The sequence below is a fragment of the Vigna unguiculata genome, chromosome 9, assembly GCF_004118075.2.
Source record: "Vigna unguiculata cultivar IT97K-499-35 chromosome 9, ASM411807v1, whole genome shotgun sequence".
Classification (NCBI taxonomy): domain Eukaryota; kingdom Viridiplantae; phylum Streptophyta; class Magnoliopsida; order Fabales; family Fabaceae; genus Vigna; species Vigna unguiculata.
This window is the reverse complement of record NC_040287.1, coordinates 39556797-39617744: the sequence shown is the minus strand read 5'-3', so window position 1 is coordinate 39617744 and position 60948 is coordinate 39556797. Positions and strand designations below refer to the sequence as shown.

The following is a 60948-nucleotide window of genomic DNA, read 5'->3' as shown; positions in this document are numbered from 1 at the left end:
ATACTATATAAAAATATATCGAATACAATTCTTGTTAACAAAAATATAAATAAAATTAATTTTGAAAATCATAAAAATGAGTGTGATTCCTTCTTAACTCAATAAATTGTTGAAACTTCGGTTTAATTCTTAAAAAGACATATCAAAAGATGAGAGAAGAAATAAATATTTAAATCATTCTAAATCTTTTAAGTGATGTGAGATCACAGGATACGATAGATAAAAATAAATGTCAAACATTAACAAGTTATTTTAACTTATGCATTAATATATATATATATATATATATATATATATATATATATATATATATATATATATATATGTATATGTATATAATAAAATAAAAACCTATTATTTTAACAAATGATCATTTTAGTTAGAAAGTTTTGAATTGAAGGGTAAGGGCAAAGAAATTGAGTTAAAACAAAAAGAATGGCAAAAGAGTGAGTGTGGAAAAGGTTGTGTTTATGATCAATCATTGATGTTGTTTGTGACGTATTATCATCTGGGGCTCAATGAAGTCAGCATTTGGTATAAAAGAAATGCTATGAATTGTATCTTAAAATATTATCACAGGTTGAGCGGAAATTAGTTTAGTTACTTTCACCGGCTACTGTATATTTTAAAAGTATAACAAAAAAAAAATAGCCTTTCGACATTTTCGTTGGAAAGCGTTCATCGCAAAAAGATGAGACAATAGACTTTTCGTCATATATAATGTGTTTGTTTTTGGTTATTTGAAAGGGATGTCCCACCAATGAAATGGGAGTCCCACAACCCACCATTACTTTAGTCATGCACGAATTAATACACAGGCACCTAGTCAGAACTAATTTTTTTCGCATTTAATTTAATTTATTTTTTATGCGTCTACTCATTTAAAGATGATTATTGCCGAGTATTGTTGTTATGATTCTATTTATCAAATTGTAACATAAAACATTCCATGTATTAAAATTATAAGTATTGTTTTTTCATTCCGAGAATGTGATACTGAAATTGATAGAACGATTAGAAATAACACGAATGAATTAAAAATAAATAAAGCATAAAATTTAATCAGAAACTTTAGTTCTCAAAATAAATTTAAATTCTTCATTTTTATCAAATCCTCACTTATTTAGATAAAGACACAAGCTTTTGAAGACAATCATGGTGAAGATGATAAGATTAGTTTGAAGATTGTATCTCGTTTCTTAACCACCAGAAAATCGTAAAATAGGGCAGAAAATGTCAATCAATCACAACGGATAAACTGAGCATAAAATGGTTGGCCATGGGCTAGAAGGCCAATCCTTAGTGGGGTGTTAGAGATTAAGAAAATGTTTGTATTCATTCAATTCAAGCATTAGGCAGTGAGGTAGACGTGAGTGAGTGCAGTTTTCAACATAAAATTGATTTAGGAAAAAGGGTAAGCAACGGAGCAGCTAAAGACAATAGCAGGATCCATGGCCATGCATTGTCTTTGTGTTTAATAGTTTAATTTTGCTATGTTTCAATAAATGTACACATCACATCGAATAATTTTCAGGATGCTTTAATGGTTCCTCAGGAATTTGTCCATAACTAACATTAAACCAGCAACTGCCACTAGAGAAGGCAAGTCTTCCACAGCCAACCTGGGCAGCCAGGACAGGAGCACTCAATCGCACAACTCTCAGTTCCTAAGTTGAAAATTCAAATACACACACGCTGTTTACCCTACAACCTTTCACAATGCTGTTCAACTACTTGCTGTACACACTGTTCTTGCAAATGGCATAGGAATTAAGGTTCCATAATACATGTTCTTGGCCAATATTTAAAGCCAAAGCAAGTACACAAAAACTCAACACGGTGGACTTCAATTTGCACAAACTTACGGTAACATGGGATCTCCAGAAGACGCAAGCATTTGTAAATTTGTTTCTTCAGCTGCCCGTTTAGAAGCATATTCTTGCATAGAATCACCTGCAAATAATTATTAGATCATTAATCTAGTCAACTTTAATCAACTATTGGGTTGGTCTAGCTCGTCTTTAAGTTTCGTTCAAACTGTTTCATGCCAGATCAAATTCAGTGCTTCTAAACTTCCTTTTTTCTTTTTTGGAACCAGTGTTCGTCCTTGGGTCCTTCATGCAATACCGTTTTGATCCCTATATCCTATGTCAGCGTAGTATTCAGGAACACTACAACTAGTTTGATCCAGCATGTTCAACAGTTAAAACTATTTTGAAATGATTGCGAAAATTGGAGCTTGATATGCACACGTACATTGAGAAAGAAGACAAGGAGGTTAACTTGCAAGAAAATAACTAGGAATTGTTCTCATGGCCACAGAAGGTAATCACTAGACATACCAAAAGATTGACGAAGCCCTTCTTTTACAGCATCGAAGTTCTTGTAAGTGTAACCCACGAAGCTTAGATCTTTGGTAGTTAGCATCTGTGGGAATTAGGAGGAAGTTCAAACATTAAATTATGCCATTTTGTCTAACTATAATAGCAAGGTGTATAACAGATACTTGAAACAAAAAATACGCTAGTCAACAATTTATTAAATGTCATACTTGATGGATACATATTACATACTAAAAGAAAATGACAGAAGAAGAATAAGTAATCAATTGTCATCCAATCAAAGAATAATATTGCATAGTAAGTTCGTTGGCTGTTATAATAATCACCTTAAAATCATATAAAAAAGTATAGTGCAAAAAATTAGCTATTGAAGACTGAGAAACACTCTCCAACTATGAACCAGAATAATCAAATAAAGACTTTTGACTCTGTAGTCATGTAATAACAGTCTAACACAAGGGCAAAACAAATTGATAAGATGCCAGCTGAAACAACTCGCGAGGTATTTTGTAGTGACTGTAAGGACTTTAGCTCAAATCATGCTTATAAGAATCTCGAGAGAGCGAAGAACCACACCACGAAAGTTAACTACAGTAATAAGGGATCCTAAAGTCTATGAGATTGGTTCCTAACATCCCACCACACTCAGTCCTGTTATATGAGCTGGCTAGTCCATGATTAGTCCTGAACAAACACTAAAATGTCAGTGTTGCGTCACGACCCGCTCTGCTTGTTTCCAGTTGAGAGCCAGGGTGAAAGACTCTAATGCCAATTAATAAGAATCTTTGGAGAACCCCATCACAATAGCTAGCTCTGTAGTCGGAGAGCCTAAGACCCATAAACGTCACACTAGAATCTCGTACGTATGCCTTGCAAATCAAGTGTTTAACCAAAGCAGAGGAAGATGAGAAGGGTAGTGATACTAGAAAGGAAGAGTTGCTCCCTACTGTAACTAACATCGAAGAAACGAAAGATTAAAAAGAAAATAAATACAAGAGTTGCTTATTTATTTAATTCTAATCAAGATTTTGAATCGATCCCACTTTGCAGTTTTTCTTGATATTGCAGGAAATTGCAGATAAATGGGCCCACTATAGCTACAAATTGAGGTCACAAAATCAGAGTTACTGTAAACTTGCAATACCTTTACATTACGTCCAAAATTGTGATCACGAACCGTTTTTTGAAATCATGATTCCAATATAAGAAAGAACAATATCGATTAAAAGGATATATGATCATGCAGTATGCACTTGTCCTTCACCAACGGTAAGAAGGAAATTAAAAGTCTGATTACAATGAAACTTGCATTGCAGGAAACGTATAAAGGTAAAATAAAATAAAAAAGAAAGATATCATGGATAGAAACAGTGCATTCCCTGCCCTGTCACCCCAGCCACTACCCAATTACCCATCCACCGCACACCCTACACGTCCTTTCCTATCACTGCTACACCCTCATTTTCACTATCCTGCTGCCAACTGTCCCTTCAGTAGAGACAAGAAAACCATTGCTATCCATTCCCTAAACTGCCATTATCCTTCTTTCTCTTCTTCGGCAGACTTTCGTTGGAGACCCTTTGTGTCTCCATCGATTTCCAAACAAATTGCTGTTTGTTTCCCCATTTTTTGGACAAGTCGAAATAGACAATTCCTGGACTACCCAGCTTAGCACCAAGAAAAATTTATAGAAGCAACATGGTTTGTTTCGATTGTTGATTACCACCCTTGATAGGTGGGAATCATACAACAAATTCCTTTTTATGCCATTACACGCACTAACCTAAGTAGATATATTTCAAGAAGATGAAAGGGTACCTCGCTTTATCTATGAAAAGCATACTCGCCATCTTATAATTTTGATATAAAGAACAATAAAGAATAAATTATTTTCATAACTCGTATAAATTTTAACTGTTATCAGCAACGGTATTGAAAAAGTATCACAAATCAGTGAAACCAAATTGACGAGAGGAAGTATAACAGCCCCAAGGAGCAAGAATCTGACACTAGCATAATATATTTTTATCATTTTTTTTAACACAGATGCGTTAGGAATGGCTAGAAATTCAAAACAATATTTCTAATCAAAACCTTAAAGTGTGATCCAAACAACTATATTCGTCATAAACACAATACAATTTAAGGTGTGTTTGAATAAACATATCTACTAGAGAAATAAGAAGAAAAAATTAAATGAGTTTTCTCATAAGTTGAAATTAGCCTGTGTATGCTCAATTGTACAAGCTCTCCCGTATTACGTTCTCTAAAAGATAATATTTAAATCATACATAAACTAATTTAAGTTTATGGGGAAGTCTATTTAAATTTTTTTTCTTCTCCTAAAAGTAAATATGGAAATTTACCCAAACAAGTCCATAACACGTCTTTACATATAACAATTGATAGTGAAAAAGTTTAACGAAGAAAATTGTGTAAAGAAACTAATCCAAACAAGTGTACCTTTCGTGAGGATCCAGACCCACTTCTTGCCGCTGTTGGTGGATCCACCTAACAATTCCCCAAAGAATACAATGAGAAAATCTTGAAGGCTTTTTCTACAGCCAAGTACACAACATAAACATGGGCATTATATGCAATCAAGAATACATAAAAAAATGTCATCGAAGTGGAAAGATGATGTAAGAACTCTTAGTACGAGAAGTAAGTCTTAGTTCTAGGAATAGATGTTACTTAGAACAAACATAAGAAGGGAACCTTATACAAGAAAGGGTTCCAAAACTATATTAGAGAGGAAAAGTAACAATAGCAGGTTCAATGTCCAAAATTGAAATCTCTGTCCCAGATCTCCTTTGCTAAATTCAGTTCAACAGCTTAACGGGTGTTGCTGAATTTATTATACTAAAAGATTGAACGGAAAATACATTCAAGATGTTAACTGCTCATGATTGGTAATGTTTCACTTTTAGGACAAAGATAACATGATTGAAGTGGAAAGATTGAAGGGAAAATACATTCAAGATAATAACTGCCCATGATTGGTAAAGCTTCACTTTTAGACAAAGATTCCCACAAACTTCCACATATTGTACAATCCAAGCTTTTAACAATTATCAGATCCTGGGTGGGGGGAGGAGGTTACCTTTTTCATTTTAAAAGTCCCACATTGGCCATGAAGAGTATCAAAATTTAGAAATATATAACCAAGACAAATCTACATTTAACAACAGAAACTTTGTTATGTCAAGCTAAATTGCTGGTTGCAGTGTAAGTGGTCTGGTTTCGACTGAATTTAATCTCATTTTCGACTCAACCCAATTAAAATAATCGGGTTGGACCGAGTTTAACTATATTTTATTTAACAACCCAATTCAGTCTACCCCTATTATAATTGGATTGGACCGGAGCATAAAATGGGGTAATTTTAAAAAAATTGTTACCTTTAAAAAAAATTGTCAAAATAAATACTTTTAATGTTTCTTAATATTTAAAAGGTAAAAACAATACTTATGACACACATAAAACATATAACATTTTTATAGTAATATTATTAGACAAGTAATAACACCAGTTGGGTTGCGTCGAGTTCATCGGCTCTCTAACTCATGAAGAAACCAATTCTAATTGGGTGCACTAAAACAGTACAACCCAACTCAACTTACAAAAGTGAAATAGGATTAGATTGGATTAGGATTACCCGGTTGGGCGCAACCCACTTACACCCCTAATCGCTGGTAACATTGAAGCACAATTTTCAAAAGATTAACGGCAAAATTAAATATTTGAAGTTTTTCCAACAGTTCGTAGCAGTTCTTCTGTTAGAGAATATACAGAACGGGAAATAATGGGGATAGCGTGATGAGTTCCTATTTTATACCTCATCAAACTTCATGAAGTTTTGGGTATCCAGCTCCCCGTTGACTTGAGGTTTAAATGCTGCCTCCATTTCATACAGTTTCTCCCACTCCACACCATTGAACCATGGATGAGCCTGGTATATACAGAACGTATATTAAGTATGACAGGTAAAGAAAAAAAAAAAAAGAGGCTGACACAGCCTCTCTGGCAATATTATAATAATTAAAATAAAACGAACACCTTACCTTTATTTCTTGGGCCCCTCGAGTACCTAACCTATGATCAACATCACACAGCAACCTATAAATTAGATCCTTGGCCTCAAGTGTTAACTGGGTATCTTCAGGAAATCTTAAATGATTTCTCCAGTGAACAATCTGAAAACAATTAGTGAACTTAGTGCCAACCAAAAAGAACAGAATCTTGGAAACACTGACTCTTCTAGGTAACATAACTAGAAAGGCGTAAAATACACCCACATGGTTTAATTACTTCTCTTACATTTTCCCTCGCAGAAAAGCTGCGCTGGAGACATAGATGATATAGAGGTCCAATTACCTTAATCTTAACTACTATTTAAAACAATGCGGGTGGCTAAGATCAACAACTTGTTTAAATCAAACTCCAAATCATTTTCGAGCAATGGATCTTTTACCATTTTAAAAATCACATCTCCCAAAAGCTAGAGTTATTATTAGTGACGGCAGATAAATAGTTTTATTACATCTCCAATAGGTCATTTTTCAAATATTCCTTATTATTCTAATCAACACAATAAAATCATCCTAATTCAGAAATAAATAAATAAGCTAACCTCCCCGTCCCATCTCCATCCAAGTACACCTTGGTGTCCTATTTTAGTTAACTTTTCACATTGTTTAAATTAAATAATTGTGCAAATGAGGGTTAGCTCAAGTGCTTAACTGAAATGATTGAACAGCGTCCCAGACCTTGGGATGAAACAACTATCACCAGGCTTTTGCCACCTATCCTTGGTTTTATTAGTTGTCATGTTTTATCAGGGGAATAGAGAGAGGTGATAAAATATTTGAGTCTCAGAATATGTGTACTAACAACGGGAGACGGTGTCAATTTATACATCGTCAGCTTAAACTGCTTGTCTCCCTTTGGTTTTCCAGGATTTCATTAGAGGACACAGTAAAGCGGTAGAATGAGTTTAAGAAAGAATACAAGCGGTAACAATAGGAAATGGCACAAAGTGTCAAGTCCCCTTCAGATTAAACTACATATGAGATGCAATAAATTATTAATTTATAATATGAAGTCTTTAAACTAATTAAGATTGGTACCTTTCTGCAAGTGGTTATTGGGTCATCGGAGTAAAATGGAGGGTAACCAACCAGCATTTCATACATTATTGCTCCCAGTGACCACCTGCCATATGCTCAAGCCAATTAAAATTGTACAAATTCAAATGACCAGCCAAAGACATTGAACATAACTACAGCTTATAGATTAAATACAACAAAAAAGAGTAGCAATCCTCCCAGGTAAGAACTAAAACAGAAATACTTCAGGTAAGAACTAACCAATCACATTCCATCCCATAGCCTTTTTTCAGAAGTACTTCAGGAGCAATGTAGTCTGGTGTCCCCACCGTTGAAAATGCCTTGCAACGTCAAACAAGGAAACAGAGTGAACTGAAAGGCTTTCCTATTTCAGAAGTATTAAAATAAGAAGTGTAATAGTAATTGTAGAAGATGCAATTGAAAACCATAATTCATGTGCAATGGATTCAACAACAACCGTCATCAAGAACTAAGGTCTTACTAAAGAGAATAATTGCATAGTAGCCCAAGTTACACTATCCTCAAACCATACAATAAGACTGAACATAGGGACAGAGTCATTCTACAATTCAGAAAGGACCACAGCTTAAAAATTTTAAAACCTCCCCATTTTCATAATTCAAATATAAAAGTGTGGAGTTAGGAGCCTTCAAAAGACATTTTTTCCTTAAAGAACTCTTGAAAATTATATTCCCCCCCACCCGAAAAATAGACACATAAATGTTAAGATTCTAGCTCTGTTTACTTTTGTATCATTCAAAGGAAAGGAATCTTCTTATATCAATGCAGGTTTTGATTTAGGCCACAGAATCCAAATACAGACTATGAAACCAAATACAGACATGAGCGTGATAAAAGCTAGGACCATCTCTATGAAAATATCTTGTTGGGTTTAAATAACTAAAGCATACCAACTTCCTCCTGTTCATCTGCCAATGCTGAAGCTGTTCACGAGGACTTCTCCAGCTGCTGCGATTGTCCGCATCACGCAAACATCCATCAACATCCATTGGCTCTGCCAAAGTCTCATCATCCATGGTCTGATTTTCATGCAGTGTAGACAAGGCAATACAATCGAGAGGCTTACAGAGACCAAAATCAGAGAGCTTCATGTGACCATTTTTATCCAGAAGTAGGTTATCAGGTTTAATGTCTCTGAAAAATAGATGACAATTGTAAATATTAATATGTTTGTCTAGCATGTAAAAACAATTAATTTCATCACCCTATAACCATCAACCCTGATAAAACATATAAAGCTAAAAACTTTAAGAGCACAGCCAAACTGAACCTGTGAATGTAATTGTGTTTGTGAATAGATTCTATAGCCAGAACACTTTGTGCAATATAAAATCTAGCAACATTTTCACTTAAGGTGTCTTCCCTCATCAGCAGAGTCATAATGTCACCCCCAGGCAGATACTCCATAATCAAGTACAAGTACTCAGCATCCTGAAATGAGTAGTAAAGCTTCACAATGCAATGACTGGCAACTTCAGCCAGCAAGTTCCTCTCAGCTCTAACATGTTCCACCTGTTAACAAATTGGAGCTCGTGTAAATAAAATAGCAAATAAGCATTCTTCAAGATATTTATTCATCCACTAACATGGGTGATCCTTCTGAAATGGACACAGTATAACCACATTAACATTGGAATAATACATTTCAACCACAACAGAACTTTACGGGACTATGAAGAATACTAAATCACATGCCAAGTCTGTAATTTACATCTGGAACATCCATCCATTAGTAATTTTTACGTTTTGTTCTACTCAGCACTGTGTATATTTCTCACCTGGCCTCTCCTAAGCATTTCAGATTTCTTCAGCTTTTTCATAGCATAAATATTTCCAGATTTCTTCTCCCGACACAGTCTGACCTGTAATTGAACAAGTTAGCATAAAATAATACCATTACATAGTAAGCAGCCAGCACAAAGAAGATTTCCATTTGCAGACAACACAATAATAATATAATGCCTATTATCCAGCTAGAACTTTTTCATGCACAAAAATGCATGCCAAGGCAGTACTGACCTCCCCAAAAGCCCCCCTTCCAATGATGGTCAAAAGTTCAAAATCATCAACACAAATCTTGTGCCTTTTCAATCGCATATATTCAGTCTCCTTCCTCTCTAAATCTTTGATAAGGTTGATGCGCTCCTCATTTGGCACATCCGAAGATGCTAATTTTCTTTCTAACACCCAACGCCTTGAATAAAAAAAAATGTCAGTGTCAGCAACTCCAAAACACAGGGTGAACAAGAGATTTGCACCATACTAGAGACTGTTTTATGAAAAGAAATAAGCATGACCACTACAACAGAGGCCAGGATACACTTTAGAATCTTCAACTGTTTCTTTTTTCAGATGAACCTCACAAAAGGAAGAGCATGCATTAGGTTGTTTCACTTTTACCAGATTTGGCCAAACTATGATGTCATATCACACAAGGTGACGAATTCCTCATATGGTCAAGCCATTAAATAGTATAATTTCATTCATTAATGGATACACCGGCATCATATCATAATGGCATACCTTCCAAAGAAAAAAATTGTGAAATACATAGTTTATTTCATCCACAGTGTTGAAGATAATTCCAAAGCAAATAATTTAATTATTCTTAGAGACCCCAGAGAGTCAATCTATAGAAAAAACATATCATTGTCCTTGTTTATGATTCTAAGTAGTTTGAGACACACTTCTTATACTTTCCAAGCCTTATGATTGCATCAACATAGTCCTTTATTTCCAGTCTTCGTTTAATTTGGGCACCTGGCATTGAACCAAATGAGATGCTTGTGTAGTTGTTTGCTATGCTTATTAAATGGTAAAAATAAAAAATAAAAAATCTATAAAAATGTTGTATGATTATGAGATTAATTATCTTGAGTACTTTTAATAATGCAGTCAATCTAGGCTGACCCATATATTTGTCAATCAGGGTTGATTGCACAATCTTGCACAAGACATCAAAAAATATATCTAAATTATTATCTAGGACGAAGCCAGGTAAAAAGTAAAAAAGAACAATAAAGATCGTGCACAGTTCAAGTTGTCTAACTATAACAAGAGGAGGCAAATCATTTATTAACAGAGACCAGAATGCTCAATCAGTTTAAAGATATCATTGTACTTGCTTATGATACTAAGCAAGATGAGACAAATGCGCATTCCTTCTTTTCATTGCATCATTATTGTCCTTTAGTTCCCATTTAATTTGGTCTCTGCTATCAAATTACAACATCCTGTGAGGTGCTGATGTGAAGATGGGAAGACACATTTGTTAGAAATAAAATACTAATTGTTTCCGTTTAATCTAGTGAATTCAATGTGAACTTTGAAAAAATTGTGGCTGAGAAGTCGTCGAACCCAACAGGTACATGAAAAGATCAAACTAGCATTGACAAAATGCTGGCATGGCACATCAAAGCAATGAGTCACTCAACACCAAACTGAGGAAGAGATTTCAATTGCTAAGAGCTGAACAAAACATGAAGTTGGAAAACCAATGAGATTTAGAGAGTACAGAGGAATGTAACCACTGGTAACAAATGCAGTTAGGGATGTGCAGTGTAAACAAAATAATAAGGATCAAGGAAAACATCAAAATTAGTTTTTTGGGAATTGTGCAGAAAATATTCATAGGTCTCCTATATCTTTACAGAACCAACTATCTTAAGTCTTTTAAGTTAATCCAAACCAAACAACCTAGTCTGACCCATATCTTTGTAGATCAGGGTTGATGGTACAAACCTTACTCAGCATTAACAAATATAGCTAAATTATGATTTATGACCACAAGATGGCATAAAGCAAAAAAGAACGAACATGTCGGGTCCTAGTTGTCTAACCACAATAAGAGAAGGTAATTAATTTATAGATTCACAGCTTGACAATAAATATCAAACCAAAACAAGCATACAGATATCAAGCTGAGGAGTGCGATGATACTCCAAGACATACTTGGACTTCTCCTCACTCACTGTTCACTTGCACGGGTGTAAGATTTCAGATTACATGCCCACTCCTGGCAACTTATGATGACAAGAATTGGGAAATTAAAACCGGGTTTATCATCAAGAGCCTAGATCGTACACCATGGCATTTACTTAAACTAAGAGACCGAAACTTCTACACTGTGAGAACAAATAAAACCATCGAGTCTCACGCCAACTCAACTATGTGGATGAATTGATTACCGTGTATGAAATACCCCGTGCATTAACTTCAGCTCAAGGACCAGAACTTCCAAACAAAGCAAATGGAGTGTGACAATTATGGATTACTTTAAAAATCATTAGTCAAACCAAACAGATTCACACAAGGATCAGTTAAATTGAGCAATTATCAATTATGAGCAAACTAAGCCCAAATACAGTGATTCACACAGAGATTACCTCGGCTACAAAGGCATGAGAAGTTGAAAAAGGTAATTAAATTATAAGATCTAACCCTTAATTAGCATTGAGCTCCATTTCAACGCAAGGACTGAGTTCCCTAAACACTGGCGTTGGAGAATAGCTGAGAAAAAAAAAATTGAATAATCAACAATTTCGGTACCTCTCCTTCCTCTCTTGGATGTTCTTCATCTGAGCCCTATAATGATTCTCAATGAACTTCTTCGCCGCCGCCACCTTCTCCATGGTCAAGCTTGACCCCAACACCTCCTCCGCTACGTTCTCTTCCTCCTCGAGATCCTCCATCTCTCTCTCTCCCCGCTGTGAGCGTTGTCTAGCACTCTGAGTGTGAGTGAGAGAGAGAATAATGTGTAACTCCAACTCCAAGTGTATCTATTCTTTATTATATGTATATAAATCTAACCTATCTGATTCTTCTCAACCTTTTCTCTCTCTCTACCCTCAACACACACGCACTTTCTCTCTCTACAAACACCCTGGAGCTCTTATTTATTGCAACAACGAGGAGATGATGGCAAAGATGCATTAAAGAAAAAGGCACGGATTTAGCTCTCCTGCACACCTCACCATCCTAATCCCCTGCACCTCCCTCTCGTCTTCAGCATAGCACTCCCCGTATATTCCGTGGCAAAATCTGGTTCCGTGACTGCAGCGAAGGTGCATGCGTCGCGGCGCAGGGGAAAGAGGCTCAGAATAGATTAATGGAAAAGTGTGTTGTGGGGAGGGAGTGACGCGCTGGAGAAGGAGAGTGTGGAACACTCTGCGATGTGGTAGGAGAGAGTGTTGCTGTCCTTGTCATAAATGAAATTTGGGGATTTTAGTACATGAGAACAACGAGGAGTGGGACCCGGTGTGATGGGTGTTGATTGGGTCGTGACACCCACTCTCCTTGCTTGAGACGTCTCTTTTAATTAAATTCTGTGCACTGTTATTGGCTGGTGGTGGTGTGTTATGGGTTAAGGTGCAGTGCAATGTGGTTGTGTTTTTAGTGAGCTTTCGCCCTATGCATGTATTTTCATCACTGGATATGAGTTGTCACACTCTTATTCTATATGTTTTTCTTTTCTTCTTTTCCGATAATAATAAACTTTGCTGTTTCACCTCCACTCGCACCTCCCAACAACTCCACCAATTTCTTCTTTTTCCAAATATTATTTATTTATCATGGTGTACATAAAATATTTTGTTGAAAAAATTAATTATATTAAGTAAAACTCGTTTCAATAATTTTCTGTGCTAATAAAGATTCCAAAATGGGATTTGGAGGCTTTGCCCATCTCTGTGGAAATGTCCAAATAGATAGTTTTACTGTTATCCCAGTCTAATTTGTTATATTCTTTTAAAATTTGTAAATTACTAAATTGTAAGAAATTGATAAACATAGTTGAAATTAATATTTTAATACTAGATATTAGTTTATTTCTTAACATGATATACACCCTCTTCTTTTTATCGATGAGTTATACAACTTTTGTTTATAAAAGAAGAGAATAAGTTAAATATGTTTCAAAGCATTATTTAAATATTAACAAAATATAACATTATAGATGGACAATTGAGTTATTTTAATAATTGTAATTGAGATTCTGTTGTAAGACTAATGTATAAGACCAGTATATAGTAAACATTTGTTTAAGTTTGTATTTTGATATTAAAAATTTAATGTGGAATTAATTAAAATATGATCTTATGAAATTTTAAGAATTATATTATAATATAAAATATTATGAGTTATATAGTATAACTATAATATGAAATATTATGAGTGTTGAAAAATTTAAAAACTTACAAAAATATGAAAAATATAAGATACATCACAAATATAAGAGATGTGTTAAAAATAAAAAATTTATTATTTTATTCATACAATATATATATATATATATATATATATATATATATATATGTGTGTGTACATACACGTAACAAAATATTAAGTCAAATGATTTTACAATATTTCTTTTTTAAAAATAAAGTCACAAGATTATTGATTCGAAATTTTATTTTTTCAAATGCAGATTTAGGTCGGATGTGGATTTAAATAAGTGTGGACTTAAGCAAATGTTTACTGTATAATAAAAATAAAATTATTTTAATATATATATATATATATATATATATATATATTTTAAAGATTTTTTTGGTATTATAATTGGAGTTTGAGAAATATTATTGATGTGTTGTGTACTGGGAGAAGTGTACAGTATTGATAATAAGTTGATTCAATGTGAGATTATCATCTATGGATTTTTCAAAGAAAAAAAAAATCTCTACTTAATTAATTCTGTATAAAGATGGTTAAAAAGCGAAAAAAAATATTGAAAATCCAATTTAATTAACTATATTCATAATGAATAAAAAATTTATAATAAATTAAATTTATTATTTATTATTTAAAACTAAAAACATTAATATGCTTTTTTTTGTTTGATTATTTTATAATCTATAAATGAGAATATTTTTGGAGCAAAATAACAAACACCAAAAGAAACTAATAAATAGTTTATAGCTGGATGAAAAGATATTTATTTTAAATATAAATATAATTAAGTTGTAAATATTTAAAATATTTTGATTATATATAATTAAATTATTTTATTATAACATAATCTCTATATCACATATAATAAATGATATGTTTCATTATTTTTTAGATAATAAATAAAATTACATTAAATAATAATTATATATATATATTATTTATAAAAGATTCATAGGGTGTATAATAGGTACGTATCATACCATTTATGTTTTCCATAATAATTATAATAATAAATACCGTTTTTATTTTTTCAGTGTAAAAATATTTTTTTATTAACTTTTTATCGACCAAAAAAATTGTATTTTCACTTATTTATTATATTTCTCCGTCTTTTGTTTTGTCCTCTTCTATTTAAAGGAATTTAAAAGTTAACAATAATAAACGTGTGTATTTTAAATTAACAATTATTTTAAGATGGACGGTACAGACATATATGGTATACACAGTCATTTCTTATTTTTATTTTTTTAATCTTCATATACACAGTCATCGAGCACATGGGTGGACCATGTTTCTACTTTATTAATATAGCATTAAATATGTAAGAAAAAAAGTTAAAATTAAAATATTTGACTTTAATGTATTGGTAGTGGTAAAAGTTTATACACTTTTTATCTTATTGCTAATTATTTTATTGAGCTGTTTTAAAATTTCAATTATTTTTAAAATGTTATTTAAGAAAAATTATAAAATCTGATAGAAAATGTCAACAATATGCTAAAGACAAATTGCCAAATTCATGTAAAACTAAACCGATTGTTAATAGCGATACTTTGTTACTTTACCCCTTTCTCAATTTATCTATAAAATACATTTTAAAATCCAAATAAAGTATTTTAATATTAACTATATAGCATAATTGGAACAATGATTTTTGTTTAGAAATACAAAATATTTAGTAAAACATAGTTTCATATCTGAGAAAAGTTTTCTCACTTAACTTTTATAAAATGAATTATCTTAATTTATCATTTTCACTGTTAAGTGGTGAAATAACATTGAACCCCAATTATTGTAACCTAAAATACATGTACTTAGCTGAATAGTCATTGGTAAGGAGAATCAAAATTTTGTCCAATAGTTTAATATTCTTTTTCAAATAAATTTATCGTAAAACTTTGGGCATGTTTATTCTTTTTATTCTTCTTGTTCTTAAACTTTCCTATATGTTTGAGTTTTATTTTACTCCATATTTTTTGTTTGGTTTTTTATTTCATTTTTAAATTCTTTCTAAATTAAAAATTATCTTGCAATAGGAGTGCATGAAGGATTAATTTCATTACAAGATATTTTATTTTAGATTAAGTATTTGTTCATTTTAAATTTCAATATTTTATTTTACTCCTTGTCAAATTTTGTTTTTGTCTGATTGTGCTGTACTATGTTTCTAAGTAATTGAAGTAATAATTTTTCTATAACATTTATTTGGACAGCTATTTTTTAAAAGTAAGTATAATTATAGTTGATGAATTATTATATAATTATTTTATTTATAGTTAAATTGAATATGAAACTGAATGACTGCACATGTTAATTTAAAAATTTGATGACAAATTTATATATAAAATCATGACATTGGATGTGAAATCCCATTTAAATAGAATAATCTACTTAATAAAATATCACATGATCATAATAATGAGAAACATAGAAGATAAGAAAGGTAACTATTACAGGCATCCAAGAGTGTATTTGTGAAAGCAAACTTGGGCATACCACCATGCCATAACAAACGCAAAGAAAAGTTAACAGTTTTACAAATGACGATGCTCCTCTGGAGCATGAAATTACAAAAGAAAAGGCATTTAGGGCCAGGACTGCTCCAGAGAGTCACACATACAAGTCCCCTAAGCTGCACCGCTACTACCACCAGGCCTACTCCCAAAATTTCCTCCATCTGCTCCCACAAGGGTGATCATCGCAAAAGAGAAAACATAACAGGAACATAACATAAATGCAAGGGTAAGCTAGTGTAATATAAATGGCATCATGGTATAGCAAACAAGTCCTTAAACAGACCAAGCATCCAACACAGTAGGTACAAAGAATCATGTTATAACAAACAAGCAGGACACTATGACTCAGTTATCCGGATAAATATACTAAGATCGGATTCACTGGACGCTTGCACTCGTGGTGGCCTCTACTGCTCTGCAGAGCCATTGCCAATGGGTTTCACCCTACCACGCACAAGGTTAACCTTCAAGCATCTAAGGCCATTATCCTGCCAAAGACTAAGGCCTCCCGCCACTCTCACCACTTGGGTCAGTTTGCTCTACCTGAGACTCACTGACCCTTTAGAGTTTCGGGATGCGATCCTTACTTGAATCCATATCTTAATATATACACTACACGCCACCTTGAAGTCTCCCCACGAGACTCATGGAATTACGCCTATCACATACCATTTTCATGTCTCTCATGCCACAACCACCACTTATCATCTCAACATTTAATTCTCATGCATGTTCTCAACCAACCAAACAGAATTCCATATATTACTCATGCTAACATACAACTTTCAGTGTACACAACTCATACAACTCATGCAAACACACCGTAATCATGCACGTTCGAGATAAATAGCCACACTCAAGGGAAATAGAAATATAACATATAAATCTGCACTATTCTCGCCCAGGCTAGAAGTCCTCGCCTAAGCCACAACAACTGTCTCGCTTAGGCTAGGCATTCTCGCCTAGGCGAGGCCTATAACAGTGGCACTCTACGAGCATATCGCTTGGGCGAGACCAGCTCGCCTGGGCGAGATCGCCCTCCGCCCAAAAATCAAATCCTTCGCCTGGACGAGGACGTGAGCAAAGCACACCAGGTTCTTCTTCGAGAACTCGCTTGAGCAAGACAGCGTGTCGCTCAAAATAAGAGCCATCCGCCTAGGCGAGCTGCTCGAACAAAACCTGGGCGAGTCTCAACTATTCTCGCCTAGGCGAGACGAGCTCGCTTGAGCGAGAATAACAGTACTCGTCACTGTTACGCGCATGCAGCAGGGATACAACTCAAAAGCAGCACATCAAAACACAAACAAGCCAGTTCATACCGTCCAAAACATCAATCAAGCATAAATTCATGGTACAGACCAAAGGCATGCATAAATAGTTCTTAAAGACTCAAAACATAGCTTCCCTTACCTTGCTTAGATGCTAACCAAAACGCAAACAATCTCGAAACTAAGGAGTACTTCAGCTCCAAGCAGAGCAGTGAGCTGGAAAAAGAAGATTCGCACAAGACGAGGTTAGGAGACTTAACCCTAACCTGACCAACATGGTCAAACAGTGAGGACAAGGAAAAGAACGGGCCAGAACCTCTAAAGCTCAACTTACCTGAAAAAGAAAGGGGTTTTGCTTGCTCTGAGACGGACAGACTTCGTGCCCTAGTAGAGCTCCTAGCAGAAAACAAGAGAAATGGGAGGAAAGCTATTTCTCTAAAACAAAGGTAAAGTGAGATTGTGAGGGGGCTGGCAGGGTATTGGGGTCTTTTAGAGGGGCTGACCTTTAGGTAATAATGGCTAGATTGATTTGAACTTTCTATATATTAAAATAGAAAGATATTTTTATTTGAAATTTGAAAGTTAGTAAAATAAATATTTTGGTTTTTTATTTATGGTTTAATTTTTTTATTTATAAATGGTTGAAAATCATTGAGTTACGATTGAGGTTGAGGCTTACAATATTGCGCCCTGCATTTCTCCTTAATTTTTTCATTGCATGACCATTATCCTTGACGACAACGATTATATGGTGCTTGTTAGAGTTTCATTTCGTGATCAAAAGTTACATTTTTTTGTTATTTTTGTGTGTTATGCATTCAGAAATATCTTTCCCAATTTTTTTCTTTTTGTTTGCATTAAAGTTAGTTTCATATTTTTTTTGGCTGTAGCGTAGACGTTCGTGATTGTTATTAGGGGAATTCAGACATTGGTTGTGTTGACTGAGTTTTATAATTTTTGGTTGATATTCTTGATTAATTTTAAGTTTATTAAATGGTTGATTAATTTCTAATTTGATTAAATAATAAATTATTATTAGGTGTTTTGTTAGTTTATATTAAAGTGTATTGTTAGTTTATAATAAAATTTATTATAATTTTAGACGTACAAATTTTGTGAAAATTTAGTTCAGTTTTCATTTAGATTTAGTATAAATGATTAAAGTTAAATTGTTTGTATATTAAATTTTAAATTGTTTGATTTGAAAATTTGAAAATTTGAAAATTTTTCTTTTCATATTCTGTTAATATGCATACGTTTTAAATTTATGCATAAATTTAATGAAATTTCAGTTCAAGCCCTGCGGTGTGATTATCATACATAATTGATTATGGAGTGTCCACTTTAATTTGTGTGTACTTCAGAAATCATCATTGCGTTCAAATTTTATGAAATTTATGATGATAAACTTTTTCATATATATGTTACCAAGTTATAAAAAATATATTTTTTTAATATGTAAGAACTCTGTGAAAATAAAAATTTAAGAGAAATTTTTAGGTCCGAGAGTAAACTTTTTATACTTAAATATGTTTTTATCTCTCAAGTTTCAGTAAAATTTGGAATTAGTTTATTTTTAAATTTTTTGACCAATTTAGTCTTTCATCTTTAAAAATACGTGAATTTAGTTTTTTTAATCAAATTTTGTTAAGTTTATTTGACTTTTTAAGTGTATTTTATGATAGTATTTGAATTATTTACATCGTTTGACAAGCTTTAATGTTAACTCAAATATTATTATAAAATACGTTTAAAATATCAAATAAACTTAACAAAATTTAGTAATAAGGACTAAATAAGTATTTCTAAAAATGAATGACTAAATTGGTATAAAATTTCGAAGACAGACTAATTTCAAAATTCACTAAACTTGAGAGATAAAAACATATTTAACCATTTTTGTTATGCTCTTAAAAAAACAAATAGTAAATGAAGATGTAAGGTTATGTCCCTCCAATAATATTTTTAGCTTATAATTAATTATTTAATCCAATTATTCAATGTAATAATAATATGTTACCATTAAAAGTGATGTTATATCGCTTCAAATGCTACTGAAATTATGGTTAAGTTGAAGTCATATATATGCGAAAATATTTGAACCTCTCATTATATCTATACAAACACTCTCATTATAAAATAAATTTAATTTAAGATTTTTTTTTAATTTTGAACACCTAACAAAAAAGTTAGTATAATTATGTTTTTTTTAAATTACCACTAACTATAAATGTATAATATTCCATTCTATCCTACTATTCTTTATAGTAAATAAGAAGTGATTATAATAATTTTGTTAAGACAATGTATTCGAAATTTAGTTATAATAAGGAAGAATAAAATTTAGATCACAGATAAAACTTCGGAGGGGAGTAAGTGTCTGTCCCCTCTTCTCATTCACATTTTTTCTTTCTTTCCACTGTGACCAAACAGAGAGAAGAGTCTCCATGGCGGATCCCTACTACCCATATACTACTCCGGCAGCTACCGACGGAGGTACTCTCTGGTTTTCCCTACTTTTACAAATTTCCAATAATTTTTGTCCATTTTCAATTCCTTCGCACAAACATGTAGAACTACAAAACCGAACCAGTTTTACGTGTTTTAACCATTGATTCAGTTCAGCTGTTAGTTTCTTAAAATTTCAACAATTACTTTCATTCTTCAACACTGAACCCTAAACAAGTTATATGATAGAAAAGGAACATTAGTAATAAGATTCTGTTTCTTATTTTTCTTTATGGTTAAACTATTGAATTAGTCCTTATAATAATGTCCATTCTAAGTTTTAATTTTTATAAGGAAATTGTGGGTTTTTGTCCATGATACAAAGCTATTTTGATCCCCATTCAGAACACCAAAACAATTTGATGATTCGAAACTGCTAAAAAATGATCACAAGAAATTTTTTGATGTTCAAGAGTTCATGTTTGGATAACCGTAAGATGAGTGGACTTAAACCTAGCCGCAAGAGCTTTTTAGTGGTGTTAAAATATGGCAAAAACTACGCAAGGACTAGCTTACAATTTTTACACAGGAACTAAAGCTCAAATTGACAAAACTATACCGATGAAATAAATACTTTAACCTCTTATTACAGAAAATAATGATTATGTTTTGACCATTGTTTTGGTTCTGTCAGCAAGTATTGCGAGGACCAGCTTTGCTGGATATATTCCAACTGAGCCTTCAAATTCTACTGAACTTCGGGGTATTGGATCAGATTACCTGCAAAGAGACGTAAGAACATTATAATACTATTTTGAGTTACTATGTGATGCCGTGGGGACGAATGTTCATTTTCAATTTTGACTGTTGCTGCAGATAGGCTTGTTTTATAGTGCAGATGATACTTTGGGATCTAGGGTTCATTCTGAGCCTGTTAAGGGTTATTCACCTCTCGCAGATCCTGACCTGAGTAAAAAACGAGATATGGCACCATTAGGCATTAGTCATGGTGTTTCTGATGTGAACAGTGAAAGAGCATCATCTAAAAACAGTTATGATGGTCTGCCTATTTCAGCAGCGGACTCAAACATTCTGTTTGTGGGTGGACTTCCAAATAACTGCACTAGAAGGGAAGTTGGGCGTATCCTTTGTGATTTATATGTCTGCTTGTGTGCATATGCATATCAGGCTTTTGTTCCTTGCAAAAATGGATAGGAATTAAGTATTTTGAAATTAACATTGGATTTACTTATGAGATTATAATTTGCCTTATAAGTTTAATAGCATATGGATATTAGATCAGTTGGTTACTTTAATAGTATGCTTGAGAGCGAAATTTTGAAGGAAAAAGAAGAGGTGAAAATTCTAGCTGGTTTTGTAAACACTAGATAACTCTTGATTTGAAAAGGAAAAAATTGCTCGTCTTTGTCTTTTCTTCCAGGATACATTCCCAAATATACATTGTATTTTGTTGTTATTTTGATACGTAGCCTTGACTTGTGCCCATAGATCTTTTCCGCCCCTTTATTGGCTATAAGGATATCAGAGTTGTTCACAAGGAGCCTAGACGTGTAAGTGTGTTAATTAAGAATTTCGTGTTTTATATTTTAGCATATTTCAATTATGTACAATAGTCTTGTCCAGGAAAGACAGAAAATGCATATAAGGTCATAAATATTATTTGTTTTTGAGGAGCATACAATTGCTTCTCACCTGTTGCAATATTCCTCTGGCTAATAATCATGGTAGTCAAAATTTCTAGAATTGCACGATTCTACCCTTCTGCAATGCCTTGGGAGTTTGTCCATGCTTAGAATTGTTGCTGAGCAAAATCGGTACGATTCATGTTGCACACACATATAATTTTATATATGTCGTGGAATCTTATGCATCATTGTTACGATTCCGTTGATTTACAATTCAGTATCTCCTACCCAGTCTGAATAATAGAATCTTGAGCTTGACTACCTTGTTAGTAATACATTGGCTTTGGTAGGTAGATATATTAAGTGTAGAGTGTTAATCTACGCTATTTGTTTGTGCTTCGTTTATTATGAATAATGAATCGTTTTTAAATGACTGGGATGTTGCAGAGCGGTGACAAGGCTATGACTTTGTGCTTTGTGGAGTTTGTTGACTCCAAATGTGCTCTCACTGCCCTGGAAGCCCTGCAAGGTATTTGTCTTTTCTGGATTGCATATAATTCAGTTTTATATCCATGCACAGTCCTCAGGAATGTGAATGTAGGCTGGTGAATAATATGGAATCTCTAATTCTATGGTGGGTTGTGGATACAGATACAGAACACTAACACTTATTTATTGCAATATTCTAATTCAAGTATCAGTACTATCCTAACTATAAGTTACTAAGCACTAACTTAACCAGACTTGTAACGAATAAATAATCATCTTAGATAACATAATGACTTGAAGGTTAAGACATCTAACAATTTATGTTCTAACTAAGTCTTTTGTCTGTGAATTGTGTGTGTTTTCACCAGAAACAGCTTCTCTGCTTTGGATGTCAATAATAGCTATTTTTTTATATAATTTATTCTTATTCGAAACGCACACCCATCTAAACAGAGTTGAATTTTATGAGTAAATTTCTAATATTGTTTTATATTATCCATATAGTAGATATAAATCTAGATGTACAGTGTTTATTAGAAGGTGTACTACAGATAAACTTAGCCTTTGGTTGTAAATTGTCAATTTGAAATTTAAATTAAAAGGCCCTTAAACATATGTATGTGAGTGAGTTGTACACTCAAGGGTGAAACTTGATGCAGGCTACAAGTTTGATGATAAAAAGCCCGACTCGCCAACCCTAAAAATACAGTTTGCGCACTTTCCATTCCGTCTACCGTCTGATCATGGCAATAGCTTAACAACATGACACAGACGGCTGGACATTCATTTCTTGGGTGATAATGGATTTTGATGGTGCTCAGATGAACTCTATCAGATAGAGGTATTCACTTTTATACTCCGAGTTTTAGGTTAGACCTTCCTAGCTGTTGAATGTAGGATATGGATATGCAAGAAGTCTGGCAATAGGACAATTTTTAATCTGAAATATGTTGATAGAATTTTCATTATATTTTGGCCCCTATTATCAGTTAGCCTCTCCAATCACCGGATTAAGGCCGTGGCTTGTACATTTGAGTTTTGACCCACTTATATCTGACAATGGTTGAAGTTCATGTATTCGGCTGCTCTCATTTTAATCTTTTATGCCCAAGCAGATAGTTGTAACTATGGTCAGGACCTGTGAAAATAATACTAATAGTTCGGAGTTGGCTCACTATGCATTCGGGCTGCATTTTATCAGTAAATCATGGCATGCTACGTGTCTTATTTTTGTCAGAACTAAATATAAAACATTGCATTGCTTTAAGCTGTATCCCCTGTCCAGAGGGTGTTTGAATTTTTTCCATAGCTGATTTAATGGCTTGCCTCCACTTACCTTTGCCTTACGCCGAAGATTAATGCATAGTGCAAGATTCCATATAACGATGATCATTGCCTATTGATGATGATTGATGTTGAGGTATTGTGCTTGTCGGCTAATAATTGGTGGGGTATTCAGAATTACTGCTGCACTTTTTGGCTACTCTTCAGGGATTTGCTCTTAGACATGTCCGATGGCTACCCCATTTCTCACAGTGATTCTTAAACTATTCATGCCCTGTATCCATTTGTAAAAAATATATATTTTTTGGTCATTATGCGTAAATTTAACTCCAGACAACAAAGAAACATGAAATTACTCTGGCCTAATCGTGACAAATCCTATATTATTATGTGAAGTATATTTAGAAATAGACGGCAAGAGAACAAGTGTGAATATAAAGTTTCACACAAGATAAAGTTGAATTATGTGTAAGTGAGAAAAACTTTTTAAACTTAATACGTGTGATGCTGAAATTTTATTTTGTGATTTGGCTGTAATTTATTGATGATGATCGTTCTAATGTTCTAATGAGTGGTGTTGAAGTCAATAATTCAAAGTGATTATTTGTTTATATTAATATATAACAAAATTGAAAATGGATTTAAGTGTTATGACTGAACATTCATGGATATGAAAAGACTTTTGCTTGAGGAGATAAAAACATATGAAAGAATAAGGAAGACAGCATCATAGGATGGGAATGGGTATTCTTGTTTGTTACTTGTCCAGTCTGAAATAAAATTAACCTTGTTACTTGTCAAGTACAAGAAGAATACTCACAAATACATGGATACGTTTGAGTATATTTTTTGAAAATTTAAATAAGATTATTAAATATAATTATTTAAAATGTAAATTCAAAGAAAAATCTTATCTTAAAATGAAACCTCACAATAAAATATTTAGTACAAACATATGGTATCAAAGTAGTTTATTCCTTTCATAGTTTATGGTTTAACTTGGTAATACGTTAACATGTAAGATTATTTATGTCGAAATCTTCTTAGTAGTAAATATAAAGTATGGAGACGTAATAGCTTTTCAAAATGTGCATGTGAAGTGAGTATCCCATTAATGGAAGTTGAGAACTATGCAAATGCCGTGTTTGACAACAATTACTAAGCTTTATGGGCCTAACGACATTACAAGTATATAACGTATTGGTAACGATGATTAAGCTCTAAGGGTGACCATGGAATATTTGTGGATGAAAAATACTTTACTTTGAGGGAAAGATTGTTTGAGAACAATTGTGAATGTGAAGTTCCACATGTAAGTGAGAACAGTTTGTAAATATACTATCTTAAAATGTATTTGTCAGAGTAAGAGTAGAAAGAAGAAATAGAAGAAAAAATATGAGAAAAGTTACGGATAAATAACAAGTGAAAATATATTTATGATCAATTAATGTACACTATAATTTTTTTTTTATTTCTATCTTACCAGAAAAATAATTAAGGCTTAAAATTAAGTGTTACGCTAAGTTCACTTACCCGATTAAGTTGTGATGTATTGATTTTCTAAATAATTTATTTTCTAAATATAATTTTTTTATTTCATGTAATTTTATTTTTAAATATGTTCTTCGTAACAATTAATTCATTAAATTCAAATAAATTTGAGTAGTTTACCTTACAAATAAAATAACGCTTTAGAAGAATAAAATTAATACGGAGAAACATCTATATTTATATATAAAGCAGATTATATATATATATATATATATATATATATATATATATATATATATAATTTTATCCTTTAAATAAACATTGTTTGAAATTAAAATAATTACATTTCTATTTAATTCTTTTGACTGTTGATTTTAATTTAATTATTTTATAAATTAAAATAATTATTTTACGATTTTATCTTTTTAAATTATTTTTTATTTTACAATAAAAAAGAACACATGCAATGTTTTTCCATTAGTAGATGATAAAAATGTTTAAAATCAAACTAATCCAATTTAAAAAGTGAAAAAAATGTAAAATATTAACTTCGTCCTATTATGTTCTTTTTTTTTCAAATAACATGATTTAGATTTATAGGTTGAAAACTAATCTAAACCAAATAAAATTAAACCGCCGGACAATGTATTATATTCTTTATTCTTTATTTTTGTTTTTATTATTCAGAATTTTTAATTTGTTTTATTTTAATTTATACAGAATGTGGATCTTGACATTTATCAATTGCAACTTTTTTTTTGTCTGATTTTCTTGAAATTATGATGACAGCATCAAATATGCGCTAATGTTTTAATGCTGAATGAGATTGCTCTCAGGCTTCTTAAATTCTCATGGTCTAAATTTCAATTTATTAAGATTTTCGATTTTAATTTTTTAAAGTTCTCGATTTCTTATTATTCTCAAGTTTTTATGATTCTCAATTTGCGATCGTCAATTTTTAACGATTGTTAATTTTTCGCGCAATTTCAAATTTTCAAGATTCTCAATTTTAATTTTTTAAAGTTCTTAATTTCTTACCATTTATAATTTCTCATAATTCTCAAATTTTCACGGTTGTTAACATCTCACGGTTCTCAATTTAAATTTTTCAAGGTTCTCAATTTCAAATTTAAGGTTTTCAGTTTCTCATTGTTCATATTTTCTCATGGTTCTCAATTTCTAACGGTTGTCAACTTCTCACGGTTGTTAATTTCACACGGTTATCAATTTTTCACAGTTGTTAATTTCTCAAGATTATCAATTTCTCACAGTTCTCATTTTTTCATGGTTCTCAATTTCTCACGGTTGTCAATTTCTCAGGGTTGTTAAGTTCTCGCCGTTCTCAATTTCTCACGGTTCTCAATTTCAATTTCTCAAGGTTCTCAACTTCACTTTCTCACGGTTCTCAATTTGTCACGGTTGTTAATTTCTCATGAGTCTCAATTTCTCACGGTTATCAATTTCAGTTTCTCAAGGTTCTCAATTTCAATTTCTCAAGGTTCTCAATTTCTCACGATTGTTAATTTCTCAAGGTTCTAAATTTCAATTTCTCATTGTTCTCAATTTCAATTTCTCAAGGTTATCAATTTCTCACGGTTATCAATTTCTCACGATTCTCAATTTCTTACGTTTGTTAATTTCTCACGGTTCTCAATTTCAAATTTAAGGTTTTCAATTTCTCACTGTTCACATTTTCTCATGGTTCTCAATTTCTAACGGTTGTCAACTTCTCACGGTTGTTAATTTCACACGGTTATCAATTTCTCACAGTTGTTAATTTCTCAAGGTTATCAATTTCTCACGGTTCTCATTTTTTCATGGTTCTCAATTTCTCACGGTTGTCAATTTCTCAGGGTTGTTAAGTTCTCGCCGTTCTCAATTTCTCACGGTTCTCAATTTCAATTTCTCAAGGTTCTCAACTTCAATTTCTCACGGTTCTCAATTTGTCACGGTTGTTAATTTCTCATGAGTCTCAATTTCTCACGGTTATCAATTTCAGTTTCTCAAGGTTCTCAATTTCAATTTCTCAAGGTTCTCAATTTCTCACGATTGTTAATTTCTCAAGGTTCTAAATTTCAATTTCTCATTGTTCTCAATTTCAATTTCTCAAGGTTATCAATTTCTCACGGTTATCAATTTCTCACGATTCTCAATTTCTTACGTTTGTTAATTTCTCACGGTTCTCAATTTCAAATTTAAGGTTTTCAATTTCTCACTGTTCACATTTTCTCATGGTTCTCAATTTCTAACGGTTGTCAACTTCTCACGGTTGTTAATTTCACACGGTTATCAATTTCTCACAGTTGTTAATTTCTCAAGGTTATCAATTTCTCACGGTTCTCATTTTTTCATGGTTCTCAATTTCTCACGGTTGTCAATTTCTCAGGGTTGTTAAGTTCTCGCCGTTCTCAATTTCTCACGGTTCTCAATTTCAATTTCTCAAGATTCTCAACTTCAATTTCTCACAGTTCTCAATTTGTCACGGTTGTTAATTTCTCATGAGTCTCAATTTCTCACGGTTATCAATTTCAGTTTCTCAAGGTTCTCAATTTCAATTTCTCAAGGTTCTCAATTTCTCACGATTGTTAATTTCTCAAGGTTCTAAATTTCAATTTCTCATTGTTCTCAATTTCAATTTCTCAAGGTTATCAATTTCTCACGGTTATCAATTTCTCACGGTTATCAATTTCTCACGATTCTCAATTTCTTACGATTGCTAATTTCTCACGGTTCTCAATTTCAAATTTAAGGTTTTCAATTTCTCACTGTTCACATTTTCTCATGGTTCTCAATTTCTAACGGTTGTCAACTTCTCACGGTTGTTAATTTCACACGGTTATCAATTTCTCACAGTTGTTAATTTCTCAAGGTTATGAATTTCTCACGATTCTCATTTTTTCATGGTTCTCAATTTCTCACGGTTGTCAATTTCTCAGGGTTGTTAAGTTCTCGCCGTTCTCAATTTCCCACGGTTCTCAATTTCAATTTCTCAAGGTTCTCAACTTCAATTTGTCACGATTCTCAATTTGTCACGGTTGTTAATTTCTCATGAGTCTCAATTTCTCACGGTTATCAATTTCAGTTTCTCAGGGTTCTCAATTTCAATTTCTCAAGGTTCTCAATTTCTCACGATTGTTAATTTCTCAAGGTTCTAAATTTCAATTTCTCAAGGTTATCAATTTCAATTTCTCAAGGTTATCAATTTCTCACGGTTATCAATTTCTCACGATTCTCAATTTCTTACGATTGTTAATTTCTCACGGTTTTCAATTTCAAATTTAAGGTTTTCAATTTCTCACTGTTCACATTTTCTCATGGTTCTCAATTTCTAACGGTTGTCAACTTCTCACGGTTGTTAATTTCACACGGTTATCAATTTCTCACAGTTGTTAATTTCTCAAGGTTATCAATTTCTCACGATTCTCATTTTTTCATGGTTCTCAATTTCTCACGGTTGTCAATTTCTCAGGGTTGTTAAGTTCTCGCCGTTCTCAATTTCTCACGGTTCTCAATTTCAATTTCTCAAGGTTCTCAACTTCAATTTCTCACGGTTCTCAATTTGTCACGGTTGTTAATTTCTCATGAGTCTCAATTTCTCACGGTTATCAATTTCAGTTTCTCAGGGTTCTCAATTTCAATTTCTCAAGGTTCTAAATTTCTCACGATTGTTAATTTCTCAAGGTTCTAAATTTCAATTTCTCATTGTTCTCAATTTCAATTTCTCAAGGTTATCAATTTCTCACGGTTATCAATTTCTCACGATTCTCAATTTCTTACGATTGTTAATTTCTCACGGTTCTCAATTTCAAATTTAAGGTTTTCAATTTCTCACTGTTCACATTTTCTCATGGTTCTCATTTTCTAACGGTTGTCAACTTCTCACGGTTGTTAATTTCACACGGTTATCAATTTCTCACAGTTGTTAATTTCTCAAGGTTATCAATTTCTCACGGTTCTCATTTTTTTCATGGTTCTCAACTTCTCACGGTTGTCAATTTCTCAGGGTTGTTAAGTTCTCGCCGTTCTCAATTTCTCACGGTTCTCAATTTCAATTTCTCAAGGTTCTCAACTTCAATTTCTCACAGTTCTCAATTTGTCACGGTTGTTAATTTCTCATGAGTCTCAATTTCTCACGGTTATCAATTTCAGTTTCTCAGGGTTCTCAATTTCAATTTCTCAAGGTTCTCAATTTCTCACGATTGTTAATTTCTCAAGGTTCTAAATTTCAATTTCTCATTGTTCTCAATTTCAATTTCTCAAGGTTATCAATTTCTCACGGTTATCAATTTCTCACGATTCTCAATTTCTTACGATTGTTAATTTCTCACGGTTCTCAATTTCAAATTTAAGGTTTTCAATTTCTCACTGTTCACATTTTCTCATGGTTCTCAATTTCTAACGGTTGTCAACTTCTCACGGTTGTTAATTTCACACGGTTATCAATTTCTCACAGTTGTTAATTTCTCAAGGTTATCAATTTCTCACGGTTCTCATTTTTTCATGGTTCTCAACTTCTCACGGTTGTCAATTTCTCAGGGTTGTTAAGTTCTCGCCGTTCTCAATTTCTCACGGTTCTCAATTTCAATTTCTCAAGGTTCTCAACTTCAATTTCTCACAGTTCTCAATTTGTCACGGGTTTTAATTTCTCATGAGTCTCAATTTCTCACGGTTATCAATTTCAGTTTCTCAGGGTTCTCAATTTCAATTTCTCAAGGTTCTCAATTTCTCACGATTGTTAATTTCTCAAGGTTCTAAATTTCAATTTCTCATTGTTCTCAATTTCAATTTCTCAAGGTTATCAATTTCTCACGGTTATCAATTTCTCACGATTCTCAATTTCTTACGATTGTTAATTTCTCACGGTTCTCAATTTCAAATTTAAGGTTTTCAATTTCTCACTGTTCACATTTTCTCATGGTTCTCAATTTCTAACGGTTGTCAACTTCTCACGGTTGTTAATTTCACACGGTTATCAATTTCTCACAGTTGTTAATTTCTCAAGGCTATCAATTTCTCACGGTTCTCATTTTTTCATGGTTCTCAATTTCTCACGGTTGTCAATTTCTCAGGGTTGTTAAGTTCTCGCCGTTCTCACTTTCTCACGGTTCTCAATTTCAATTTCTCAAGGTTCTCAACTTCAATTTCTCACGGTTCTCAATTTGTCACGGTTGTTAATTTCTCATGAGTCTCAATTTCTCACGGTTATCAATTTCAGTTTCTCAAGGTTCTCAATTTCAATTTCTCAAGGTTCTCAATTTCTCACGATTGTTAATTTCTCAAGGTTCTAAATTTCAATTTCTCATTGTTCTCAATTTCAATTTCTCAAGGTTATCAATTTCTCACGGTTATCAATTTCTCACGATTCTCAATTTCTTACGATTGTTAATTTCTCACGGTTCTCAATTTCAAATTTAAGGTTTTCAATTTCTCACTGTTCACATTTTCTCATGGTTCTCAATTTCTAACGGTTGTCAACTTCTCACGGTTGTTAATTTCACACGGTTATCAATTTCTCACAGTTGTTAATTTCTCAAGGTTATCAATTTCTCACGATTCTCATTTTTTCATGGTTCTCAATTTCTCACGGTTGTCAATTTCTCAGGGTTGTTAAGTTCTCGCCGTTCTCAATTTCTCACGGTTCTCAATTTCAATTTCTCAAGGTTCTCAACTTCAATTTCTCACGGTTCTCAATTTGTCACGGTTGTTAATTTCTCATGAGTCTCAATTTCTCACGGTTATCAATTTCAGTTTCTCAAGGTTCTCAATTTCAATTTCTCAAGGTTCTCAATTTCTCACGATTGTTAATTTCTCAAGGTTCTAAATTTCAATTTCTCATTGTTCTCAATTTCCCACGGTTATCAATTTCTTCAATTTAAATTTCTCAAGGTTCTCAATTTTAATTTCTCAAAGTTCTCAATTTCTCACGATTCTCAATCTCTCATTGTTCTCAATTTCTCATGGTTCTCAATTTAAATTTTTCAAGGTTCTCAATTTCAATTTCTGAGGGTCATCATTTTCTCACGGTTGTTAATTTCTCATGGTTCTCTATTTCAATTTCTCAAGGTTCTCAATTTGAATTTCTCAAGGTTCTCAATTTCTCACGATTCTCAATTGCACACGGTTCTCAATTTCTTACGCTTGTTAATTTCTCGCGGTTCTAAATTTCAATTTCTAAAGGTTCTAAATTTTAATTTCTCATGATTCTCAATTTTACACGGTTGTCAATTTCTCATGGTTGTTAATTTTTCATTGATGTTAATTTCTCACAGTTCTGAACTTCAATTTCTCAAGATTCTCATTTTCACTTTCTCGAAGTTCTCAATTTCTCATGATTCTTAATTTCTCACGGTGTTCAATTTCTCACAATTGTTAATTTCTCAAAGTTCTTAATTTCTCATGGTTCTCAATTTCTTAGGGTTCTCAATTTCTTACCGTTCTCAATTTTTCACGGTTCTTAATTTTTCACAGTTCTCAATTTTTCACGGTTTTCAATTTCTCATGATTCTCAATTTCTCACAATTGTCAATTTCTCACCGTTCTCAATTTCTCACTGTTCTTAATTTCAATTTCTCAAGACTCTCAATTTCTCTAGGTTCTCCAATTTGTCTAAGATTCTCGAATTTCTCAAGGTTCTCCATTGTTCAAGGTTTTTCATTTCTCAAAGTTCTCAATTTCTTACGGTTCTTAGTTTCTCACAATTTTTAATTTCTCACGTTCTCCATCCAAGTACTTTCCAAACCTACTACTTTTAAGTTGGTCTTTCATAATCTCCATATTCACCTTAAAAGGAGTGTTAGACATTTTTTTTATATCTCAATTATGATTTTCTCGTGTTATTATATTTCATTGATTGTACTTTCTTCTTAAATACAAGCATGTTTCACTTATGTATTTGAACTTGTTCTCGTACTTTTCACAAAGTAATTTTCTTAAATTTTCTCTTATTTGTATTTTATCAAACACTAACAATTATGGGAGGCTGATTGAAGTGTTTGGTTCTTCTACTTAATAGTTGGCTTTTCGGTGTGCGTTCCACAAGTACTTGATACTTCATTGAAAATGGACGCATCATTTGAGCCCTCTTGCTTCAAGAACAAGAAAAAATTGTAGTTTGAGGGGAAGAAAGGAGACTGAGTATGGAGCAAGCATGCATACGGTCATCTTACCTTGCGCTTTACCATATTTGTTACAGAGTATAACATTACAGAAGAACCAAAGTGCATATTTTAAAGTTTGAACTAAGTGCAAAGGATTAAGAACCAAGAAAAAATAACGTCAAACAACCAAATAAATTAATAAAGCACACATTATTGAGATGTGCAACTTCGATTGGCAGCTTTTGTTTTTGTTCTGGATGCTTAGGACAAATAGTCAAATAGGTTTGGAAGCCATTCTCAAATTAAAAGATTAGGTTATGGCTTATTTCATTTCTTTTTGAAAAGAAAGTGTGCAACCATCCATTCTTCACCGTTATTGTATCCGAAAAGTTCCGCCACAGCTATGAAGAATGTTCTCCAATAGGCAGTCCACTTGGTAGCTGAATCATTGCCATACGTTGATTGCATAATTGGCTTGATGTAAGTCATTCTCTGGTCCATTCTTTTCAGCCATTCTTCACTGCAACATGAATTCATTTTTTTTTTAGAACTGGGTTCGAATTTGCTTTGTAAGCAAATCATTGAGCAGTCAAGTTGATTCTTACCTGGTTTGTGCGTAGTGTTTCCCATTTACCAGCCAATGGTTGATGACTGTAACATCATCCTACATAACCAAAGAAAACTGTTAGTTACAAGTGAGCTGATTCTGGACGTCATATAAAGGTGTTAAACAAAAGTATAGCAGGCTTTTCTTTCTTTCCCGTTTTTTCTTTTAAGGAGAAACAGTTTTTTTCCCTTCATATAACACAAGCCAACATTTGACGGGATTCAGAAATACCATTTGTTAATAATAACAAAGCTGGCACAAGAAGCATAGGAAACTCACTTGAAAATAAAGAAGTAGATTTGCTGAAGCCATGGTTCCTCCGGTAAAGAAATATCTTGTAATCCAGTCATCTTCATTTTTGTCCTTCATGAAGAAGTAGCAAGTAGTAGGTAAATGAATTATATCTATGAAGAGTTGAAAACTCACTAGCCTTGTTAATGCATTGACTAATATATATCACAAGTATAACATCATAATGGTCAAGTTGTTTAACAGTGTAGTATTGAGTTCACCTCAAAGTGGTAGGCAAATGCTTTGTGGCAGAAGTAATGCACAAACAAAAGGCTATCCTCTTTCATCCATTGGGATATCTTCTTCAGAAGGTCTTTGTAGTTCTTCATATGCTGCATCAAGGTCAAAGCTGACTCTAAAATACAAGAAAACGTGTCGTTGGCACTAATTATTTACCCACAAATCCTAACCTCAAACATTTCTATGGAAAATATTCTGTCGTAAGAAGCCTCCATTTCAAACGTGCTAATATCAGCAACTATAATATTGATATTTTGCAGCTGAAGATCCCTGACAACAGAGGAGAAGAATGTGATTTTGACCATCATGCAATATTTATTTAATTCGCAAACTCAATATCGTTTCCACCTAAGTCTCATCTGCTTAATAAGATTTTTGTGAGCCACATGGCAATGCATAAGGCCTTAAAGCCAACAAGGGGATATCAAGCAGCATACCGGCACTTCTCCTCAATGTAGGCCTTTTGAGTTGTGGAATTGCAGATTCCTGTAACTCTGCAGTTGGTGTAGTTCTTGGCAATGTATAATGCCAGCGACCCCCAACCACATCCCACATCAAGTACTGTATGACCATCTTTCAGGTTTGATCTCTCGCAGTACAGTTTCAACATTGCTTCTTCAGCATCTTCCAGCGTCATTGAGGGAGAAGAGAAATAGCAACAGCTGCATCAGTTCATGCATTTAGGAATGATATATTAGCCATTTTCTTTCATGCACACATACTTGTCAGTAATTTATTTGGGTAACAACTTCAATTAAATCCCTCGTATATTCATTTTGCAACAGAAATGACTTGTTTATAATGAATCTTTTCACTTCTGCACACATACCTTAATCATTGTAGCCAATAAAGTGAGATATGGTATGGCTGTTCCCGGTGCCCAGTTCCCACAATTCATCCTGTACTCACTTTTAGGTAGATTTTGTTGTAAAGGTTTAGGTCCTATGTGATTTTCTTCTCGTCTTTTGTCTTTAAAAACTGTTATTTAAAATAATTCCTGGCTACTTAAAAATCAATTTCACCTATAAAGTCTACCAGTTTAAAAAATTATTCCAAATCTTATTTTATAAACCAAAAAACAGAAACAGTTAAAAGTTATTTTCTCATCTTATGTATCTATTTTGTGATCCTACCTCAAGAGTGCTACATGTGGTGAGACTAAGACATCAGCTTAGTTGAGTGTCTGTTTTCTTTGTCTTTGTTTTTTTTTTTTAAATCAACTTTCGAAAATATAAATCAAAGAAACATGATCACTATCTACTAATAGCATAAAAATCAAAGGAATTTTTTAGGTAAATTACCAATCGACTACAAAATCATTTCAGAAGTACCTGTATTTGAGATTGCTTCCAAGGACGAGCTTGAAGAAAGCGGTTGGTAATTCATAATGTTGAGATTTTGGCTTCTCAGTGTTGATTGCTATGGGCATCTCTCGTAAAGCTGAAAGAGCGTGAGACATGAAATTCCTGGTCAAATTGTTCACTCACCGGACAAAATCAAATGAACTAAAAAAACACATTATTACATTAAGACGTTGCAAGGTAATGTTTTCGTTAATTTTCTTTTTCTGATTCCAGAATGTTTCAGTGATTGATTGTTGAAAATGCAGTCATAATCGCGACGAGAGAAATTGAGAAGGTAAGAAATAGTACAATGTGCGAAGTGGAGGAGGTTGAAAAGCTGAAGCTCGGAGGATGTGTCTGAAGAAGAGCGAAGGCGAGTAGCCAGAAGGAGGCGCGTGAGTCTCCTGGTGACGGCGTCTGGCAGCAGGTTGCGCTCAAGTGCAGAGAGCATGAGCTTAACCGTTGCATCATATGCAAGCTGCATCATCCCTTCCATGGAAGCCGCAAGGGAACCTTCGATGCAGAAGCAAGAATGGTAGCACCACTGTTCTACACTTCTAGAATGGTGTCTTATCTTCTTCCACTTATTACATGACCTTTCATTTGTCCTGTACTTTTTTTTTTATATTATTATTATTATTATTTGTGTCCAATTTTCATGATAATAAAAAATAAAAACAATTAAAAATTATTTCATAAAATTTGCATTAAAGTTATAAAAAACTCCGTTAAAAAGGTAAATTTTTATTTATTGTTATAGTTACACTATAGAATAGCTGATAGTAGTAGTAATTATTATTATTATATTTACTAGAGAAAATGGGAGAATGAATATTTTGATATTTATATTTTTAGCATTGAATTTATCTATCAAACGATATTATTATTATTATTATTATTATTATTATGGATTGTTCTATGATACACATATACGATACTGTATCGGGTATCCGATACATTGATACGTTTATTTTTAAAATAATAGGATATGATACGTGATAGATACATGATATAAAAATATTATTAAAAAATGTACAATAATTCTTACAAACATAATAAATATATAATTGTTAATGTGTGAATCCAAATTTTCTAATTAAAGACCAATTATTTTGGTAGTCGAAACCTAATAACTAATGTGACCAATTTAAAAATCAATTAATAATTGAAACTATTTTAATTATCAATTTAAATATCAATTATAATTTTTTGGAACTATTTTAGTTGTCAATTTGGTCATTATATACTAACTAATTATTTTTTGTCACTAAAATTAGTCACTATTCAAAAAATTTATTATAGTATACTACGGATTTATAAATTAGATACTTCATAAGTATTATTAAAGTATCGAATACGATATGCGTCAGACACGGATACGTGACTTGAGTTAAAGTATCGGTGCATCATAATTAGTTCATATAAATTCTTAATTATATAAATTCTTAATTATAGAAATGAACAATGACACCATGACAATATCATAGAAAATTATACAAAAAAACATTATTTAAAAGACCAACTCAAGAGATAAATTATATGATGTTTTAATTTAATTTTTATAGATTCAATTGTGCCAAGTCATTTTTAAGATATTTTCTTTCTCATAATTTTTACTTTTATACAGAAGTCTTACTCATAATCTTATTTATTTTATTAGGTTAACAAAAATAATTTTTTAACGTTATCATCCAGAATCTTATTTAAATTCTTGAATGTTACCTTTTATGTTGCATGCTTCAATCGAGACCTTTACCTCCCTACATATACTCGAATAAATAATCTTGTTGTAACATTTTATTTAAAAAAAAAATATTTTTATTCAATAATAATTTCCATTTTAATTCAAATAATCATCGTAATAATTTTCTAAATTTATTCTATATTTCAGTAAAAAAAAACTTAATTTAGCTTAAGTTGCAAATATTTTATTCAAAGTATGTGGCTAAAAAATTCTTATAAAATATAAACACCTAAATATATTTTAAAAAATTACAAAACAAAACTTTTAAATTGTAAATTTTAATTCTTAAATTTAAATAAAGAAATCTAATTTCTTAAATATATAAAAAAAAGGAAAATGATAGTTATTTTTAACAAAATTTGACAAACAACTAAATAAAGTAAAAAAGTATTATTTTTATTACTTCATTTTCATTAAAAATAAAAATTAATCTACTTGAATTCTATTTATAAGAAATTTATCAACTTTGTCAAAAGATTTTTTTTTTCAAAAACTCATTTTCAAAAAAAAAATACACACCTTGTAAATAATGATTTCACAAAAGTCACTATCATTATAACAACTTTTTAATAAAAAGTTAAAAAAATAAAGATAATCATTTGAAGTTCTTACTATCAATTATCGTAAATTAAAAAAAATAGTTGAATTCTCAGAGTAATTGCATTATTTTGATGCAAAACTTTATTGGTTCCAGAACTATCACACATGTTGCACAGTCAATCAAAATACACATTAATTATTACTGTAGTATATGAATTTTAGGTTTTTGTTAATTTATTTCTCTAATTTCTTTCATTTACTTTTACTATTTTAAAATATATCAATGTTGGCCTAATTTTAGTTAAAAGTTGCTATTGACATCAATAAGTTTTAAAAGTGATAATGTGATATAATAATTTGATCTCATAATGAATTTCTTTCATCAATCTTTATTTCTCAAAATACTCATATCATTATTTAATCATTAACAATTCATCTCAAGAGAGAAAACAACATCATAAGAATATAAATATGCAATCAAAATACTTCTGCAAACTGAGAAACATTCTCAATGTGAAAAAGTAAAATTTCATATATATAAATGTTTTCTAATCAAATTTCATTAAGATTATATATAAATATAAGATAGTAAAATTAAATGTCTAAATAAATAGTTACAGCAACATTACCTGCAAAATGTGAATTATAAGAAAAGAAAAATCTAAAACATAAGAGTGTGAAATTGACTTTTCATATTACAACTTTCGCTTAATGGTCAAAATAAAAAATCTGTGATAGAATCAAAATCAATCACTTATGTTATCCGGAGAAACGGATAAATAAGACAAAAATTTAATATCAATTGGATTTGAAGATGGGAATAAGAAAAAACTCGTTCATGCTATTTTTATTGTCACGTGGTACGATAATGACTTGATACAGAACCAACAAAATTGAAACACTACAAATTGACACATGACATTAAGGATGAAATCGGACCGCCGGTCAGACACACGCAACAAAAAATCCATTTGTTATTGCCTGTTTATTTGTTGGGAACATATTTAAAAAATATCTATGAATTTTTTAAAATTTGTGGATTCCTATGGATATCCACAAATATTTTAAAAAATAATTACAAAAAAGTATAAAATAAAATATAAATTTAATTTAATCTAATAAATATATATTAAATTTTAATTTTAATTAAGTTTAACTTAAGAAAAGATAAATTAAATTTTAATTTTAATTTTTTGCGATTAACGAATACATGTGGGTACGACGAGTATGATATCCGCAACCGATCCGTTTATAAATGAGTATTAAAATATCTGCTACCCATGAGTATCAACGATCTATTATGAATTTTATACACAGATATCCGCATACACGAATATTTTTGTTATCCTTACGTGACACTGCATACATGACACTAAAACAAATTTATTAAAAATGACATAAGGCAAACTTATTGAAAGTGACATAAGGCCAAAGTGACCTAATTGAATCATTTTAAAATACTCTCAATTAAGACTAAACCTTACGTTACAATCTATATCTTATAACAGTCCCAACCAAATATCGAAAAGTGCACCCTACATATCTGTAATCAAATAGAGCAAGGATCTTTATTTTCTTACGACTCTAATTCTTACAAGGTTCTTTAACTACACAAAAGAAATCCTATCAAACAAATATTTCACCTTGAACTATTTTGAAAAAATATTCATGGACCGGAGAATCACATATAACTCAAAGAAGTTCACTAACTCAAAAGAAATAAAAAGTGAATCTACTATATTTTGAATATTTCACCTTGAACTATTTTGAAAAAATATTCATGGACCGAAGAGTCACATACAATGTAACTCAAAGAAGTACATTAACTCAAAAGAAATAAAAAGTGAACCTACTATATTTTGAATTTTGGTAAGTTAGATGTCTAGAAATCTATAAAATATCGCTCCAAGACTTTTTATCTTGAAACAAATAAAAAATTAGGTGAAAGATGAAAAGAGAAGTTCATATAAAAGATTTGTAAAGAGACAATTATATGAAAATGGATTAATAGAAATTATATTTATACTATAAAATTATTAAATAATAAAGCACACAACATTACAAATAGTCAAATAGGTTTGGAAGCCATTCTCAAATTAAAAGATTAGGTTATGGCTTATTTTATTTCTTCTTGAAAAGAAAGTGTGCAACCATCCATTCTTCACCGTTGTTGTATCCGAAAAGTTCCGCCACAGCTATGAAGAATGTTCTCCAATAGGCAGTCCACTTGGTTGCTGAATCATTGCCATACCTTGATTGCATAATTGGCTTGATGTAAGTCATTCTCTGGTCCATTCTTTTCAGCCATTCTTCACTGCAACATGAATTCACTTTTTTAGAAGTGGATTCGAACTTGCTTTGTAAACAAATCATACCGGTGGAGTACCACAGGATTGCTGTAAAATCATTGAGCAGTCAAGCTGATTCTTACCTGGTCTGTGCATAGTGTTTCCCGTTTACTAGCCAATGGTTGATGACGATAACATCATCCTGCATACATACATCACCAAAGAAGACAGTTAAGTTAATTACAAGTGAGCTGATTCTAGACATGATATAAATGTGCTAAACAAAAGTATAGCTGGTACTTTCTTTCTTTTCCCGTTTCTTCTTTTAAGGAGAAACAGTTAACACAAGGCAACATTTGACTGGATTCAGAAATACCATTTGTTAATAATAACAAAGCTGGCACAATAAGCATAGGAAACTCACTTGAAAATAAAGAAGTAGATTTGCTGAAGGCATGGTTCCTCCAGTAAAGAAGTATCTTGTAATCCAATCATCTTCATTTTTGTCCTTCATGAAGAAGTAGTCAGTAGCAGGTAAATGAATTAGACTAATACGTATCAAATATAGCAACCAACTAATCATAATGGCCAAGTTATTTAACAGTGTTGTATTGGGTTCACCTCAAAGTGGTAGGCAAATGCTTTGTGGCAGAAGTAATCCACAAATAAAAGGCTATCCTCTTTCATCCATTTGGATATCTTCTTCAGAAGGTCTTTGTAGTTCTTCATATGCTGCATCAAGGTCAAAGCTGACTCTAAATACAAGAAAACGTGTCGTTGACACTAATTATTTATCCACAAATCCTAACCTCAAACATTTCTATGGAAAATATTCTGTCGTAAGAAGCTTCCATTTCAAACGTGCTAATATCAGCAACTATAATATTGATATTTCCCAGCTGAAGATCCCTGACAACAGAGGAGAAGAATGTGATTATGACCATCATGCAATATTTATTTAATTCGCAAGCTCAATATCAATCGTTTCCACCCAAGTATCATCTGCTTAATAAGATTTTTGTGAGCCATATGGCAATGCATAAAGCTTTAAAGTCAACAAGGGGATATCAAGCAGCATACCGGCACTTCTCCTCAATGTAGGCCTTTTGAGTTGTGGAATTGCAGATTCCTGTAACTCTGCAGTTAGTGTACTTCTTGGCAATGTATAAAGCTAGCGATCCCCAACCACATCCCACATCAAGTACTGAATGACCATCTTTCAGGTTTGATCTCTCGCACTGCAGGTTCAACATTGCTTCTTCAGCATCTTCCAGCGTCATTGAGGTAGTAGAGAAATAGCAACAGCTGCATCAGTTCATGCATTTGGGAATGCTAAATTAGCCATAAGGTTGTGAGCGTACTTCACCATTTTTCTTTAATGCACACATACTTGTTAGTAATTTATTATGATAACAACTTAAATCCCTCATATATTCGTTTTTCAAAGAAATGACTTGTTTATAATGAATCTTTTCACTTCTGCACACATACCTTATTGTAGCCAATAAAGTGAGATAAGGTATGGCTGTTCCCAGTGCCCAGTTCCCACAATTCACCCTGTACTCCCTTTTAGGTAGATTTTGTTGTAAAGGTTTAGGTCCTCTGTGATTTTCTTCTCGTCTTTTGTCGATAAAAACTGTTATTTAAAATAATTTCTCGCCACTTAAAAATCAAGTTTACCTATAAAGGCTACCAGTTTAAAAAATTATTCCAAATCTTATTTTATAAACCAAAAAACAGAAACAGTAAAAGATATCTCATCTTGTGTGTCTATTTTGTGATCCTATCTCGATAGTCTTGTATGTGGTGAGACTGAGAGATTAGCTTAGTGGAGTGCTGTTTTCTTTATATATTTAAAAATAAATAAAAAATCAACGTTCGAAAATATAAATCAAAGAAACAGGATCATTATCTACTAATAGCATAAAAATGAAAGGAGTTTTTTAGTTAAGTTAAGAATCGACTGCAGAATAACTTTAGAAGTACCTGTATTTGAGATTGCTTCCAAGGACGAGCTTGAAGAAAGCGGTTGGTAATTCATAATGTTGAGATTTTGGCTTCTCAGTGTTGATTGCTATGGGCATATCTCGTAAAGCTGAAGGAGCATGAGACATGAAATTATTGGTGGTCAAATTGTTCACTCACCGGACAAAATCAAATGAACTAAAAAATAAATAAATTATTTCATTAAGACGTTGCAAAGTAATGTTTTCGTTATTTTTCTCTTTTTGATTCCAGAATGTTGTAGTGATTGATTCTAGAAAATGCAGTTATAATAGCAAAGAGATAAATTGAGAAGGTGAGAAATAGTACAATGGGCGAAGTGGAGGAGGTGGGAAAGCTGAAGCTCGGAGGATGTGTTGGAAGAAGAACGAAGGCGATTAGCCAAAAGGAGGCGCGTGAGTTTCCTGGTGACGGCGTCAGGGAGCAGGTTGCGGTCAAGTGCAGAGAGCATGAGCTTCACCGTTGCATCATATGCAAGCTGCATTATCCCTTCCATGGAGGTCGCAAGGGAAGCTTCAGTGCAGAAGCAACAATGGTAGCACCTATCTATCTATCTCTATGTATTCTTTCTCTTTTTTTGCAATTGAGATTTAGCTTGATTAGGGTGCTAATGAAAGTCATCATTGCTGTTTTTCTGTTGTAATTGTAATCTCTCGATCCTTTCTGCAAAAAGTACAGAATTCGTGGAAAGAATGGTAACGCAACAACTACAGTTCTACAATATTCTTGATCGGTTTCTTATCATTTTCTTCTTATAACATCCCATTTGGCTCTGTTTTTTCTTTCATTATTATTATTTACATCATTTCATTAGTCTTTTTTTTTAGAGAAATTTAAAATCGATTTTTTTATTTTTATTTCTCTTCATTTGGTTGCGTAATATCATGTGAAAGTGATAATGACGGTGTCTATTATCTTGTTGGATTGTGAAAAAATATCATTTTAGATTTAGTTGCTATTTTTTATTATTTTATCTTAATTTAGTTTTAAATTTTATTTAGACGGAAACAATTTTATTAATCTCTGAATAGAGACTAAATTTAATTTTTAAATAATTGTTACTATGATATTTTTAAAAGTTTAAGTTTACTGAAATGTATATTTTATATTAAATTTTATTTAAATTTTATTTTAAATATTTATATATCAACAATTTTAGACAAAGGATAGAGTTGGTTTAAAAATAACAATATTATAAATTAAAATGTAAAATTTCAAAACATTTTTATAACAATTTAAAATGTTTATAAATTGTTAAATAAATTTATTTTAAAATAGTTTTATGTCAATTTTAAAATAAATTTATAACAATTTTAACTGTTATAAATTGTTAAACAAAATTATAAATAAATTTCTTTATTTTAAATTGTTATAAAACTCTTTTATAATTTTACATTTGAATTTATAAAACTAACTCTAACATTTGTTCATAAATTATTAATATATATAACTATTGAAAAAATTAAATAAAGTTTCAATGCAAAATATAAATTTTAAAAAATTTAATGTGGTTAAAAATATCAATTATAATAATAATATCATTATAACATCTATATAAAAGTTAAATTTGATATTAAGTTTGAAGGGATAAAATTCTTATGCTTAAAAAGAAATTGAGTTAAAAATATCAATTATAATAAAAATATCATTATAACATTTATATAAAAGTTAAATTTGGTCTTAAGTTAAAAGGAATAAAATTGTTCTCGATTAAAAAGAAATTGAGACTAAATTTAGACAAGTTAACGAATTTAAATTTCTCACATCAACAGTGACATGTACCACTTTCATTGTCATGTCACATTGTCATTGTCATGTAGTAATATCTAATTTTGACACGTGGCATCTTTAATTAAAAAAAATAAAAAAATTACAAACTAACAAGAGACACATCAATTAACCGCCGGTACATCATTAATGAAAAAGACCTAATTACAACAAATTTACCGAAATAAAAACTAAAGCGAGACAAATAAAAGAAAAGAAATTAATTTGATATTTCAGGATAATAATTTAACCAATAAAATAAGTTAACCTAAATATTATTATTTGTCTTCAATTTTCATGGTAATAAAAAATAAAAGCAATTAATTTTTTTTATAAAATTATTAAAATCTGCTTGATGTTATAAACAGTTAATAACTAAAAAACGCCGTTATAAAAGTAAATTTTTATCTATTGTTATAATTACACGACAGAATAGCATGTAGCAGCAGTCATAATTATAATTATAGTTTTATTTGTAAAAGAAAATGGGAGAATAAATATATTGATATTTATATTTTTAGTATTGAATTTCTAATGATATTATGGATTGTTATTGGTTCACTATGTTGTATTAATTATTAATTATACAAATGAAAAATGAGACCTTGACAATACAATATTATGGAAAATTATTCAAAAACACCAACGTAATTTGAATGACCAACTCAATGAATAAACTATATGATGTTTCATTTATTTTTTATAGATTAAATTGTGGCAAGTCATTTTAAGATATTTTATTTTTCATAATTTTTACTTCATGCAAAAGTCTTAGTCATTATCTTATTACATATTTTATTAGTTTATTACACAAATATGTATTTTCCAGATACAAAAATAATCTTTCACTCATAATCTTATTAATATTTTAATAGGTTATTACCAATGGCGGACCTCGGTATTGCCAAAGGGGCCATGGCCCCCAATTTATTTTTTATATTTTTATTATTTCAAATACATTTTTTTAATTTAATATTTTTAATATATTTTAATATATTTTATATTATAGTAAAATTTTATACATTTATATCATGTTTGAGAAAAAATATTATTTTGTCTATATTTATTTTTTAATTTTAACTTTTAATTTTTTTTAAAAGATAATATTTTATTAATATTATTTTTAAGTGATTATTTATTTAATTTAACCATTTCTTATTTGATTATTTTTAAAAATTAATTATTATAAATGAAAATTAATTATAATAAAATTATAAAAAAATATTTAATTTATAATTATAATAATAACAATAATTTAATTTTATTATTTTTTATTATCATAAAAAGTAATTACAATGTATTTACTAGCTTATATAAAAATTTCTGAATCACTCTTTTGGTTCTTATTTTCATTCAATGTCCTCTAGTTTTTTTTTTTTCAATTTGGTCCGAACTTTAAAAAATTATGCAATTGTGTCTTAGATTTTTTAAATTAGACTAAGGTTTTTTCATCAAAATGGAAGTTATGAATAATGATGATTTTTTTATGTTGGTCTAATAGACATAATCTTAATGTCAATTTTGATGAGAAATTCTTGCTCCGCTTTAAGAAATTTAGTAAAAAAATTAAATTACATCAATTTTTAAAAAACTGGGACCTAATCAGGACTAAAAAACATCAAAAGACATTTTTGGACAAAAAAATGAACAAAAAGAATAATTCAACCAAAATTTTGACATCCCAAAATATTGATCGAAAATCTGGTTATTACACAAATGTGTATTTTGGAGACACAAAAATAATCTTTTAACATTATAATTCATAATCTTATTTAAAATTCTTGAATGTTATCTTTTATGTTGCATGGTTCAATCGAGACATTTACATACTCCCTCAATATAGATATTCTAATAAATAATATTATTTTAACATTTGCTTAAAAAAATAATTTATTTGTATTCAATTAAAAATTCCATTTTAATTCAAATATTAATCCTAATTATTTTCAATTTTTATTTAATCTTTCAATAAATACAACTCAATTTAGCTTAAGTTGAATTATTAAAGTAATTAAATTATTTAAAAATTAAATTTCTTAAAAGGTAAAAAAAACATTTTAGTATTTTTAAATTCACTTTTTATTTTCTTTCAGCTCGATTTTGTTTCGATGCGATTGAGTTGACTAAGACGTAGACGGTGTCTGAATGTTTATTAAGATTTTTTACTAATGTTAATAAGAGTTATTTTGTTATTTAAGGTTTTGAATTATTTTTTTATAAATCACTATTATTTCTTACTTAATAATAATATTAACGAGACTTTTCTTAGTCGGAGAGACAATTGTTAGTTATAATTTTTTTTTTAATTAATGTATGTCCTAATTATTATTTTTTTGCAGTCATTTTTTTATCAATAGAAATATTATTATTTATCAAGTTTGCTCATATTTTTGTAATGTATGTAACCAAATTTCGGCTAACATTAATAAAGATTGTTTTTCTCTAACGTCAATCGGGGAGCATATTCGGTTGGTTTTTATAAAAAAAAAAAATAGTTAACAAAAAATTTCAACTATTAATATTTTAAAATAACAATGTCAATCTAAATAATTATAATTAACATCAACTAATAACTAATGTTCAACATAAAAAAAATTGTATCACTTGATAAAATCTGGATATGACAAAAAATAACGTCAAGATCGTTAACAGAAGATCACTAATACTAAAAAAATTAAAATTAACTAAATTTAAATTGTCTAATTTAAATAAAAATTAAATAATTTGATTTGAGATAAACCCAAATTTCATATATTTTTATGTTTTAGGAGTGAAAAAGTGCCTTCATGGTTAAATAGAAAGGAAAGGAGAAAAAAAGTTGTGGTTTGATCCCTAATTAATAATTTGAAAAAATAAAATTAGTTTAGGAAATTTAGAAGAGAGAGTAAAAAATAATGAATTTTTAAAAAAATAATAAAAAGAAAATTAGAAAAAGATGGATTTGGGAAGTTGCGATTTGAGGGCAAAGAAGTACCGTTTTGCTTCTAATTCCGAAGTAAATTTCGTTACAAAATACTAGTGAACATGCGCAAGGTTTTTAAAATGGTTAAAATAAAAAAGATTTAAAAAAACAGTTAAAAAAAATAATTATAAAATAATTAATTTTTAAACTAAGGTAAAATTGGAAAATGAAAAGTGGATACAAAAAGAGAAATCTTTTTATATATTACTAGCGAACACACAGGCGCTTGTGTGTTTGCATTTTTTAACTTTTACCAAATTTAAGTTAAGATCAATAATAAACATATAATTTTTAAAATAGTTGTTAAATATAAAATTAAAAAAAAGTAAGATATGTAAAAAGAAAATTTAAATAATGATTTAAGACAAAAGAGATTTGTGAAAAAATGATTAAAAGTAAATTATTTATAAAATAATTAATTTTTAAATAACTAAGAGTAAACGAATATTATGAAATGTGGACAGAAAAATCTCTTTTATTGTTATTGATATAGATTATAGATAGCTACTAGCAAATAAAGAACACAATAACTGATGATTAGAGCATATATAAACTTAAATGTGATTTTCTTAATTAGTCCTTAAAGTTCAATTGTTCAGGAACAATTACAAACTCTAATATTCCACTGCCACATAACATTTGGCAAGAGCACATTCACACTACTATGTCCCCAGGAACTTCAACTTCTTAATTTTCGACTTAACTGTAACTCGGATGCGTATGCGTGCCTACGTAGGTTGTTATCACATACCTCGGATCATCCTTGTCCCTTTCAACTACCTTCTTCACCGAACATCCCTCCACTGAACACCTGTAGTAGTTCCTGTAAAACAAAATTTATCATATAACCAAGTTTTTCAACATGCATGGAAAGAACCATTTGATAATTTGAACGAGTGATATCAAAATATCAGTGTATAAATTAATTCATGCAGAAATTTCTTAGACCTTGGATTTGGGCTGTTTTTCACCATCTTCTTTCCGTACTTCCTCCACTTGAACCCGTCGTCCATTATTTCTATCTCTGACTTTGTTTTGAATGCAACTCTATCTTTCACTTCATTCTTCTCATGTTCATCACCATCGTCTGCTACGACAAAACCAAACACGTATACAAGTTAAGAAAAACACAGGGTGTAAACAAAACATAATAAACTTCATTTCAGGAACTTCATTTACTGATAGAAGAAGACCCTTCATGGTGGGTGCTACTTCCTCCAACCTCACCAACTTCAATGGCTTCAGTCTTATGGCTGAAAGCATGCCCTGAAACAAACGAATCCAGGTCATCATATGACCATTGATCATCATCAAAATTCAGGTACTGAGAGAGCTCCGAAGGCCATTGCTTGCTGAAATCACTCTCTGGTGAATGTGGTGGTTTTGGATTATCACCACTCATTTTGACACCATTGATACGAAAAGAATGGACTATGGCGCACATAATATAAACCCTATAGCCTTTTTCTCAATCAGGTAGCTTCTTTGTGACCTTCCTACGAACTACATTAGGAAGTTTCTACGGCTATATATATATAATGACACATAAATATAACTCCTCTTTAATATCATTATAAGAAATATTTATATATGGAAAAGTAATAAGTTAACGTGTCTTTAAAAACAAAATGGTAGGTATCCATTAGTGTCAGATAAAAATGGAAAGATAACATAAACTGAGTGTGGGGCATGCCTGGGGTGACTCGGGGAAGACTTTCTACAGATATTAAATATACAACTAAACAAAGCTATTAAGTGATTAAGTATCAGTCTAATTTTAATTTCTAAAACATAAAAATTAAAATGACTTTTCAAAGGATAGCTAAGCAATTGTAAGTGATCAAAATACAACTTGTACCAATTTTAATAATTTGCAGTTAATTGCTTTTGCTATATAGCAAAAAATAAAAATAAAAAGAGAACTGGTTATTTCCAATAGTGTTAGTTTTTTTTTTTTTTTTATACTTAGATTAGTATGCAACCCGTCAAAGTTTTAATTGGCCATTGGGTGTCGTGGTTAGACCAACCCCTTCATAGGTGAGAACTATAAGTCAAAAGTGATGGTGCTTTGAGGTTCCTTCGAACCACTGGTTTTTGGTTATCTTAAATACATGTTTCATGGCTCTCTTTTTGTTTTTCTTGTCGTAATAGAAAGATGCTTTTTAAATAATATAAAAAATCAACGACACTGAAGGAAAATTCATTGACGATAACAGATCGATTTTAGTGATAAAAAATAATTAGTTGGTATAAGATTATCTATTTACTAATCATTAGTAACTATAACTGTTTTAAAAGATCATAATTAGTCTCTAAATTAATAACTAAAATAATATTTATTATAAATTGGTCTTTAAATTAGTCATTAACATTAATTATCAAGATTTTACAATCAGAAAAGTTGGTTTCCAAATTAATTTGTAATTAAGAAATTATTCTCTAAATATATTTTTTTACTAATTGATCATTACTTAATAATTTTATTATAATGTACATTCCACATAATAAATAAATCGGATAACTTATTTTGTTTTTTTATATAAGTAAATAAATATATTAAGCAAGCAAGAATAATTAAGTTGTTTCAATTCGTTCAGAAAGTAATATATACAAAATAAAAATAAAAGATAAAATATAGTAATTTATATCTTTGTCATACAAAAACAAATGTCATTTTCATAACGTCAATAATCTATCTCATTTAATTAAACTTTAAATTACAATCTATATCTTTTAATTGTAATAACATATTCAAAAGTGCACCCTACATATGTGTAGTATACAGTATTCAAATAGAATGATCCCTATTTTTTGCATCCCTTGTAATTATATTTTGCATTGATAATTTTAGACTTTATGGTGTTTTTTTATGCCTTCAAATGATAACACCTACATCGAGGAAATAAAAACATAGCTAAGGATCACACGACAGAAAAGTCACAACAGCATACCTATAGGTATTATTAGCATGTTTTGTGTCTAATCCTTTCACCTAAAAAAGTTGTTAAAATACGGACAATATAAAATTAAAAAAATGTAATATGTCAAAATTCTATAAACAGAGCTTTTCGGAAAAAATAAAAATAAATAGAGATAAGAGAAATTATATAAAAACAAAAAGATAAAAAAAAAATCTAGATTAATTATAAGAATATAAAAATAATTAATTATTTTTGTTTGTAAATAAAATTATAATTTATTAAATAAAAAATTTAACACATTAATTATAATTTTTAATATCAATAGAACTTAAAATACACTAATAATAGTTTAATTAAATTTTAGTTTCAAATATAAATTTGTAAATAATTTACAGAGATGTATTAATAATAAAATATAAAGTTTTTTTTAAACATAATTTTATAATTAATTTAATAAAAAAATAATAGTAGTAAAAAAAAGTTGAGTCTTCCTTTTCTAAGACTTAAAGAAAGTATTTTACTTACTTTATTCTTTGAGTTGGTTTTACACGATGAAAATTCATAAGTTTACAAAAGTGAAGATACAATGAATTAATCTAGCCAAAACAAGACAATCAACTTGCTTAATAAATCTAATTATACTTTTAAAGATAAATAATTAAGTCATAATTATGTAGAGATAATTGACTTCGTTCCTCTAAGCACATGTAATTATAGATTTAAGCCAAATGAACCGATTTGTGTCTAGTAATATACACAACATGCATAATTGAATAAAGAGTTTTACTTATTAAATTTAAAATTAGATTGATTTTAGACATGTGGTCGAATCCAAACACCAATATGTAAATGTGAATTGAGGTATGAAAGGGGAGATTTATATAACTATTGTCGATTAATGCAGAAATTGAATATACACTGGTTCGCTTTCAAACTTAATTTTTTTTTAATATTTTATACTTGAATTAAATAGACTAGAAAGGTATTTCTTTTACCGTTGATTCTTCTTCACTACAACAATATAGAATATTGACGAACGAAATCACATTATCTTGAGATTTGAGGGATTTTGATATATAAAAAAGTTATACAAAAAATCTTGTTATTTTATTTTATTTTATTCACTACTTTTATACAAATACTAAAACATAATAGAATATTAAATATTAATTATATCTGAATTTTATTTTTTGAATCTAAATAATATATAAATAAATTTTATTTTTAGAATTAAAAGATTTATTAAAAATATTTTTTAATAAAACATATTAATAAATATTCTTAGCATAATATGTCACTTTTTTCGTCAATTTTACATTAATACGAATCTTTATATTTTTAAAAATAAAAGATTTATTAAAAACTATTTTTAATAAAAAAAATTAATAAATCTCTTAACATGTGTCACTTTTGCGTCAATTTTAAATCAATATGAATCTAAAAAAAATTATTTTAAATTTTATTAGTATAACTACGAAAAAATTGTATATATTCAGACATGATGTTAAACATGTATTCTTTCTTACTATAACAATTTGAAAATTGCCTTAACCCAATTATAGGGTAGTAAGCATCACAAAATTATATATTATAAATGGAGTGTATGATAATTCTCCTAAATTTAGTTTATTAAATTAAAAAAATGAAATAAAAATTTACTCTATGTATGAAGAAGATACTTAGTTAAAAATAAATAAATAAACTAAGACAATAAATCCTAAAATATATATTAAAAAACCTTATAGAAAATGGTCTTTTATAAAGTTTGAAGTCCCTCACATACACTCTGTGCATTGACCTCAGCTGAATTTTTCTATAATAAAAGAAAATGTAATAATGATTCTGTGAATTTTTGTATAAAAAAAGTCATGATATCTTAAAATAATTGAAGGAAAACGATTCATAATTTTTGAAGACATCATAATAATCCCCAAAATTGGCAAAAGGTGAGGAAGTTCATAGGTATCTTCCGCTGACTTCCATTTCGGGGTAGATCAACAAATTCAAAGACTATGTAAGTGTTTGGTTTGCAATTAAATTTTTTATAGTTGTTTTTAAATATTTCATAAATGGAGATTTTAAATAAAATTTCATGTTAAAATTGGATCAGACTTAAAATTCTATTTTTCAAAACAATAATTTATTTGAACCTCTCATCTTATTATTGGCACGTCACTCTCCACTTGACCCTTGTTTCTAGGAAGGGTCGTGGATATTACCTTGCACTCATATCACAACCTTAAATTAACGTTAAAACACTTTTCATAATCATGTCTTATGTCACCTTAAAGATAAAGTGTGATTTTATATTTTACAGTCAAATATGTAGAAATATTGCGGCACGTGAAGGTGAATAATCTTCCTTCTGTCATTTCCAACGCTAATTATTTTCTGCCTTGACCTTTTAAAATTATTTTAATTTAGTATAAAAAATTATCGTTAACATGCTAGCATCTGGAGAACGTTCACAGAAATTGCAAAAACACTGATCAGTAGTACGACAGATCAGAAATTCGAAAACGAAGCCATTGCTAATCTTTTAGCTAATATTTTTTTAAAAAGTAATTTGACTTAAGTCTCATGTGTTGACTTGTATTATTTGGCAAAGATTGTAGAGTTTTGAGCCTAGTTTTTCACATAAAAATTTGATGCTAAATTTATGCAATAAATTCTCAAGTTCAAAGGTGATTCAATTGATGTTACAAATTAGATACATTTCAAGTAATAAATAACTTATAGTTAAAATATTGACCGGGATTTCTTTTCGTTAAAAATAATGCATAATAAATCAACACAGGTGGACTTATTGTAAAAAATGTACTCATTTTTAAAGTCCATAAGTTATGTAACTTTATTTTTGTGTTATTTTTTGTAATATTCATGTGATCCTAACTTTATACGCAATAAGATATATTTTAAGCTTGCCTTTAGTTAATTTTGGTGGTTCCAAATTAGATATTTAAGTCATATTTATGTGACTTTTCAGTGATTAATTATGATAAGCTCAAGCAATGAAATGTTATTTGATATTATTGGCTAACTGATTATAGGAACCAATGAAATAATATCTCGTGTTAAACATTTATTCTTAAGTGTGATTCAAAGATCACAACCACTTGGGTTAGGGATTTCTTCCGGGAATGTTCAAGGAATATCTATCTAGTTTCCAACTTTTGAAAAGTTGATATTCTACACAGCGTTGATATTGTGCTTTTTGGAGGGAAGTGTTCGTGGATCTTTCTTTTTGTGTTAATAGGTAAATATTAGTTATATATATTTTTTATTACAAGCTTAAAATATAAAATGCATAAGATAATATATTAAAATGATTTTGTTGTCATTTTTTACAACATGACAAATATAATACAAGAATTAGAGGCTACTAAAAGTTTGTATTTTCTAATTTACAGTTAAAGGTTAGTTGTGATTCTACTTCTACATTTTTTTTACATATAATTATTATTATTTTGTTTGGATTATTTAGTTCATTTATCATTTGAAGTTTTAAAAAATGATTTTATATATCTTCAATGCTTAAAGACTAAAAATATATTTTATAAAAATTAAAACAAAAATATATTTAAATTTATAAAATCAAAACCAGATACACTCTATATCCAAGCAATAAAAGCATAATTTAACCCTAGAATTAAATAGAGAAACATGCTTAAAAAAAAGGTGCGAAAAGAAGAATCCAAATAAGTACGGGCCAGACTCGCTGGAATGGGCTTGCGTATAAATGTTCATAGACCGCAAAGACGACACCAATAGAGTCGTCGTTTCAGGCAAAAGAAGAGTGTGGGACAAAAAGTTTGGTTTATCGTGTAAATTAAGTGCAATGCAAAGACAAAAGACAAAACCCCTAAACCCTGGGAATGAAGAAGACGAAGAAGAATGTGGAAGAAAATGGGGGAGGAAAGTTCAGGGGTGCCGAGAGGTCTGCGTATTTCGCACGCAGAGAGGCAGCGAAGGTGCTGAGAGTTGTTCTCGAAGGAGACGCTAAGCGCCGCGCTCTTGCCTCCATCAAATCCCTCATCTATCAACCTTCCGTTAGGAACAAGAAGGCCACCTTCGCCCTCCTTTGTGAAACCCTAAAACGTAACTAACTAACTAACTAACTAGCTCTCTCTGGAATGTATCATTTCATTCACGTGTTCGGTGTTTCGTCCGCAGATCTTCCTATCATCAAGGATGTCTTGGAAGCTGCTTCCATTCTCAATACCAAGTGGAAGGTCATAAATCGTAATAACTTCACCGCATTATAACTTTGATTCTTCTTCGTTTCTACATTTTTTTTAACACGATGTGCTGTGTATGGTTGATTTTAGCAGAGACAACAAGAATTGGTTTATATCATTGTCTATGATATCCTTTTCGGCCAGGTGAGGTGTTTTTTCTGTTGTAGTATTGTATGTAAGGGCTTTTTCTTCTACGACTTCTGCAAATTGAACTAGTTACTTATGTGGTTATGGCCAAACTTGAAATTTATAGGCGGTTTCACTAGTTGGTGATGCAGAGAAGTACCTTATGCGACACGAAGGCGCCCTGCGTTCGTCTCTTAAACAGCTTTTGTTACAGAGAAATGTGAAGACTGTTAAGCAGTTGATTGCTCTGCATGAAATTCCGGGTCCTTTTTCACATCTTCCGGTTTTTATGCATTTTATTAGATCTTATAGTTTGTGGATTGGTGCTTTTTACAGTTGATGCGCGGCAATGTTTTTTATTTCGAAGCTGATGCTTTATAGATGGTTGCTTTGAAATTGTTACATTTTGAATAAATGCTCTTATGCAGATGTTTCTGTACCTCGGTATGTTCGTGTGAATACGCTTAAATTGGATGTTGATTCTGCCTTGCTCGAACTTCAGAAAAATTACTCGGTAAATTCATCAAAATATTTCTGATGATCAACATTTTATATTTTAGTCAAAATGTTTACTTCCTTTTACTTTTAGGAAAGTATTTAACTGAATTCATAAAAAGTCACCAGGTTTGCTTCATTGATTTAATCCACATTTTTTATTGACACGGATTATTGATTTTGCTGTATTAAATAGGTTCAAAAAGATAATCTGCTGGCTGAGTTACTGATACTCCCACCAGGTACTGATTTACATGATCACCCTCTAGTAAAAAATGGCAGTATCTTTATGCAAGTAAGGAATTACTCTTTCTTTTTCTTATATATATTTTTTTAAGAAGTTATAGATATTTATCATTATCTGTATATAGATCTCATTGGATGAAAAAGTTAATATCTTTTTGTATTTAAGAAACATACATTTCAATTCTGATTGCACGCTTTTCTTTCTTTTATAATCGTTTTGCTAACATGGAGACAAATCTTTGTGAAGGGTAAGGCAAGTTCCATGGCAGCACCAGCTCTTAGCCCTCAACCAGGATGGGAGGTGAGTTATTGCTGCAATGTAACAAACGTTTAAGATATGAATTTGATTCAATCATAGGTCCATTCTAGTTCTTCATTCCCTTGTAAACATCACCTATTACCATATCTTTTCTATCCTCACCCCAGTTCTAGGTTTGGATATTTTTTGCATTGGACTTGCAATTCTTTCTCTTTTCTTTCTTTTTCAAAAGTATTTCTGAAAAGAAAAGAAAGTTTGGCCTTATTTTTCCTCTTGGCAGTAAATTGTTAAATAAGTTCCTTTTTCCTGTTTCTGTATGTGTCTTTCAAGATTTTTCATAGCCATTTAGTAATTAACTAACTGGTCAAGCAAAAAGTAGAAAGAAAAGTAGAACTGATGTGGTCATAACACGTGGGAAGCTCTAGTCAATTAGTTTCATGAGTAAGTGTACCCTAACATATCTCATGCAATGTAACTTGATAAGACGATTTTATAGTAAGAGTGAGCTATTTACTCTGAAATTAGAGGTGAAGTAAGTATGCTACATTTACTGTTTAACAGATTATTCTGTCCATACTGGCCAAATTCTTTCTTAGATAGTTGGTCATCCTATTGGCGATTCAGGAATATTGAAGTATATTGTATTTAAGCTGTTATATTGGGTCCACAGATTATTTTGTTTTGGCTTCTATTTTTTAAAATTTTTTTTTCTTAATACATTAACTTGAAATATTTTTTGCTTAATTTTACTTGTATAAATCCACAGGAATTATTAACTTTGAAGGATTTCAAAGAAATGGCCAAGGTTACCATATGTAAATTAATTACTAGAATTTAAGTGAGCAACCACTCTGTATGTATGTGCCATGTGCTTGCTGCCTGCTGCTCGTTTTAATTGCCATGTTATGAATGTTCAATTTTTAAATTAAACTATTACTACAGAAATCAGAGTTACATAAAAAAAGTGATGTTGAATCCTTGAGATATTTTGTTAGTTATTCCAATCCTTACTAATTGCACACCTCAAATGTATTTGAAGGTTATCGATGCGTGTGCAGCACCGGGAAACAAAACTATTCACCTTGCTGCCCTTATGAAGAGTAGGGGAAAGATTGTAGCATGTGAGCTGAAAAAAGAAAGAGTTAAGCGATTGAAAGACACTATAAAGCTATCTGGGGCATCTAGTATCCTTTGATGTTATATCTAGATGCTTACTGATAGCCTTTTCAATGTCACAACAATAAATGTCTTGGATGTTTTTTGAAACGACAGGTTATGCTAGTTGTCTAGAATCAAGGTCTCTTTTTTGCATTTAGTGTCTCCATAGCTGACGAGCATTAAATTCTGGAATTTTTTTTTTAGTTAATTTTTGGTTGGTGGTTTTAACTGCCAAACTTAACCCCAAGTTCAGACATACAAGTCCTGAATGAGGATTTCTTGAACATAAATCCCAAGGATCCTTCATATTCTAAGGTGAAGTATATTTCCTAATCTGTAGTTAAATATTTTTGTTTAAAGGGGTATATTGGGGTGGCTGCTAATAGATTGACTGATCTTGTATTATCAAACTGGACATAATAATCAATACATCTGCAGTTTTCTTCTAAACTTCAATAATTCAATTCATGAAATGTTTTTTATGTTTTGTAATTTTGCATTGCAATAAGGAGTTAATGATATGTTTTGTTGGTCCTTTGTATGATGAAGTTTTGTAATCTGCTGAATGCTTCTGGTAACTTCGATTCTGTACAAAAATCTACACCAGAGTAAAAGAGAGATGATGTGTTTCATTCGTATTTTCTCCTATTGGAGGAGTTAAGCCTCACTAAACGGCTAATCCTCCTGTTGTAAGAGCATATATTTTTTTCTTATTGGAGGAGTTTACTCATTTAACTGAATAGCTAACCCTTATGTTGTTAGAACCTACACTGTTTATTTTTCTAAGTCCTGTGATAGCGTTTTAGGTTTCTATCAATCGGGTAAGGAAAATACAACTTTTATAGAGTTATTTGTTAATTTGTCTTACGGATTGAAGTTTTATTTAGTTCATATGTGTGCTTGTGTCTAATTATCATTAGATCTATCATGACAGGTGAACGCTATTCTCTTGGATCCTTCCTGCTCTGGTTCTGGTACTTCTGCCTCAAGACTAGACCATCTGCTCCCATCTAAAACAGCAGGTTAATTTTCTTCTACAAATGTATATTGTATCTGCCTAGCTGTCAAACTCTAAACCTGGCCATTATAGTACACTGTCGATTACTGTCATGTAAGATCTGGTTTGAAGTATTGGACACATTTTTAAGATTTTAATACCAGATTAAGTATAAAAATTTCCTTTCCTTCTTTTCTATGATGACTTACTTTTTAACCGTAAACTTCTGACTCCATAGGTCAGGATACTGATATGGAAAGATTGAGTAAGCTTGCAACTTTCCAGAGAAAGGCTCTTGAGCATGCTTTACTTTGTAAGTTAGTTCGTTTCTTCCTTGTCCAGATCATTTATCAATCTTCATGTTTCTAGATTTTTTAGAAACTTAATAACAGTCTCCAAATTCTTTACTGGGGCAGCTTAGAAGTTTCGGTTTCTTTTTCTAAATGATTTCATTCTAGTATACACTTGACAAATATGAACGTAAGATTTTAACATTTTTTTTAATTTTTCCAAAATTAAGACATTCCAAAAATTAGAATTGTTTCATTTGCCAGTTCTAGCTGGATTGACAAATAAAACTCCCAAACTTGTCTCAATGTTACTGGGAAAATATCTGAGTTCATCGGGTATATGAATATCCATTCCTATTTTAAATTACAAAAATACTTATTTGGTAGGCTATTTCAAAACTTTTATAATTATAATTTTTTTATTGTTATTTAACATTAAAGAGGAAAAATGTTTTCTCTGGTTCAATTTTTATTTTTTGAAAGAAATATTTATTAAATGTTGGATGAACATCGTTATACAGTTATGTGACAGATAAGAATGAGATAAATTTCATATCTATCATTGAGTATAAATTTTTACTTTCGGGAACTCATCTCCGGTTCGAGGTCCTCAAAAGAATTGTCTATAGTACATGTTCTATCAACCAAATTCAGAATGAAGATGTCTTTCCTTAATATACAAATAACACATGAACTTGAGATTTGAATTGTTCTGAAATTAAGAAATGTTCGAAAATTTTGAATTGTTTATTTGGCAGTTCCTGCTCTTGAAAGAGTTGTCTATAGTACATGTTCAATCAACCAAATTGAGAATGAAGATGTCATCAAATCTGTTCTTCCCATTGCCGAATCATATGGATTTCAATTGGCGAAGCCCTTCCCCGAGTGGCAATGCCGTGGTCTTCCGGTGTTTGAAGGCTGTAAGTACTAATTTTACACAGCAGCACAGTTCCTGGTCTATCATTGTTTTGCACCATGATTTTTACACGCTTGCTTTTTTACATTTCAGCTGAATGCCTGATTCGGACAGATCCTGCCGAGCATGGCGAGGGTTTCTTCATTGCTTTGTTTGTTAGGAAAGCTGCGATATCTTCGGAGTGTTCAAATAAAAACGAAACTAGAAGTTTCCGTAACACTTCCGTAATTAAAAACGCGCAAAGAAAGAAGAAACGTATGCCGTTTATTGGCACTAATCCATTCAAAATGTGGTTATATGATCAAGTGATGTAGCTTCCGAAGGTGACCAAGATAGAATTAGAGTTGTCAAATGGTTTAAATTTATTTTTTAATTCAAAACAGTGTATTTTAAAATTATTTTGACGGCATTTGCCCATTTTGCTACATACCTGCATATTAGTTAATATTGATTGAGTTTTGTCTAGCCTGGGCTGATAGAGAGCAGATTTCCATGTTATTTACCGCGCTGTATTCCAAAGCTAACAGTATTGATGTGTGGCGTTAAAAGATGGAGATGGTCAATTAGTGGGGTAAAGTCAGTTCTGTCAATTTAACCTGCTAAAAATATGGCAGAGTGTGTTGTCTCACACCCCCCGATGATGTCTTAATTCTGCTTTAGTGATTAGAAATCAGAGGGATTAGAAAAATTAAGTTCATTTCAAAGCATTCATAATAATATCACTGCATTTCAGATCACATTCATAGTGAGACCAACAACAAAAACCGAAGGAAAGACACAAAACCATATAACCTCATACAGAACATGAAAGCAGGGGTTGAGATAGGTGTAATGTAGTGCAGTGCAAAAGACCTTGAAAATTAAGAAATTTAACCAATCTTGACCTCGATAGTCTTGGGCTTCTTGGGCTCAGGAGGAGGCAACTTGTTGACGGTGACAGTGAGCACACCATCCTGGCAGACGGCAGATATGGCATCAGTGTTGGCATTGTCTGGGAGTGTGAACTTGCGCATGAACTTTCCCACTCTTCTCTCCATCCTCAAATACTTGGCCCCTTCCTTCTCCTCCTCCCTCTTTCTCTCTCCGCTTATGATTAGCACATTGTCCTCCTCCACCTGCACCTTAATGTCCCCAGATTTCAAGCCAGGCATGTCGATCACGAACACATAAGAGTTCGGATACTCCTTCACGTCCACAGGGGTGGCAGCCATTGCCTTTGCATCTCGAACGTACGTCCGCGTCGGTGCGCTTAAGTTCTTCTCTGCGTCCTCTGTCATATCCATCATCCGGTGCAGAGTGGAGAACAAGGGAGAGTCCAATTCCATCAGCCTGATATCCATTTTCTTTCCTTCTTCTCTCCTACAAACAACTGCTTCTGATGTGATTTTATTTTCTATGCAGAGTCTCGGGTGCATTTTGGCCATTTATAAGGGTGACAGGGTAAGAATGGGAGGTTCCAGAAAGACTCACAGAATAAGAGTAGGAACTTCGAGGAGGTTCGCCACTTAATTCCCATGCTTCTGGTAGGCTCCAGAACACAACAGTGCTTCACTCTTTCTTTTCTTAAAAAACAAAATCCAAAATTAATTATTCTTTGGACTTTACCCTGGCCCATTTTGCATTTCCCTCACATTTAACCCCTAAACCTTTTTCGGGTCACATACCACTATAATCAAAGTGTAACATATATTATGCACAATTGGAACCTTTACTGTATAGTTTTCTTACGAATATAAAATAAATAATTTTTTTATAAAATCAAGAACGTTTCATGGTCTTATCATAAGTTATTTTTGTACTTGTCTAGACTTATGATAGGAACATAAGTTGTATAATTATTTTTTGTCTAGATATGCCTGTATAGAGAGAAGCGTGTAGTAGTGGCATTTTTTTTGTAGTGTTGTTAGATTCGTTGAGCTTTGAGTTAAATGCATGATACGTGGTTGTTAACAGGATCATTCCCTTCCACGTGCCTCACTGTTTCACACCCTACTCACACAACCTAACGTATGCCCTTTACTTCTCTAAAATTGCAAAAAGATAAGTTTTTAAATAAGTTATTTTTTAAACTTATTTATTTTATATTATTTATTATGAATTTAAATAAACTATACAAGATTATGCCAATAATAATATTATTTTATTAATTTATTTTTTCGCTATAGATAATAACATGTTCAAATTATTAAGACGAGGCTTTGTAAATAAGGGTCCAAACTTTTGCAATACTGGTTGTCATAAATAGATAATTAATTATATGTAATTAATTTAACCTTCGTGTTAAATTATTCCATAAAATTACAAAAGTTATTATAATGATTTTTAAGGTATGTTTAAAAGTTTAGTATTCATAAAAGTTATTAATGCAAGTTTATCTACGAAATCATAAATAATATTTTCATAAACAATAATATATATATATATATATATATATATATATATATATATATATATATTACTCGTATAAATTGTTATAACAATATTTTTATTGAATTCTAAATAAAATAGTCCTCACTATTAGTAAAGCAAATTATTTTATATAATACACTATTCTCGTGTTAAACCTGTTTTGATTGGGCCAAAAGCACCAAACCCATTAGTTGGACCCACCTTTTTTTTATGTAGTTATGAATGATAACATTTTAACTTTTTCAGAGTAAAAAAAAAAAAACTTCTATATTATTCATCATGTATCATTTAAATAATAGCTTTAATAAATTTATTAAAATAATATACTGATAAAATATTTATAAAAAAAGTTATATGTAATTCATAATAGTGAAAAATAACTTTTAAATTGGAGAATACTTTAGAACAGTTAATTGTGAGCCATTTCTTTAGTCATGTTCATACTTCCCTAATTTACACTTTTAACAAGAAAGAAACATGCATGATTAAGACTATGAATACAAAATACTACCATTTATGCTAACCAGCATTAATATAAATGATTGTTAATAGATATCCACGTATATTAGTTGAGTTTTTTTAATGTTTTTTCTATTTTACAAAGTATAAAGTATTATTTAATAAATTAATCTCTTTGATATTTACTATATAAAATACCTAAGTTTAAATTATTAAACAAATTATAGTAGTATAAATATATTGATATTAAAATATTAAAATTTAATAGAGATAATTATATATATATATATATATATATATATATATATAATATTATAATACATTACATTTTACATTAATTATATTTAGTAATGTAGTATGTTTACCTTTTATACTGGTTATCAACAAAAGTAAGAGTCTTTCAATATTTATATAAGTAACATCTATATTGGTTTTCTAACTTGTATAAAGGGCTAAAATAACTGTAAATCTTTTATTAAAGTAGTTTATCAGTATTTTTTTTCTTCTTAAATTTCCTTAAATCTGTAGAAATATTTCTTAGTTTAGTTTTAAAAATAAATTAAATCGAACATGAAATTAATATTGATGTTTGTTTCACAATGATAAAAGTCTCTTCTACTTTTATTAGATTGTGTTAGAAAAGTTATGAGTTTCTTTCTTTTTTTGAGAGAGAGCAAGATATCGAGAGATTCGGTATTAATAAATTTGAACAAGTTTATGTAAAAAACTAAAATATTATTTCTAATTGA

The 60948-nt window shown here is 30.8% G+C and overlaps 7 protein-coding genes and 1 long non-coding RNA gene across 11 annotated transcripts; 2 read left to right on the top strand and 6 right to left on the bottom strand.

The window, feature by feature from the left end:
• Positions 1–1427: 1427 nt before the first annotated feature.
• Positions 1428–12435, bottom strand: LOC114163385 (serine/threonine-protein kinase tricorner). Its single transcript, XM_028047693.1, has 12 exons — positions 12041–12435; positions 9512–9686; positions 9271–9354; positions 8763–9004; positions 8383–8626; positions 7712–7791; positions 7472–7556; positions 6407–6538; positions 6181–6294; positions 4806–4853; positions 2343–2427; positions 1428–1953 (listed from the first exon to the last, which is right to left on the bottom strand). Exons 1-12 carry the CDS (start codon positions 12181–12183, stop codon positions 1862–1864), a joined length of 1524 nt encoding a protein of 507 aa, XP_027903494.1. The 5' UTR covers positions 12184–12435; the 3' UTR covers positions 1428–1861.
• A 3686-nt stretch (positions 12436–16121) lies between these two features.
• LOC114162263 lies at positions 16122–17852 on the bottom strand. The gene is made up of 3 exons (XR_003599175.1): positions 17779–17852; positions 17587–17660; positions 16122–16337 (listed from the first exon to the last, which is right to left on the bottom strand). It is a non-coding gene; the product is annotated as an uncharacterized LOC114162263 (long non-coding RNA).
• A 1939-nt stretch (positions 17853–19791) lies between these two features.
• Positions 19792–23205, top strand: LOC114196289 (RNA-binding protein 1-like). Of its 3 annotated transcripts, XR_003606655.1 has the most exons (7): positions 19792–19940; positions 20587–20684; positions 20769–21033; positions 21402–21463; positions 21642–21727; positions 21986–22067; positions 22687–23205. XR_003606655.1 is itself a non-coding variant. In XM_028086888.1 (6 exons), the coding sequence occupies exons 1-6, from the start codon at positions 19892–19894 to the stop codon at positions 21991–21993; spliced, it is 555 nt and encodes a 184-aa protein (XP_027942689.1). In that variant the 5' UTR covers positions 19792–19891; the 3' UTR covers positions 21994–22065. The 3 variants fall into 3 exon arrangements, 2 of the variants coding, with proteins under 2 accessions (XP_027942689.1, XP_027942688.1); XM_028086888.1 differs by lacking the exon at positions 22687–23205 and having other exon boundaries at positions 21655–21727; positions 21986–22065; XM_028086887.1 differs by lacking the exon at positions 21642–21727 and having other exon boundaries at positions 19793–19940.
• Positions 23206–31939: 8734 nt separating this feature from the next.
• Positions 31940–34954, bottom strand: LOC114162498 ((S)-coclaurine N-methyltransferase-like). Its single transcript, XM_028046412.1, has 8 exons — positions 34690–34954; positions 34369–34477; positions 33475–33699; positions 33208–33307; positions 33019–33129; positions 32786–32869; positions 32505–32563; positions 31940–32419 (listed from the first exon to the last, which is right to left on the bottom strand). The coding sequence occupies exons 1-8, from the start codon at positions 34874–34876 to the stop codon at positions 32227–32229; spliced, it is 1068 nt and encodes a 355-aa protein (XP_027902213.1). The 5' UTR covers positions 34877–34954; the 3' UTR covers positions 31940–32226.
• Positions 34955–38683: 3729 nt separating this feature from the next.
• On the bottom strand, positions 38684–41628 carry LOC114164583 ((S)-coclaurine N-methyltransferase-like). Its single transcript, XM_028049306.1, has 8 exons — positions 41266–41628; positions 40939–41047; positions 40033–40257; positions 39762–39861; positions 39574–39684; positions 39377–39460; positions 39096–39154; positions 38684–38978 (listed from the first exon to the last, which is right to left on the bottom strand). Exons 1-8 carry the CDS (start codon positions 41450–41452, stop codon positions 38786–38788), a joined length of 1068 nt encoding a protein of 355 aa, XP_027905107.1. The 5' UTR covers positions 41453–41628; the 3' UTR covers positions 38684–38785.
• A 4581-nt stretch (positions 41629–46209) lies between these two features.
• LOC114164461 (probable WRKY transcription factor 50) lies at positions 46210–47135 on the bottom strand. Of its 2 annotated transcripts, none has more exons than XM_028049147.1 (3): positions 46913–47135; positions 46634–46772; positions 46210–46508 (listed from the first exon to the last, which is right to left on the bottom strand). In XM_028049147.1, exons 1-3 carry the CDS (start codon positions 47127–47129, stop codon positions 46385–46387), a joined length of 480 nt encoding a protein of 159 aa, XP_027904948.1. In that variant the 5' UTR covers positions 47130–47135; the 3' UTR covers positions 46210–46384. The 2 variants fall into 2 exon arrangements, with proteins under 2 accessions (XP_027904948.1, XP_027904947.1); XM_028049146.1 differs by having other exon boundaries at positions 46865–47117.
• A 5260-nt stretch (positions 47136–52395) lies between these two features.
• Positions 52396–57794, top strand: LOC114163886 (probable 28S rRNA (cytosine-C(5))-methyltransferase). Its single transcript, XM_028048259.1, has 13 exons — positions 52396–52704; positions 52780–52838; positions 52938–52988; positions 53098–53233; positions 53399–53484; positions 53662–53760; positions 53959–54012; positions 55010–55154; positions 55382–55443; positions 56063–56150; positions 56364–56438; positions 57174–57335; positions 57425–57794. Exons 1-13 carry the CDS (start codon positions 52482–52484, stop codon positions 57643–57645), a joined length of 1461 nt encoding a protein of 486 aa, XP_027904060.1. The 5' UTR covers positions 52396–52481; the 3' UTR covers positions 57646–57794.
• A 216-nt stretch (positions 57795–58010) lies between these two features.
• Positions 58011–58836, bottom strand: LOC114163887 (17.1 kDa class II heat shock protein-like). The gene has a single exon (XM_028048260.1). It carries the CDS (start codon positions 58753–58755, stop codon positions 58201–58203), a length of 555 nt encoding a protein of 184 aa, XP_027904061.1. The 5' UTR covers positions 58756–58836; the 3' UTR covers positions 58011–58200.
• Between the last annotated feature and the right edge of the window lie 2112 nt (positions 58837–60948).

Coding starts and splice junctions, on each gene's coding strand:
- LOC114163887 (XM_028048260.1), bottom strand. CDS start 58,755: ATGGCCAAAATGCACCCGAGACTCTGCATAGAAAATAAAATCACATCA.
- LOC114163385 (XM_028047693.1), bottom strand. CDS start 12,183: ATGGAGGATCTCGAGGAGGAAGAGAACGTAGCGGAGGAGGTGTTGGGG. Junction 9,687..12,040: donor ATCCAAGAGAGGAAGGAGAG/GTACCGAAATTG, acceptor TTTTTATTCAAG/GCGTTGGGTGTTAGAAAGAA. Junction 2,428..4,805: donor GGTCTGGATCCTCACGAAAG/GTACACTTGTTT, acceptor TAATTCCCACAG/ATGCTAACTACCAAAGATCT.
- LOC114164461 (XM_028049146.1), bottom strand. CDS start 47,087: ATGAGTGGTGATAATCCAAAACCACCACATTCACCAGAGAGTGATTTC. Junction 46,773..46,864: donor TGAAGGGTCTTCTTCTATCA/GTAAATGAAGTT, acceptor TTGTCGTAGCAG/ACGATGGTGATGAACATGAG. Junction 46,509..46,633: donor AAAAACAGCCCAAATCCAAG/GTCTAAGAAATT, acceptor TTTGTTTTACAG/GAACTACTACAGGTGTTCAG.
- LOC114196289 (XM_028086887.1), top strand. CDS start 19,892: ATGGCGGATCCCTACTACCCATATACTACTCCGGCAGCTACCGACGGA. Junction 21,464..21,985: donor TTCACAAGGAGCCTAGACGT/GTAAGTGTGTTA, acceptor GGGATGTTGCAG/AGCGGTGACAAGGCTATGAC. Junction 22,068..22,686: donor TGCCCTGGAAGCCCTGCAAG/GTATTTGTCTTT, acceptor AACTTGATGCAG/GCTACAAGTTTGATGATAAA.
- LOC114162498 (XM_028046412.1), bottom strand. CDS start 34,876: ATGGAAGGGATGATGCAGCTTGCATATGATGCAACGGTTAAGCTCATG. Junction 33,700..34,368: donor GGAAGCAATCTCAAATACAG/GTACTTCTGAAA, acceptor GAACTGATGCAG/CTGTTGCTATTTCTCTTCTC. Junction 33,130..33,207: donor TTTCCATAGAAATGTTTGAG/GTTAGGATTTGT, acceptor ACCTTGATGCAG/CATATGAAGAACTACAAAGA.
- LOC114164583 (XM_028049306.1), bottom strand. CDS start 41,452: ATGGAAGGGATAATGCAGCTTGCATATGATGCAACGGTGAAGCTCATG. Junction 41,048..41,265: donor CCTCCTCCACTTCGCCCATT/GTACTATTTCTC, acceptor ATGCTCCTTCAG/CTTTACGAGATATGCCCATA. Junction 40,258..40,938: donor GGAAGCAATCTCAAATACAG/GTACTTCTAAAG, acceptor GAACTGATGCAG/CTGTTGCTATTTCTCTACTA.
- LOC114163886 (XM_028048259.1), top strand. CDS start 52,482: ATGAAGAAGACGAAGAAGAATGTGGAAGAAAATGGGGGAGGAAAGTTC. Junction 53,485..53,661: donor AACTTCAGAAAAATTACTCG/GTAAATTCATCA, acceptor TGTATTAAATAG/GTTCAAAAAGATAATCTGCT. Junction 54,013..55,009: donor GCCCTCAACCAGGATGGGAG/GTGAGTTATTGC, acceptor ATGTATTTGAAG/GTTATCGATGCGTGTGCAGC.